This window comes from Phyllopteryx taeniolatus, chromosome 9 (genome assembly GCF_024500385.1).
Source record: "Phyllopteryx taeniolatus isolate TA_2022b chromosome 9, UOR_Ptae_1.2, whole genome shotgun sequence".
NCBI lineage: Eukaryota > Metazoa > Chordata > Actinopteri > Syngnathiformes > Syngnathidae > Phyllopteryx > Phyllopteryx taeniolatus.
Genome location: NC_084510.1, coordinates 23,558,782 through 23,626,658, shown reverse-complemented (window position 1 = coordinate 23,626,658; position 67,877 = coordinate 23,558,782). Strand labels below are relative to the sequence as shown.

The window sequence follows — 67,877 nt, the reverse complement described above, 5'->3', positions numbered from 1 at the left end:
AGCTATGACAGAATTGCTTTGACACCATTTGGTGGCATCTTGGTGCCAAGGAAATATGATAATGTGAGTTGAGGCGCTTCATTCACACAAAATCTCCTGGCGCCATCTTATGATATTTATAGGCCATTACAGTACAGTATAACCCTTTTTTACGGGGTACATCAATTCCACTAGTGCCTTGAGATACAATTTTAATTTGTTCCATGACCCGCTTGCATCTCAACATACGCAAAGCATCTTGAGCCATTGAAATCAATGGAAATGCGATTAATCCGTTCCAGCCCCTTAAAGAACACCCCAAATTATTTTTTAACATATATTTTCACATGAAAAATTATACTCAACAGTATTGTGCTCTATAAAAACACACAGTAATGACATTTGCTCTCCACATAACCTGCAAAGACGGAAAATGCAAGCACAAAACACAATGGTACCTAATGTATTGTCTTTACTGGCTCTCCTGTGGGGTCTATTGCTGGTTGGCAAATCATAATGGTGCATTACCACCACCAACTGATAGTGCCCTTCTACTGAAACCAATGTGAATTGATGGTGGCTTGATGTGATAAAAAAATAATAATAATAAATTGGCTAAGTAATGGTTCATATATTGAAAAATAAACCAATGTAAGTCAAGGCACCTGTATCTCAAGGTATTACAGTGGGAAAAGCTGTGAATAATTGACACTCATTATATAATGATTTTTTTTTTTCTTACAAACACCACCCCCCTGACCCTAAAACAAAAAAAATGTGAATAAGCAGGGGGATCAGATTTTTTAAAAATGCAAAACAAGTGGGGGATCTGGAACAAGTACTGCGACTAAGCAGGGGTTTCTTAGGTGAATGATGCTAAAATGCGAATGTACAGGGGTCCACTCTACTTTATTACTTACTGTGTACTTACTGCTGGCATGGCTCGGTCCTTATCGCCCGCAAATAGCGGGGGATTCACTGTATGCTGAGAAAACGATGATCTCGTCACTCACACATTTACTTGTGCGTGCCTGTTTAGTTGAGCGCAAAGCTATTATTCTGTTGTACAAATAGCATCAGGTGGATACACAGGTTAATTTGACCTTCTGCCTTATTGTGGAAGAGCATTCAATTGTTCAGCCTGTCACTATACGTCATTAGCATAGCTAGATGAACAAAGACACATTATTTGTAGTAAATAATTTTCAGTCCAATAATTGCCCGTGGCACACCTGATGATCTAGTGGTTGGGAATCACTGCTATAATGTCAACGCTTCTATTTCTCACATACCACAGTTTGCCTTTCCCCTCCCACCTGTGTGTATCGATCAGTATACTCCAAAGAAGCTTGATGATTGTACAAATCACTGGTGCTATAAACTCATCACACTGGTGCTGTATTGGAGATGCGACTAGCTGCGGAGACCTCTCAGTTTGTTTTGCATACTGTACCGTATTAATCGCATGCTTTGTGTTTTGTTGTTTTCTTATACTGTACTTAAAAAAAATGTTGTTTTTTTTTAAAAAGTCCTTCGGTCAAAGCAGTCGCTGACATCAGCCAAGAAGATGACCTCAGCTTTGAGAAGGCTCCTCACAAAGCGCTACTGCTGCTTTGTAAAACTACCACAATTAAAAGATAATAAAAGATGGTTTTTTTGTTTGTTTTTTTCAACAACAGCTTTTTAGCATGTGACTTACTCATTTATTCACATTCCACAAGTGTGTTTATTCTGTGTTACAAACATACTGTACATGTACCAGTGTTCACCATCTAACACAGGGTTTCCCCAAACTTAAAGTTGGGACCCAAAATGTCCCATTTTTTGTTAGCAAATGGCTTTTAGGCTCATGTTTGTTGTCAATTAATCCTTTTGTTATTTATCATTAATCTGAGTACAGTATATGTGGATATTATGGTGATACAGGATGTATTTGTGTACTAGAGAGAACCATATTCGGGCTTGATCTGTAAATGTTTGGGAAACCCTGGCAGCATTTACACAGTAAGCCAATATCATTGAAATAATTCTAATTAAAAAATATATTTCTTTACAGTCACACTAAAGCAATGACTTCACATGGTTAGTACTAAAATATTTTTTTGTTTAGTTTTCAGTCCTTTTTGACTGTTAGTATAATCACTGGAATGTGCATGATGAATAGCTTATACTTCATTCAAATGACAGGTATAGTACACTTAGTGGCCACTTTATTAGGTACACCTGCGCCGCCTCAAAGTTTGCCTTTTCAAAGATAATTATGCTCAGTTTAGATTGACACTGTCACAGTGAATAAGCAGGGGAATCGGATATAAACAATATATATATTTTTTTTTAATGACTGTGCAGAACTGCGCTGCATCATACTGAGAGCTGTTTCTAATAGTAACTGAATAAGTTAACCAAAAAAAAAAAAAAAAAGTGACATCTCTCAGTATGAGGAAGTGCAAAATGAGCATTTTAATAGACGCAGAATTGTTTAGACAGATAATTCCATTGTGCAGAGGTACCTAATATTATGGCCGACGAGTGCACATTTTTTGCCTTCAGTCACTGGTGATGACATTTGCCCTGAGGGTGACGCGGCTGCTGCTTCTACTCTCAGTTAGTTGTCGACACAAATGAGGAGGGAAGCGAAGGATGTCGTCGTTTCATCTCCTGTTGTAGCTGCTCCTTCAAGGTAGACACCTGCACAAAGAAGAAAACAAAAAACTCAATTGCCATGAAAATGATACAATTAATTCTCCATAAGCCACATGCTCCGTTTTCTTCACATGATCCTGGATAAACGCTCTTTTATTTTACTCTGGTATGAAGGAAATAATATTAAACATTGATTTGATTAATTAACTAATAGATTATTATGCCCACCACTCTGATGATGATAATTTCATAGTAACACATCCATTGTTTATACAGTAAACCCTGTTAATTGCAGGGGATGGATGAAAATGTGCTATATAGAGAGAGCGTCCGGATTTTATTTATGCAGTTTTACCTCTCCCACAAGTTTTAAACACATTAAAAACACACTTCTTAAAGTATTTTTTGAGCAACTGTTCGCACTCGCTCGCTTGCACAGTTCTCCAAAAAGGAGGCAATGCGTGCTTGCTTCAAGCTGTTTATTGATCACACCCAGTTGAAGTGGAAAAGACAATTGTATATTTAAACACCGAAATGTTCAACCAAACCATAAAACTTCATTTAATGAAAGTCTGCTAGCTTAACGCTCACAAATAATACAAAACGCCAAAGACAGGCGAATGGAAATTAGCATAGATCTTGCTGCAATTCTAAACCTTCAAACAACTGCTACTTTAACACACACGAGGCAGCAACACACGCAAACAGCAACAATACTCACGTGCAAATATTCTCTCTAAGTTGGACACCTTCTCTGCTTCTTCTGCTTGCTCTCAATTACGCTGCATTGCTTCCAGACGTCAGTGCTGCCCGCATGTTATGGTACTATACTAACTACCACACTGCCAGGCGGAAGTCAGGCAAGTGAACCACTATACTGTCAGTGACTTTATAGTAACACAATATCCCAAACACACCGAGAGCTTCAAAGCCTTGATGTCTCTACCTGTTCCTCCAGACCTTTGACCCGGTGCCGATGTGTGCGCTCCCTGGAGCCCAGAGTCCTCTCCAGATCCCTGAAGCTGGCCCTCAGCCTCTCGGCCTCCTGCTGGGTCTCATCACGCTGCCTGACCGCACTTTCACACACGCTGTGGGATTGCTCCATGTCAGCCATCTGCGTCTACTCATGACACACACATTGAGAGGGGTTGGGGTGGGGGGGGTGGGGTGGGGGGGGGTAGAAAGAAAGAAAGAAAAGCAGACAATGGTTGGCATCAAAAGAGGAACGTGGGCTGACCATTATGCACGTTAGAGGCTATAAAACAAAAAAGGGACGGATGACTTCATGCCTAATGATGGCTCAGGAGATTCATTGGGAAGCGTTCAATGAAGAAATGATTCTGTTACAATCTAGCAATCGTGAACCATGTATGGAATATGTCAGGCAAACTTTTGTGCTTTTTATTTTTGTTTTAAAACAGACAGATGGATCAATGTATGATCAATATATGAAACCCCATTGGCCAACAACATTAGGTACACCTGCAAAATAGTAACAACAGTCGCGTTTCGTTACACATGACTTATTTCCCATTTATGTTAACAACGCTGTCCGATAAAACAAAAAAAGAAACCATCTACAGTTCACACTAGCACATAGTGTTACCACAAATATGTCGGTGACTTTTATCAGGCACTTTTGAAGTTTATTAGTCTGGACAAAGTTGACGGACAAATGCTTGATGGCTTCCGAGACACCCACAAAGTGTGGCTCCCTCCTGCATTTCTTCTTTTAATCTACGGAAATTTAATTATCCGCTATTTTATATTGTGTTGTTTTTTTGTGTGTTTTTCTGTTTAGGCTCCATTTAAGGTCAAATGAACAAGTGTTTTTTTTTTTTTTTATGTTTATTCTAAGCTGTTTCACACACATCACACACAACTTCTCACCCATAAATGTGCAAAGACACGCACACACACACAATGTATTTTGAATGAGCAGTGGTCCACTCTACCGCTTCATGTTGGAGTTGCAGCGAATTGCCACGTCACTAAAAATGAATGAGGAATGTCACAGATGTGTGGATTACCTGCAGCATGAGAATCTGCTGCTGGGCTTCCTGCAGCTCCTGTTCAGTCGTGTTCAGGGAGCGATCCAAGCGGTTTCTCTCGGCCGAAAGACGCATGCTGCCCTCTTCGCTCTTCAGCTTCTGGCGCTCGACCTAAGGAGAGATGCATTTCATTTCGCACTTCTCATATAATAACCAAAATCGCTTGATTGGACAGCTGTAGCGGCACGGCGGACGACTGGTTAGAGCGTCTGAGGACCGGGGTTCAATCCCCGGCCCCGCCTGTGTGGAGTTTGCATGTTCTCCCCGCGCCTGCGTGGGTTTTCTCCGGGCACTCCGGTTTCCTCCCATATCCCAAATACATGCATGGTAGGTTAATTGACAACTCTAAATTGCCCGTAGGTGTGAATGTGAGTGCGAATGGTTGTTTTGTTTGTATGTGCCCTGCGACTGGCTGGCAACCAGTTCAGGGTGTACCCCGCCTCCAGCCCGATGATAGCTGGGATAGGCTCCAGCACGCCCGCAACCCTCGTGAGGAGAAGCGGCTCAGAAAATGGATGGATGGCCAGCTGTACAAAAAAATTGCAATTGGAAAATGTTAAAGTAACTGATGCTACAGCAGTGTGAGAATCGCTTTTTTGCAAAAGGTGTATATTTTTTTAGTTTTAGTTGAGTTTGGATTGGATTGGATTGGATACCTTATCAAGCGTATTCCTCAGGGCATTTTTATCTTTCTCCAGCCTCACTGCCTGCCTCTCGGCGTCTTTCTTCTCCGTTTCCAGCATGGCCACGGCCCTCTGCAGAGCCCGCAGGCGCTCCTCCACCACGGCCCGTTCCGTCTGAGCCGCATGGGCGCCGCGCTGGGCTTCGGCAAGGCCGGCTGAACGCTGACGCAGAGCCTGCCGCATAATGAACGACAACACACCGCCGGTAGACAACATCTGAGAAGTTACCGAACTGTGGATGAAACAGATGGAGGTCACAAGTGGTCTCGAGAGTGAAGCTCCTAAGGTGCCATTCAATCAGGCACAAAACCTCCAAGTGGTCTGAGGAATGTACAGCCCCAACTTTGGGATGCGAAGAGTACATGATCCACAATCAGCGGACAACATCTAGATTATGATATACTGCATTTGAGTGTGCTTGTAATTTTCCATTCAAATAGCCTGGTACAGTGATTCCCAACCACTGTGAGCCATGAAAGATCATCAGATGTATCACAGGAAATGATCCTGCACTGTCATAAACACACCCACACACAATTTGGTCTTGTGTACAATAAAGCCAGAGCTGTGTCTTGCACACAAAATTGCATCTCTGTGGCGGAGAGGCAATATTTGATGTAGTGAACATGAGCTTCACCTCCTGGGTTTTGGTGAACTCAGCCTCCAGCTCTTCTCGTTGCAGCTCGCTCTGGTGGAGCTCACTCTGCACGCTGTGCATGCGCTCATTAAGGGCGGCCATGTTCCGCCTGGCTTCGCTTAACGATGACCGAGATTCCTCGATTCGCTCCTGATGGACACAAAGTTACATGAAATGATCATACTAGCACATCCATGGCCTTTTGTTCATCATTGCTTTTATTGGCGCCCACCTGGAGGTGTTGTTTCTCCTGCTCGGTCATACTCAAAGCCTTCTGCACAGCAGTCAGGCGACTCTGAGCGCTGCCGTGAGCAGCCGCCAACTCCTGCAGACTCTGGTTGAGGGAGGCGTTCTTCTCTCGCAGCAGAGCTTCGTTTTCCTCGGCTTTGAGCAGAGATTGACTCAGCCGCTCCACTTCCGTCTGAAACAGGGACACTCGGCCTTCTCCCTCTGCTACCTGCAATTTGTACCCCAAAAATAACTATAAGTTCACATCAATGCTTTGTCACTTTTGTTGAGTGCCATAAAGCAGCAGCAGAGGAGAGTCGTACCAATAATTTTGCCTCAATAACTTAATAAAACTTAGTTATGATTGACCCCATCAGTGAGGTGTTAATTTAACAATAACGTTTGAAAATTTGCAGTGGTGTAGAATTTAAATGTATCCATACACATACATTTGACTCATAAACTCACATGACACAAGGGGAAAAAAATGTGGCCTTTAACAAGATAACGTTAACGTGTAAATTTTAACTGAAGGAGAAAACAATTTAAAACCGTTCCGAAGAGTCTTAATAACATTTCTATTCTCATTAAAATACTCAACACACATTAGTTTATAATGATCAAGAATGATATCACAAATCGGTTATAAAATAAAAAGTCTGAATAGATTGCCAAATTAATTTTGTTTGCCTAGGTTAATGTATATTAACATAGATATTGACATTTCAAATGATGGCATTTTTCGGGACACCCTGTATTTTGGCTACATGAGGTGGGTTGGGGCGCAAAATATGAGAAACATGTCTCTTTATGATGAACCCCATTATTGACAATTATGAAAATGTGTCTGGGACTCCATTTGATTTAGATGCTTCTTCTTATCGCATCATTTTTTTGTAATCGATCGAAACTACAAGCGACAAACAATTGGAGCGCACCTGTTTGAGCAGAGCGTCATGGCGAGAATGGGAGGCCTGGCTCTCGGCCTCTCGGTCTCCCAGGCTCAGTCTGAGTCTCTGCAGCTCGCCCTCCAGACTCCGCCGTCCCACCTCAACCCGGGTGGCTCGCGCTTCAGACGTCTCCAGCGCCTCTCGCAGGCGCCTCCTCTCGGCCTCCAGACGCACCTCTGCAGCTCGCTGCTTATCTAATTGTTCCTGCAGAACAATGCATTTGTTTGCAGTTAGCTAAATTAATAAAGAAAATTTCATGTGACTTTAAAGACCCACTAAAGTCATTTTTGTGTTTTTTATATACAGGATCTTAAGGACGGAGTAAAAATCCAATGAGTTGTCACTTGCGATGTTTTATAGTGCTTAACTTCTTTTTACACTTGTACTGTATGTGTGTAAAGAATGTTCACCTCAAAACAGTGCCTGTACAGTAAATAAAGGTTTTATGATGGTGACAGATTGACTCAAGAACATTGTTTCTATTGCCATTATTTCCTATGGGAATGAGTGTTTCCAAAAAGTTGACTGACTCCCTTCAACAAACTGTGTTCAACCTTGTTGGTTCCACTTGACACGTTTTCGGTAGCATGCCGCATAAAAAGCATTCATCCGTAATCTTCTGTCTGTTCTTGCTGTTTTCTGGCATCACAAGCAGACATAAGGGCAGCTGGCATGAGACGCCACAAGCAGTCAAAGCCCATCTGCTGTTATTGTATTATCTTCCTCTGTTGTTGTTGTTGTTGTTCATCAGCGGCCACAAGTGATGCGCAGTAGTCTACGTGTGTGTGCGTACCTGTGTGTGTTTCTTCTCCGCCTCACAGGCCTGCAGTCCACGCTCCAGCTCCTTCACCCTGTCGTTGAGCGTCCTCCTCTCTCTGTCGCCTCTCCTCACCGCCTCCTCCTGTTGATGGAGCTGAAGCTGAGCATGCGTCAGACGCTCGTCCAGGCCTCGCTTGCCTACGCACACAAATACACACGCGCCCAGGACGCATTTGCTTGTGCGATTGTGAGATAATAATGCGCACGCACACCTTCTTGGTATTCTTGTAGGTTCTTTTGCAGCTGAGCGAGACGACTCTGAGCAGAGTCTCGATCCCCCCTCAGGTCGTCCACCTCCCGCTGAAAGGCCCCCAACTGACACAGAGCGTCATCCTTTAACATAAGACGCGCCAAGGACCAATGTTGAAGTGAGTTGAGGAGCTTCATTTAGACCAAAGTAGTGTTTTGCTGCCATCTTGCAGCATCTACAGACAGTTCTAAACTTTACTCGTGGATTTTCCCAATTCGCAGCACGGCTCAGTCCCGGTCGTCTACTAATAGCGCAGGAACACAGCACTAAATTAATTTTGTCCTTTACCCGCTCTCTGTGTGCTTCACGGAGCTCCAGGAGGAATTCCTTCAGACCACTTCGCAGTGTGTCAGTGTCCAGCTCTGACTGGGAGAGTGGGAGAGGCGTCCCCGCCCTTTCAGGAGAAACGGCTCTAGAGCCCAGAGTGTTGTCAGGGGTGCTCGTCTGAAATTCTGTAAAAATTCAATACGACATAGACAGGGGTCATCTGATGCAGAAAAGTTTTACTTGCAACTGAACTCATTTATATTATCCCAAAAAAAACAACAAAAAAAACAGCTACAACTAAAACCTGCAAACTCCATTGGTGATCTATTTCTGTTTCAATCAACCATAACTTGCATCTCAGTACTCACTGAAAACCACACACAAAATGTAATTTAAGAGTGTCAAAATAAATGGACAAAATCAGCTCTGTAAGATTGAGAATATTAATGGCTAAAAAAAAATAAATGGCCGACTGGTAAGCATGTCTGCCTCACAGTTCTGATGACGTGAGTTCAAAAGAGGAGTTTGCATGTTCTCCCTGTGCCTGCGTGCGTTTTCTCCGGGTATTCCGGTTTCCTCCCACATCCCAAAAAGATGCATGGGAGGTTCATCGAAGACTCTAAATTGTCCGTAGGTGTGAATGTGAGTGCGAATGGTTGTTTGTTTATATGTGCCCTGCGATTGGCTGGCGACCGGTTCGGGGTGCACCCCGGCTTTCGCCCGAAGATAGCTGGGATAGGCTCCAGTACGCCCGCGACCCTGGTGAGGATAAAGCGGTACGGAAAAAGGATGAATAAAAAAATATATTCAGTTAAAGAAAAGTTCTTGCGCATCTCAACAAATTTGAATATTGTTAAAAGTTATATAAAATTATTGAACGTTTATTTCAGTAGCCCTTAATCACACGCGCATCAAAGGGCTTCACCGGCAGATTAAATGTAGACAGGAAGTTGTGCACCACCAAACAAACCCTGCACTGCAATGCAAGTGAGAAAAGGCATCATCTTGTTTCTACCTTTAGGTGGCGAGAGAGAGGAGCGTAGCGGCGAGATGCTGTGATGGCGTGACATGGAGCTGGGTGACGCAGAGCTGCCTCCGGGGCTCCTCCCTCTGACCCCTCTTCCTCCAGCGGCGATTCCCAGCGTTCTGGTCAGCGCCGACTGTAGGCCGCTCAGACGAAACTCCAGGTCCCTCCTGGAGGCCTCGGCCCGGGTTAGCTCCGCCTCAGTGGCGGCCAGGCGGCCCTGGGCCTCGCTCAGCTGCAGGCTGTACACGCTGGCCGAGTCCTGGGCCGCCTGCGTGCGCAGCGTCAGGTTCTTGGCTTCGTCCTGCAGCTTCTTCTCGCACCCTCGGGCTTCCTGAAGCTGAGCGGTCAGTTCTCTCTCGCAAAGCCGCCAGCCGGACTCGGACTCGGCCAGCTGCTTCTGAACTTGAGTGAACTGAGAAAAAAGGGACATATGAAGGTGTTTGACTCCCAGTGTGAGGAAAAAGCTGGTACAACAAACAAATCTTTCTTGACTATGCTAACCTCCTTTGTCAAAATGTGCAATAGACTCAACTCATCATTGCTTTGCTATCTGTATTATATCATTGCGAGGTTATACAAACCCCAAATGCAATTAAGCTGGGGCATTGTGTAAAATGTAAATATAAACAGAATACAATGATTAGTAAATCTTTTTCAACCTATATTCAAGTGAATTCACGACAAGATATTTAATGTTCAAACTGATTACCTTTATTGTTTTTTGCAAACATTCACTCATTTTGAATTTGGTGCCTGCAACACGTTCAGAAACGTTGAGACAGGGACATGTTTACCAGTGTGTTACCGGTACATCGCCTTTCCTTTTAACAACACTCAATAAGCGTTTGGGAACAAACGCAAAGCAAAGCCGCGCAGAATGTGGCTTTGCATTGCCTTGCAGAAATAGGCAGGGATGTCCCTGAAAAGGATATTGCTTGGATGGCAGCATATGTTGTTCCAAAACCTGTATATACCTTTCAGCATTAATAGTTCCTTCACAGATGCTGCCTTTTGAACTTTGCGCCGATAACAACTTTAGAGTACCTTATATACAGTAACCTTGTTTGATTGATTTGTCTAGTTTGTTGTTACTTTTTGTTATTGTTTTGCTGTTGCTGCTTTGTCCTGTTTTGCATTATCTATGGTCTTGTCTTTTTGGATATCCTCACCTCTCTCTTCAGGGAGTCTCGAGCAGCTTCGGCTTCAGATAACTTGTGCTTGAGGGCAAAAACCTCCTTGCCTCTTTCCTCCTCTCGCTGCTCTTCCAGGGACAAGCGAGTTTGCAGCTCTGCTACCTCCCTACCTTTCTGCTCCTTCTCTCCATCCAAGACCTTCAGCTGGAACCCACAAACATGACAACTTGTGAATAGTGTGTACGGTATAAATCATTTTGGGTTAACTGTATTTGTCAACACAAAAACGTAATGCAATTACGTCAATGCCGATAACTACACAACTGTTTAAGCCTTTCTGTAGGTTTGGCCGGTGTCACCTGTCTGCGCAGCTCCTGAAGCTCCCGTCGCGCCTCCAGTCGTGACCGTTCAACTTCCCTAAGACAGCTGCGCAGCTCCGTCACCTCCTTCTGAGTGGATGAAAGATTCTCCTGTAGCACGACCAGTCTCTGCTCCTTCTCCTCGCACTGTCGCTTCACACTGACAGACACACAGTCATGAGGACGAGAACATCATGAACGTTACACCTCCATTTCTGCCATTGAGAGCGCTCACCTGATTCTCTCGGTCTCAGCCCCTCGTAGGGTTTCCCTCAGCTGGGAGTTAGACTGGCTGAAGGTGTCTCTCTCCTTGGAGATGTCGCTCAGGCTGCGGCGCAGTTCCGTGCCTTCCCTTCTGTAGTTTTCCGCCTCGTCATGCGCTTGGTTGAGACGACGCTCTGCCTCCATGGCGTTTCGCCGGAGCTCATCTCGACTCTCCTCGCTGACGGCAAGAGAAGCTCTGCAATTGTCGAGCTGGAGAGATCATAGGCCGGTTAGAACTTATTATTAATTTAGCCAGGTTTTTTTTTTTTTTTTTACTTTCTAGCAATAGTTATTTGAATTAGTTGGCATTACAGTTGTTTCCAAAATTGGGACTGGTTGCTTGTGACTATGGCAAAAACAGTTGTTTTGTTTCTGTTGTTTTTAAATGTGCTTTATAAATACATTTGATTGGATTGAATAGTATCCAAGCTGACTTTGGGCGGGGACACCCTGGACTGGTACAGTATATAGACAAACAGCCATTCATTCTCAACACTTCAATGAATGTTTTGGAACGGGGGGAAGCTGGAATGCCTGGAACAAAATAACCTAACCTACTGTTAAATATATTCTAGAAGTTATCATTTATTTGCTTAGCTTGCATTAGTATTATGGACGATTTTAGATGTCTCGCCTTCGAAAAGATGACTCAGCATCATCCGATGGAAGGGTGCCTGGACCAAGGACGTGATCGGATGTGGTCGGGTCGGGACAAGTGTTGGTCCAATATTTTGTGTTGTGTCTTATTGCTTAGAATACTATGTCTGGGAAAAACCCTCTTATTATCAAATATTATGTGTCGTGTCTTATTGTTTAGAATACTATGTCTGGGAAAAACCCTCTTATTATCAAATATTTTGTGTTGTGTCTTATTGCTTAGAACATTATGATTTGTAAATCCCTCCTATTTCAAATAAATGCAGGAGCGAGGGGGGGGATTGTTTAGAGCGTGTTGAGAGGCTGTGATCTGAACAATCTCCCATACGCCCTCCTCATGAGAAAAAGAAACCAGCGTCTTCATTCCTTTTGTGTCTATTTTTTATAATGTTGGGTAAGATAAATCCAACACCTACACACAGAGTTATGTTTCATAACCCCACGAGCATCAACACCAGGTAGCGACAACAAGGAAGTAAACAATAATAAATCAATATTACAAATATTAAACCTGACTTACAGTGCAGTTAACCCGTGGTGCCAATTTTCCCCATCGGTTTCAATTTGAGTAACCTCCACATTATTCCACTGGCCACCGTCGATAAGTATGTTGGCTATTTAATGATTTGACATACTTTTAATTAACCTCCAATGGTCTATACTTTTGTTGTAGTTTATTTTTTTTCGTTGGAGTGTGTCATTCCATGACGTTAAGCTAGCATCGGGAGTGTGTATCCGATCTACGCGTTTAACGCTGCGGTCGCACTGGCACGTATCCAATACGTACTGGATTTTTATCCGTGTTTTGAAGAGGCCTGATTCCCATCTAAGACTATCCGAGTTTATGCGTTTGTTTCCTTTAGATTTATATAAACATGACACAAAACCCAATTGTGCCACTTTAGTGACTTGACTGAAACTGTGACTTGTCTTGAGACTTGAGACAGACTTGTGTGTTGAACATTGCTTCAAACCCGTGTACCTCTTTGACGGCACCATCGGCACGTGACTGAAAGTCGCGCAGAGTCTCCCGCAGACTTTGAAGGTCCCTTTCGTGAAGAGCGGAAGCGTCCTCGAGCTGTGACCGAAGCTCCTGCAGCTCACTGGTGAGAGCACCAACTCTGGCCTGCGACATAAAATAAATAAATAGGTCATTGGAAATATTTGAAATAAAACATACACTGACAGGGGATAACATTTCTACAATTGAATGTTTATTATTTTGCAGCTTATATGTATATACTGTACATGATTTTTGTACAGCAGGGAAAAGACAGGAAAGGCAAAAAAGGAGTGCAATGTCTTTGTTTCACCTGTTCCTGCTCTTTGAAGAGGGCCGCTGCTCGGGCCTTACGCTCGGCCTCGAGGGTCAAGGCTGACAGCTCGGCCTGCAGACTGGACACTCGGTCACATAGCGCCGCTTTCTCAGCCTCCTTTAGCGACAGAGCCTGGAATGATGAAAATACAGTGGTGCCTTGACTTACAAGTTGAATTACTCCAAAAGCCAAAAGGTTTTTCCATTCAAAATGCTTGTAGTCATCATTATGTGTCCGAGCGTGACTCTAACCTGTTGTTTCTCAGTTTCCGCCTGGAGTAGACTCTGATCCCGATCGTGCAGGAGAGTCCTCAGATCACTCTGCAGCTCCTCTTTCTCTCGCTGTGCTTTGTGAAGCTCTTCCTCCACCTGCTGCCTCAGCTTCCTCAGAGTGCTGTCATGAGCCACCGTGAGGCTTTGTCGCAGGTTTTCCTGTCACAACCACAAATGTGATATTGATGATGTGCAATAAAACGCAGTAATGCTGATTTTTTTTGAATTATTTGGTCCCACTTGAAACCAGGCTGCTAATGACCTCACCTTTTCTGTGACAAGTTTCTCCACTTCTTCCTGATGTTCGCAGGTGGCCTTGCGCAAAGCTTGCTGGGCCTCCAGATGTGCCGCATTCAGGGTGTGAGTCACAGCGTGTTTCTCCTTCTCGGCCTGGTCCAGTGCGCTCTCTGCCTCAGAGCGAGCACGCCGCAGCTCAGCTATAAATCATGTTTTTTAACAAAAAAACAAAAACAAAGGGAAGGTGAAGTCTATCCCTGCTGACTTAGTGCAAGAAGCAGGTATAGCATCCGCAAATTTAGCGCCCACGATTTGGGATCTTAGTAAAAGATCGCAATCTTAGCAGATCAGGCGTAACATGCCTAGCAGCAGCGCACGCAATCTGTTAGGGCGAACATGCACTTCATAGGCTACTATTTGGGATCTTAGGAAATCGGCTACGTAAACAGGTCTTGGGCTCAAAAAAAAACCTGTTCATTCCCTCCTCATCGTTCACCTGTTGCTGTGTCTGTGCGCACTCGAAGATTTTGGTTGTCTGCTGCGAGCTGCTCCCTGCGAGACTCCAGCTGAGCAAGCTGATGCTGCACCTCAAACAGTGTGGTCTCTAGAGACTCACGCTCGGACCTGCGGGGGTTCAAAGACAAGTTACGAGAGGCGTGTGAGAGTGTGAAAATGATTTCCTGACTGTAAACGCGCCTGTAAGCGGAGAGTTCCTCCGACAGCGCGCTGTTTTCTCTCTCGGACGCCGTCAGCTGGACTAGAAGAGCTGCTTTGTCTCTGGCCAGCTCTGCCCGGCCGCGGCCGGCCTCCTCCGAGGCCGCTTCGTGCCGCTGGCCCTCTCCTCTGGTGAGGCTTAGCTCAGAACCCAAGGAAGTCACCTCAGCACAGAGCTGACAAGGAGGACCAAGCAGATGACATTGTCTTGATAAATAAATAGTCTCATCAATAGGACAGGCAACGGCTATACCTGTGTGACTTTCTCTTGCAGCTTAAGTCTCTCGGCCCTGAGACTGTGGAGCTCAGCCTCCATCCCCACACGGGTCAGCTCAGTGTCCTGCAGGGACTGGCGCAGAGTGATGCGAGCCGAGTCCAGCTCCATTCGGTCCTGCTCCAACCGGACCAGCTCGTCTCTGATGGTCAGCTTCTCCTGCTCGGCCTCACGTTTCTGAATTTGCAGCAGGGCCTTCTCCTCCTCCAGCTATTGACAGAGTTCATCGTGAACACTCCAAAAGAGGACACAAGTGATATTCCATGGGGTGGGCAAACATTTGTGCCCCAGGGCCACATTTGATTTTTAAAGCAGACAGATGGGCCACGTCAGTAATAGATGAAGGGAAAAAAAATAAAGTGCAGTTAAATGCAAAATTGTTAATTTGAATAATGATTCATTCTTATTTTTGGTTGTATTATGCTCTAATTAATTTAATTATAATTGACCAATTATTTAGTTAAAGGCGGCACGGTGGCCGACTGGTTAGAGCGTCAGCCTCACAGTTCTGAGGTGCGGGGTTCAATCCCCGTCCCCGCCTGTGTGGAGTTTGCATGTTCTCCCCGTGCCTGCGTGGGTTTTCTCCGGGCACTCCGGTTTCCTCCCACATCCCAAAAAACATGCATGAATTGGAGACTCTAAATTGCCCGTAGGCATGACTGTGAGTGCGAATGGTTGTTTGTTTCAATGTTCCCTGTGATTGGCTGGCAACCAGTTCAGGGTGTACCCCGCCTCCTGCCCGATGACAGCTGGGATAGGCTCCAGCACGCCCGCGACCCTAGTGAGGAGAAGCGGCTCAGATAATGGATGGATGGATATTTAGTTAAAAAAATATTAATTTACCAATACTTGTACTTCATTTACAATAAATCAATTATTTAACTAGATACATTAATGAAAAATGAATAAATACATTTTCATTAACTAATTTTAGGGGGAAAAAAACGCAAAATGAAGCCAACAAATATTACAGGACTCTTGATGATGTAAATGCCCACCCCTGCACTATGTAAAAAAAAATATCTACCTGAAGGATGTAGGTGTTAAGGTCAGTTTTATCTTGGGACAGCGCCTCATTCATGTTGCCCATTTTGGCCAAAGAGTCCCCGAGCGCTGCATCCTCAGACTGAAGTTTATTGATCAGTAGAGAGAGTTCTGCATTGCTGCTCTCAGCCTGTGGGTGGGAAACGACACTCTGAATTAAATGCAACAAAATGACCCACTCATGTACATACACACTTGTTACCTGAGTGAGTGCTTCAGAAAGTTGAGCTCTCTCCTTCTCTAGCAACTGCCTCTCAACTTCCGCCTGCTGGTGAGTCTCCCTCACTGCAGACAGCTCGCCACGTTGGGCAGACGCTCGGCTTTCGCTCTGGTCCCACTGCTTCTGACTAAAAGTACACAAAGACACATAAAAAATAATTTTAAAAAAAGACGAAAAAAACTGCGAATGGCATTTAGGCTCTAGACAGTGCAAGTTAGGCAGCATACATTGAGATTTGCTGGCTACACAGATTAGCATTACCCAACAGCTACTTGATTGCTTGGTGAAGTTTTCGACGCGGCGGCGGTGTCACGTATATACACATAGTATACGGCAGTAAGCTTAAATTCCATAGTCATGGGGGCCAAAGAGGATTGAATCAAACTCTCTTGAATGACTTCCTGTGTGCGTGTGTGTGCTGGCTGGGCGAGACTTTGCGGATTAGTGTGCGCATCGGCAAGTCCGACTCACTTTCAATTAGCCTACTTACATCCTCTGAATCTCAGCCTTGGCCCGGTCCCTCTCCTGGACGGCAGCCTCCTTCTCCTCCCTCTGGTGGTCTTTCTCCCGCTGCGTGGATGTCAGAACCAGCTGCAGCTTCTCAAACTCCATCTGCAGAGTCTGATTGCTGCTCTGAGCTGCCTTCATGCTCTTCTCCAAGCTCATTTTCTCACTGCATTAGTGATGATACATTGAAGTATTAGAGTTCAGGAAAAAACTAGATATTGGTAAAAATATTAAATTATGATAAAAAATATATAGGGAAATACAATAAAAATAATGAAGCATTTGACCTTGCATGCGATATTTTATATATATATATATATATATATTTATTTATTTTTTCCCCAAGTTTGGCACATCATATTATTATAAAACCTCAACGTGGATTCTCATATAAAATTTTGGGGAATCAGTAGAATTTCCCCTTGAGGGATCATAAATAATATCATAAATTAAATAACAATGAAAAAATATTCAAGCAAAATCTACATATCATTAAAAAAATCTCAACTGACAAGCGATCTATACAAAAGGAATAGAAGTATACTGTATATTAAATGAGAGGACAGGTGTTGCGATATAGTAGAGAAGGGGGAGAGGGGCTGGGGGTTGTTTTGTACATACACCTTATACCCAAAGTATCCAGAAAAACTTCAGACAATATTTGGACTAGACCACTTATTTAGCCCTGATGCTTAATTCTTCCTATACCAAGACATTTAAGACACTTAGTACACTTCCAATTTTTAGCGAACTGTTTGGGAAAGACCCTTTTTTTTTTTTACTTCCAACACTTGGTCCATAAAGACACTTGGACAAGTCTTGTGAAGAACCTCAAACACCTTTGGGATGAACTAGTACATATTTTGAGCCAACATCAGCTACCTCTGACCAATTATTCTTGTTGTACCATGGACACACCAACATTTTGAATACAGTGTAGATACACACTGTTATAGCTGCAAAGTGGAGTACTTTTTTCTATAAAGTGTATTGGTTGGTAAAGTGAGGGAAAGGTTGAGGTGACATGGGTGAGGGAGTGTGGATTCAGACTTAACAGTGGTTAGAAACAAGTTGATTACAAATGTGTGAACCTGGCCAGGGTGTCTCTCTCCTGTCTGAAGCGGTCCTTCTCTCGCTGCGAGGTCTCTTTGTCCCGCTGGGCAGCGTCTCGCTCCCGCTGCAGCGTTTGATGACGTTGATCCGCTTCTCTTTTGGCTGAATCAGCCTCAGCTAGCTGCTTTCGTAACTGCTGTAGAGAGGACTGGGCAGAGAGCAAACGCCCTCGAGCGTCCTGTTGAAAAAACAGACGATGTTATAATCCAAACTAGAGGTTTCGAATTTTGAATCCGAAATAATTGGGGATTTTCCTCACGTATTGTGTGCATTCAAAGCAACCAGGTACTGCTCAATAAATCCGAATATAGTGACCCAAATGTTCCAGGCCCACCCGCTATGTGTAAAAATCCGCACTACGGAGAGATCATATTTAAAATAAAATAAAAAAACGTCTTCCCTTCCATATGCTTTAAACACATTTAACACATTTTTTAAAAAACTTTTTTTTTTTTTTTTACATACTGTATGTATTGCACTGTCTGTGTTTTAGATACGTGTCTACTACAAGAGGCTGGTCATGGTGGGGTGGGGATGTGATGTTGGGGAGTCTGCGTGTGAGTGTCTGGGCATGAGCTGTGGCTGACAGCAGTTCTTGCGTGAGTGTGCTCAATGTAATTAACTGCTTTCCCTGCTTCCGATAAACGAAAAGTGCATAAGTGACAGTGGCTCTCCTTTCCCACATGGGAGGGCATTACAGGAAATAATCATTTTTTGGGTTTTCAGCCCGTCCTGTTTGGCTGCTAGGTCAAGCAGAAGGGAGTATCTCTATGCCTTTTATGCCAGAACAGTTTTACCATGCAACAGTGGACATTTTTTTATACTGCCACTGTAGTTCTTTGTATTATGATGGATATTTATTGAAAATTTGAGTCGGACAAAACAAGGTTCTAAAGGAGAGTGACAAAAAAGAAAAAAAGAGAGGACAGAGAGAAAAACAAACAAGACAGGACCAAAGCTGTAAGAGTAGCAGTACAGTAAGTAAGTATACTGTAAAAAGAAAATTGCTAATGTAATATTCTTATCTAATTTCTTGAGATGGTGAATTGGAGGTTTGTGTTACCTGTATGTTATACAGTATGTAAGTAAGTAAGATTTCTACGTTATTCTAATTTATTAAGATGCACCTGTCCATTCAAACTGAGCAACCACAACATTAGGTACTGCTACCGAATCAAATGAGATCTAAGACAAGACTGTACGAAGAAATTGCCTTTATTTTACGGATAATAATTCTTGATTGAGAAATTTTGGGGATTTCCTGAGTTTGTGCAAGTGTACCTAATGTTGTGGCCAGTGAGCGTATATCACCATGTCACCTGCAGCTGCAGCGTCTTGTGTGTGACTGCCGAGCGTAGCGCCGACAGGGTCGCCTCTGGTGGAGCAGACGGCGAGGTGAGTTTTGAGGGGGAGGATGACCTGCGAGGAGGAGCGGCAGGGGTGGAGCCGTGGATAAAGGCCAGCAGAGGTGCAGCAGAGTTGTCCTGATCTGCCTCCGAAAACGACTCCGCGTCTGTCAACACCGTCTAGAAAACAAAACAATTCAATAGCATGACGAATCTCCATCTTAATTGTGTGATTACAAGACCATATGTGTAGCAGATTCACCTGAGCGATGTCCCGCAGTGTGTCCAATAGCGTCTCAGTGTGAGCTCTCATCATCTGCATGTCACTCCCGTCATTGCTGCTCTGCTCCTATAGGCACAATAACCAATAGAATACATAATCTGAATCTAAAGACATCCTATATAAGATATTCTGCCGTTACAAAGAGAACAACCCTCAGTTTTGATTGTCATAGAGGTATTTATTCAACAATAATATGTACTGTATGTGTATTATAGGTTGTAGTTTGTAGTGGTGAAGAACTGCGCGGCAACATAGTAGAAGGTGTTTTTAATATTTTGGTGATCTTATAAAGCTACATGTAAAAGGGAGCATTGTACATGACAAACAGCAAGTCTGATGCAGACTGAAATAACAAGGATATTATTTAATTACTGCATTTCATTCAGCGGCCTTTGCTGTAATAGGAGCCATGGACCAATTATTCCTCAGATGGCTTCAAAAACCGCACACCTCAAATAGTTATTAGACAGAAAGGCAGACAGAGACAGTAGCAATCTAGCTAGCTAGTTAGCTAGATAGATAGAAAAATAGATAAAGAATCTTTCTGTTGAATAATAATTTTAAAGATGTTTGAAAACATGTGCTTTTACTTTGGAAAACAATGATCAACATTTTTGCCTATTTTCTAACATGTTACGGACCAAATCAATCAAACTGAATCATAATCATTTTATGTTTGTACATTTTCTGCTCTGTCAATTTAAAACAATGTCCCATTTTTTAATAAAGGGATGGAAATTAAAACATTTTTTTTTTTTTTATCTGATTCATGTATGAATCGAAAAAATAATTGACGGATGAGCTGATTATTCAAATAATGATTAGTTGCAGCCCTAATAGTTTCGGTACATATTATTTATTATTTAAAAAATATATATATTATTTTGAAATAACATTAACATTATTTTAAAATCCATTTGTATTAATACAGACCTGACTGCTAATAGATGCCAGGAACTGGTATCACTTTTCAGTCAGATATATCAGCAACAATACTGTAGTCATTGTCCACTCACCTCAAGCCTCCTGGACAGAAGAATAAGTTCTCTCTCTTTCTCCTCAATTTTGCCCTTCAGTCTTTCCCCCTCGCGCACCGAGTCCGACAACCTGTCGTTTGGGACACAAAAGAACATAATGAGTCATTTAACACATTCGCTGCCATTGACGGCTTTAGAAGTCAAATATCCATTTTAACTGGGAAGGCTGGCAGTGAATGAGTTAATCATCTAAACCAGTGATAGGTTCTTCACTGTTGGTGGCGGTTGAGAGCAGCCTCTGACCTAAGGTTGAGCTCGCTTCTCTCTGCGTCCGTCCTGGCCTGAAGGTTCATCATCTCGGACACTCGTTCCCTCAGTTGCTTCTCCAGTTGGACCCTGAGAGCCTTCTCGCGCTCCAGGGCCAGCACGGCTCCTCCCTCTCTGGACTGCAGAGTGGCAGAAAGACCCGTGCAGGACACCTGAGCAGAGTGCGACGCCTGAGCCAGCTCGTTACGCATGTCTGACAAGTCTCTGTGGGGTGGGGAGAGCGGGACAGAGGTGGGCATAGGGGAAAGGGGTCTCATTTACATCCATCACCCATCCATGGATATGTCACTCCATCTAACCAGACATCTATGAGCACATCTACCATCTACCCATCCATTCATCTATCATCTGTCTATTCATCTACAAATCCAGAATTTGTCCCCCATCTACCCAACCATCCATTAGTGCATCTGTCCATCTAGCCATACGTCAATCAGATCCATCCATCCACCCACCCACCCATCAATCAGTAGATCTGTCCAGCTACCAATCCATCCATCCATTCATCCATCAGTCAATCTATCCACCTCGCCATCTACTCATCCATTCATTAATCGGTGCAACAATCAAGCCAGCCATCATCCATTCATCTATCATTTTTCCACCCATCTACCTATACGTCCATCTGTGGAATCTTTCAGTCCATACATCCATCACTACCAGTTTAGGGTGTACCTCGCCTCTCACCCAAAGTCAGCTGAGTTAGGCACCAGCACCCTAGTGAGTTAAGCGGTTAAGATAATGGAATAATTGATAGACATCCATCACTGCATCGTCCATCTACCCATCCATCCATCCATCCAATCAGTGCATCCGTCCAGTTACCCATTAATCCATCCAGTCAATGGGTCCACCTCTTCAACTACCCGTCCATTCATCCATCAGTTTAACTGTCCCTCTAGCAACAATCCATCGATCATCCAGCTATCATTCGTCCACTCATATACTCATCCATACATCCATCAGTGCATCCATCCATATATCCATCCAACCAGTGCATCAGTCCAGCAACCCATCCATCATCCGACCAGTTTAACTCTTTATCTACACATCCATCAGTGCATCCGTCCATCTACCCATCTATTCATCCATCCATCAAACAGGGCATCAGACAGCTACCCATCCATTCATCCATCAGTGTAACTGTCCATCAACCATCAATCCATCATCATTCGTCCAGCCATCTACTAATCAGTTTATCCATCCGTGTATCTCTCCTTCTACCAATCCATCAGTGCATCTGTTATCTACCCATCCATCCGTCTGCGCAGCTTTCAACTACCCATCCATTCATCCATCTCCAATCTTCCCAACTATATATCAGCATATTTGTCATTTACCGAATCATCAATCTGTCCATCAGCACATCCATTCATCTACCCATCCATCCTTCAGCACAGCTGTCCAAACAATCAGTCATCAGCTAATCTGTCCATCGACCTTCCAAACATTATCCATCCATCATTAAATATCCCATCTGCCATCCATCCATTCATAATCTGTCCATTATCATCATCCACCAGTACATCTGTCTATCGATCCAGCAGTGCAACCATCTACCATCCATCGATCAGCACATTTGTCCATCCATCAGTGAATTCATCAACCCATCCATCCATCTGCGTATTTTTCTATCTACCCATCCATCGCCATCTGCATACCTTTCAGTGGCACTCTTCAGCTCACATATATGCCTGCGGAACCCGACCACTTGGCGCCACAGAGTCAGCAGGCGGCTGTGCTCGCTGCTAAAGTAACTATGGAAAGACTGAGAAGAAAATCACAGTTAGAAAAAAATATAACTTATTGCAAAAGCAAACACGCTTGGTAAGCATCCTTGTGCCACCTCTTCCTCTCTCCTCCAGTCAGACTCCTTTTGTTCCAGTTCTTCTCGGGCTTTGGTCCAGTCAGTAGTGAGCCTGCGGATGTCCTGGCTGAGAGCCTCATTGGCTAAACTGGCTTGCTCCAGCTGCTCCCTCAGCATGGCGTTCACCGCAGAAAGACTGCTGCTTCTGAAAATAGACCAAGCAGCAACATATTGATAGAAAAGGTACAAAAGGCAAAGCGATAAACGCCTAAAGTGAGTTTTCAATGAACACCAACCGCTGTTGTTCCTCTTCCAGACGGATTAACGCATCCTCCAGGTTACTGCTGGATTCCTCCGGACAGCGACCATTTGACGTTTCACTGGAATCCTAATTAGGAAAACAAAACGTGATTTTACTTGTGCTATCATCTGCATTGCTGAATTTAGTGTATAGTAGGGCAGTGATCCAACAGACCCAGCAATTGAGACTGTTTTAATCATTTCAATGCCAATGTATGTATCTTGTGTTTATACAGAAAGGTAATTCAATAGGTGGCACGGTGGACGACTGGTTAGCCCCTCTGCCTCACAGTTCAGAGGACCAGGGTTCAATCCCCGGCCCCGCCTGTGTGGAGTTTGCATGTTCTCCCCGTGCCTGCGTGGGTTTTCTCCGGGGACTCCGGTTTCCTCCCACATTCCAGAAACATGCACGGTAGGTTGATTAAAGACTCTAAATTGCCCGTAAGTGTGAATGTGTGTGCGATTGGTTGTTTGTTTGTATGCGCCCTGCGATTCGCTGGCTACCAGTTCAGGGTGTACCCCGCCTCTCGCCCGAAGATAGCAGGGATAGGCTCCAGCACGCCCACAACCCTGGTGAGGATGGTAATTCAATCAAAGTGTCTCACAATGGATCGCTGTCATTATCCCCTGAAATTTCATTCAAAAGCCCCAGTGAGCATTGCTAGTATGTATATTTTTTTTTCATCGACTATGCTGGCAGTTTGCATTGAGCCTGATGAACTCTGCCTTGCAATGAGTGGAACATGTGACGTGACCAGACAGATACACAATAATTGCAGTTGTGAAGTTTTCTAATGAATTAGCAGCTTATGGGCTTTCGGTTGTCTGTGGGATGAATATTAGAAATAATCAGAGAAATGTTATATTATTTTTAATTTACTGAACCTTTATTTTCCAGGTATTTTGGAAAACGGAACATCACATATTAAGTACTGTTCTGTAGTTGAATTAATTTTTCGTTTGGTAATTGTATACTCTCTGACTGCAAAATTTTACAAGAAAGTGGAAAAAGACTGCAAGATGTTTTGTTATAGCTATTAATGACAATATCTGCCATTTAAATAATTACATTTTGAGGAAACAAAGTTTTTGCACCATTCTACAGCATTCTAATCAACTATACATTTAGAACATTGGCTACGTCTGTATTGATTATGAATATGAATCATTTTAGTAATTGAACTTTTTTGTCAAAATGTGTAATACAGGGCGCTCCAAGAAATGTTACATCATTATGGAATACAGGAACAAGCATAGTGAACATTTGTGAAGCTTTGTGATGAGTTATGAAATCTATTGCTGCTTGAATACATTGTTGGAATTCCGATATTTATTTTTTAACATGAAGCCTATTTGATTTTGTTTCCCTAGGACATAGTCACTCAAGTAGTCATATTTGTTAAATAACCCGTATAAAGAAAATAGAAATAAAAAAATAAAAAAACACTATTACATGTCAATAGAAGTGGGGAATCATAAATACAGTGGCTGCTTACACTCAGTCTGGGTTTCTCAAACTCTGCTGACTTCTGCTGCAGCATCTGCTCCAGATCTCCACACCTCTTTTTGTACTGAAGCACCTAAAGTCACAGCACAATGAATCAGCAACACCTTTACAACTACATCGCATATGAAGGCGGAGCTTGATATAACACACCTTAGCCTGCAACTTCTGTACGAGCTGCGCCTGCCTCTGCTGCCCCTCCTGATACGCAGTGAGTTTTCTTTTGTAGGCTGCCTGCTCTTCATCCAGCCGCCTGCGCAGATCCACGTTCTGCTGAGTCAGGCTGCGAGACTCTGGCGAATCACGGTCGCCGTCCCCCGAATCGAAACGTAGCCTCTGCTCCAACTTTATGCAATGAGGAGAAAATAAGAAATACACTCATCTGACACTTTATGAGGCACACCTGTCCAATTTAATAACATCCTATTGACAAGCTATATGGAACTAAGGCCAAATAAGACCAATTTGGCTCTATAGATACCCACTCCTGAATATGCCCAATTTTTAGAACAATGGTTAATGCATTATTCACATCGAGTCTAGCACAATGTTAGCAAAGGTTTTACTGGATGCCCACCAAAATTTTGCGGGCGATGTAATAATAGCACAAATTGTACTATAGCAGTCTCTGCCCCTTTCCTCTCGTTCTCAGTACGATGCAGTGCAGTCCTACATCACTGTTAACTACACCCACATTAAAAATCATATTGTTAAAGGAATACCTCACTTACATTGCCAATCAAAATATATCATTATTATCTTTGATATTAGTCTCATTAGATTGTGCAAGTGTACCTTATATTGTTGCCTGTGCATGCATATTTGAACAGCGTTTGTTGGAATGCTCCATTTGGTGATGTTTATCTCAAAACTGGGCACTGTGCTCCTCCCACCGAGAGACCCTCCTCAAAACAACTTGAAGCCCCTGTTTAAAAGTCACCCCTAGCAACAGACACCATGGCAACAGTGCACTTCAGTTCATTCCGGGCCTCATCACCTGGGAGACCAGTAAATCTCAGACAAAGAAAGAGCGAAAAATACTGAACAATGTCCCCCGGAGAATGTTATTTTCACATATGGCACTTTCTGAGTCATCCGCAGACCACCTTCGAGCTCCTTACCCTCTCGCTGATTGCACTGTACTTGATGGCCAGCTCGTCGCGGTCCGCCCTGCTGTGTGCCAGCAGGTCCTCCAGTTTGGCCAGCTCTCCCTGCAGGACCTGGTTCTCCTCCTGGAGCGACATGACTGACGACATGGCCCCTGTCGCTGCACCGGCCAAAACAAGAAAGAAATGACTCTGAGTATACTGTATATTTAGTTTTAAATTGAGACCACTCACAGTTTTCGTTGAGGTTCTTTGTGACAATCTCACGAACTCTTGCCGGTAGACATGTAGGGGGGGCATCCGGCGAGTGGCCCCGGACAGTGAGCTTCTTCTCCTCAGATAAAACACTCTCCTCCAGCCTCTGATGAGTAACATGGACATTTGGAGACGTAAGCTGTTAGCTCGTGCAGCCGACACTCAGTGAACATTGTGCAATGTAGCTCAGGGGAACACAAAGATAACACAGAAAAGTGACGAGGACAGTGGAATATGTTTTTAACGCTGCAATCAATCAAATACGCGTGCGTGCAGGTGGCGCTCACCTGTATCACTGACTCCAGTTTGTTGGGGTCGCTCGCCTGGTTTTCCGCGACACTCATCGCAGCAGACATGCTTAAACCCCCCAAAAGAATTAACTCGAATGCATTTAAGGAAAAACAAAACAGATTTGAATCCGGTGTTTAAGCCGAGCCAATCGAGTCAGAGGCAGGCGCGGAGTGTGCTTGCTGCTTGCGTCCTCCACGCAGATTGAGGGCAGCGGGATTAGCAGGTTTAAAGACACACAGCGCTTCCACCTCCCACCCGCCCACTTCCCTCCACTCCAATACACAGACGAGCCCACAGACCCACTACAAAGGGTTCAACTAAAATGAAAATTACTAATAATTTCATGTTGGGGTTAGCAGATGGTCCTTTAGTGGAAAAAAAACTTTTGTTTTCTATTTTGACACTTTATTACGTTGCTGTTACTGCGGCTACCATTGTTATGTTAAAACGATAAACATAAAGTATAATATGGGAAGAACAAATGAAAGGGATGTGAGCTATTTTCTCAGTGTAAATATTTATCAGTTATGAAATATTGACACTTTTTCTGTGAGACAATCATTTTTATGTTTTAAATTTGAGGGTTTTTTTTAACTGAGGTTGTTGGTTTTTTTTAATGGCTAATAGTTGTAGTAGTATAGTTGTGTTTCTTGTGTTCATTTGGTAAACACATTATGCACTCATGCCTCTTTGTACTAATTTGCACTAATTGTATGAATACTGTTTTAGCATAATTGGACTACATTTCTTACCAGAGATCAACACATTATGCTTCTATTTTTTTCCCCCTGCTTAGATTAGATTTAAATTTCCTTTAAATCTTCACAAATGCTGCTCTTGTTTTTTTTATTTTTTTCACTTTCTTCACTTGTTTGGTTGTTCATATAGTAGTGTACATTTTTGAATACTGCAGCTTTGTCATTCTAATTTCACTCACGTGATGAATAAACTATCTATCTATCTATCGATTTACTGTATCTAAAGATAAATGGTGGAGAACTTGTGTCAACCTTCCAAGAATTTTCGGCGAAAGGACTGGAACATTAAGTGTGAGTCTGCACCACTTTGTTAGGATTGTCATAGTGACCAACAGAGGATCATTATGTCAATAACAGACACCCCACTAGGTAGACCCCGCCGGGCTTTAACACTTGCATACAATTTATTTTCCGAAACTGTGAGGATGCTTATTACATTCCCATGTTAACTTCACCATCACAACTACGTGCACCCTGAACCCTATGTGTAAAAGAGACCACCGTCAATGTGACCCAACAATGCAAAGGTTACAAACTAAGAGCTGTTTGACAAAGAGTGTAACACTGCAGCACAGTCCTACAATGGACTTGCAGAGAAAATAGCAATGGCTCCAGAACACAACCCTGTGGGACCACTGTTGAGAGCGAAGCATCTGTTGTCTCTATTACAAGAGATTGGATAGGAAACAAATAGATTTCAAAGAAAATGGATTGATACAACACTGTATGTTTAATATTGTGACAGCAATGGTGTAGAATTTCAAGGCATCATATTCGTTCCTAATATTTCTGCTACCTTTCGCACACGTGGCAACGGTTGATTCGTGGTCAGCACATCTGCCTCACAGTTCTGAGGTTCCGGGTTTGAATCTCGACACCGGCCCTCATGTGGTAAGTTTGTGAGGGTTTATTTCGGCTTCCTCCCACATTCCAAAAACAGGCACATTAGGTTCATTGAATGTGAGGGTGAAAGGTTGTCAGGCTGTAGGTGCCCTGCGATTGGCTGGCGACCACTTCACGATGGGTGGACGCAGACTTTCACTCAAAGTCAGATGGGTTAAATTAACCAAATTTGCACTTCAGATTAGTTCCCGTTCATCAGCAAATTATATCGGACGTGCACTTCCCATGATATGAAACACGGCAAAAAAAAAAAAAAAGAGAACAACATCGTGGGTTGCATCCATCGTTAACATCCACACTGAGCACAACGCGACATGTGCAAAAAAAGTGCAGCGTGAACTTGTTTAATTATTAAGCCGCGCAGCATCCACCCAACTTCACTTTTAACTTGTTCTCCGTGGATGCTAGCGGTGGAGGGTTCGATTCACAACATGATACTGAGAGCTAACAAAATCTAAATTAAAAAAAAAAAAAAAAAAACAGCGTGAAGGCGCGCTCGACAGTGCGCATGTGCAGACAGAACACGTCGCCGTTGCTCACCTCTTGAGACAATTCCAAATTTCCAACGTTGTCCTTCACAGCTTCATGGGCGTGGGCCGCACTCACACAAATCACATCCAGTCAGCCAAGTCACTCACTGCCGCAATCGTCTGCTTCCTAATTCCCCCCCCCCCACTCACGCTTCTTTTTCCGGGGAGGGACTTCCACAGCACACACAGCCTGGAAGAGTCATGTGGCGCCCTCAAGCCTGCACAGTTTAGAAACAAAGCGAGTGATGAACAAACGGCATTGCACTCACAGGCCGAGTAAAAAGTGTTAACTTACCAACCAGTCGCTTTATTTTTGCGCCTCGAGCCCCTACAATAGGAGATAGTTGTCAAAAGTCAAGACTATCTGGGATATGTCATTAGAGATATGCTGTAGCTATCCCTATATCTAAACAGTATTTCCAATATTACAGTATCAGCGATAGAGAAAATGTTTTCCTATCATTCATTTCAGGTTTTACATGAGTCATAAAAAATATGAAAATGCAAATGCAATTATCAAACAGTTATTGTTGGATACTGTATTATAAGCATTTTGTTTTTTTCCCCCGTATGCAACAGTTCCTCTCTTAAACTTGCAAATCTTGGTAAAGCTAATGCCCTTTCAGGCCAGGTATGCCTATCGTTGCGGCAAGAATAGAATGGAAGACAAATGAAAGAAGGGCGTCACCGGCCGTTTTAGGGTCTCTAACAGTACCAGCTCCACGCACACAAACCCACATCCTGGTGTGTGTATTTGAAACCCTAACATTGGCCTTGAAACCTTAACCCTTGTTTAAAACCCTAATCCTGATGTGAAACCCTAAAAAGAAACCAAGTCCCAGGCAAGAAACCCTCTTTTGAAACCCAAACCTCAGCAAGAAACCCCACCATGAAACAGTAATCCTGTTTTAAAACCTTACTATGAAACCCTCAACCTTCCACAACACCTAACAATTGACTTGGAACACTAACCCTTTGATTGATACGACAATTTAAATGAATCTCTCAAGTTCCTATTGAAAGTGATGCAGATGGGAATTGTGTGGTGCTGTGTCACATGGTTCTGGAAAGGTTTGAGGAATGTTGCAATGTTGAAGGACATTTTGAGGAATTACGAGAATAAACTGTGTTTAATAAATGTGATTGTTATGAATACGTGCAAATGGATTATCAGTTAAATCATCTCAGCAACAGTGCTAATTGATTATATTCATGCCTTTAGAAAATCTAAAATAATTCACTAGTAAAACTAAAACATTTTATTAAAGACAGAGAAAATGAAATATACTGTTTATTTACAAAGAGGTTTACATTTTATACATTTTTTTTCTGAGGCACTTAAATACTCAGTGCAACTTTTGAATAAGAATAAGGACATTTCTTTTTTGGTAAAAGGCACATTAAAAGGGGAAAAAAAACTTACTGGGTAAACAAAGACAAACCTGAAAACATGAAATCATGTTTAAAAGCTCTTTAGATTAACAATTAAAGGGTTCCATGTAAAACTATTCATCAAAATAGCAACATAACCACTGAGCTCAGTACTGCAGGTCCTCCTAAAAACAATACAAGTAATGAAAATGAATCCTGCAAAAAAAAAAAAAAAAAAAAAAAGGAAAACAGTTTTAACTCTTCGGATCTGAAAGCAAAACGTTTTGCGAAAGACTGAGGGGAAAAGACATTCATTTGATTCTACACAGATTTCCGAGGGATTCCATGAGAGTCCAAAAAGACGAGGTGCTGATTGATTTAAAGCAATAATGGAGGAAGTAACTCAAACTAACACACATTTTGTGGTTACCCAACTACTAAAATCATAGAGGGATCCTTCTACATAGGGGAGTGAAAAGGGAAAATAATGTAAAAATAATAATAATGTAGAGGTGACCATGTTTCCTTTTTAGAGCAAGTTGGTATGTGACCCTCACATGGGTGGCTGCTGTGAGTTAATCAGACCAGTTTGCCATGTTTCCCACTTCTTTTTTTCTTTCCCCACACAATCATCCCATCCATGGAATGTATGCAAACAGAGCATGTCCACATTTGTCCACACTCAGCTGAACTGCACCCAGCCTGATTTGACAGCATCTTTACTGGAGCTGTGGAGGAGATGCACCCAAGGGGTGAAGAAGAACCGTGAAGAAAACAAAATCCACATGGGAGGAATATGATGATGATGTTAGCCTAATAGCATACTGTAGTTGCCCAAGTGATTTTGAACTTATTATCACAACAACAATAAAAAATACCTAGGTGCTTGCCTATTGGCTGTGTAGATTCTCAGTCATCCAAGTCATGGTAATAATCTGCAGAGGATGAATTGAGGCAAGTGCACTCATTTGTTGAATTTGTTTTTGTTGTTCAGAAATGACTTGGGCCATTATGCTATCAGGCTAGCTGTGACTTACTTGGAACCTGCAGATGTGAAATCCCCCCACATGTCAGAGCTGGGTTGGGTTTCAGAGACAGGGGACCCAAAGTCTAAAAAAGGGCCTGAAATAAAGACAGATCAAATATGTGTTGAAAACGAAGTAGGATTCTCGTTAGACAAGCTGTCGCAAGGATGTGAGCATGACCAAATGTCCGCGTCTACTTGTAAATATATAACCAAGAGCAGTGTATTTAGCTTTATGTTACTGAATTTGACAGACTTGTGAAATGTAAATAAAAGAAGAATGTGACATACAGATGTGTTGAAAGTGACCAACAAATTATTATTCATTTCCTTTCATCGCTGTTCCAACAAAAATCTATCTCCAAATGTTGTTTATCTTTACCCCCAAAGAAAACAACAAAAACAAGTAGAAGTCTGTCACTGCTATTTAAGAAAATCTTGTAGTTGTCCTCTAAAGCGTGAATTCTTGAACGTCATCATAGATTGTTTCTAGAGGGAACTTCTAATGTGATTGACGAAGAAGTACTATGGAAATGAACCGAGGAGAAAAAAGTTAAAAGTCGCGTTATTACGAGAATAGTTAGTTTTTTTTGTTTTTTTTTTTAAGTTGGAATCTGCCAAAAGTCAGTTCAAATCTCAGCTGTGGCCTTCCTGTGTGACGTTTGCAAATTCTCTTTGTGATTATGTGGGTTTCTCCAGGTACTCTGGCTACTGCCCACATTCCAAAAAAATCCATGTTACTGTAAAGACTAAATTGCCCACACGTGTGACTGCGAGTGTGAATGGTTGTTCATCTATATGTCCTGTGATTGACTGGTGACCAGTCCAGGGACGTAGCCCGCCTTTTGGATAGGCTGCAGAAAATGGATGGCTGGAAGTTGAAATATCACAACTTTTTTTTGTTTTTTTGTTTTAACGGATAGTTTTCAAAATACCCACACGAACGTTAACACAACCATCCTCGTCGCAACACAGGTACGTTTGCAGTCGTAATATTACGACTTTATTCTCATAGTTTCTTTTTTTGTTCAGTGTGGCCCTGTTGGATACTCCTTCATAGCTACTGTAACTGTAGGAACAGAAATGTAATCACCAATGTTTGTTTGTTGTTGTTCAGGTGTGATTGTGTGCTGGCTGCCAGGAGGTGGGATGACACCTCCAACCTTAACTCCTGGTGGAGGTGGGAGCAGACCTCCAGCCATGGGGCGCGGCTTGGCACCAGATGCATCCTTCTTCTTGATATTCTATCACAGACAACGACCATTTTGTCAACATCGCTATTCCGATAATGGTTGCCCATCCAATTTACTGTAATGCTGGAGGAATATATTGACCCCGATGCTGATCTTGATGGTCTGCCCCTCCTTGAAGCTCAGGTCGAGCTTTGGTGCGGTACTCTGGGTTGCTTCCATTTTGGCCAGCTCACCTTCTTGCTTTACCCACCTTCAGAAAAAGAGCATGTATAACTACAACTTAAAGTCACATGCTCCAGTGTAAAATTTCGTGTTTTACTTTTAACTGTGATTAGCTTCTTTTTAGCCTTGTAAGGAATATATGTCAAAATGTTAAGAAGCACAATGCATGAAGTCTTAAAGCTCTGGAACTTGTCTTTCTCTTCACAGCCACAGCTGCCGTGCTTCAATGAGGTCATCAAGGTTTCAATTTCTATAAATTCAAGGTAAGATTATTTGATTACTTTGGTGAGTTACTGTCCAGGAATGGATTAGATTACCTCAAGCGTTTGGAAATTATAACATTTTATGTACCAATATGAAAGTGAGTTTTCTTAACTTACTTAAAATGGTCTTGCAAAGCAACGTTGAAATCAAAGGAGTCTCCTCGATCAGCAAAGCCCAGACCGATAAAAGCATGACGGCCTACAACGAAAGCATCGATGGATGTGAAAGATTTTGTGTCACATATTTGAAAAGATGAAAATGTCTGCTGGAAGAAAAATGACTTGTGGCATTGTGGCTAAGCAATATTTATTTTAGTGCGGAAACAAAAACACATGGCAATAACAACTAATAAAGTCAACATTCCAACCAGCAGTGTTCACTTCCTCACAATATGGCCAACCCTATTGGTTTGGTATGTACAATATGAGGTGCTAGCTTGTAGTTGTTGAATTTTGGTGGACAATACAATCTACTCAGTTTAATGTCATACATAAATGTCACCGGTTATTTATAGCTACAACTGTAGCTAAATAGCAAACTCCTGTATGTTAGAGTACATTATGTACAAATGAAAGTGTCTTACCATTTCCATCCTCTATCCGGATCACAAAGTACCTGCTGGAGTCTGTGACCGCTTCAACTACACTGCCCGGATACTGTTCAACTGGAGCTTGGGCAAAAAGCTCTCCTACAAACACAAACAGAATAAAGTAGTATTTTAAACTTGATATATACCAAAGGTCCTACATTCCGGGAAGAACAAGACTATACTGTACGTCAGACGTTACGTGAAGTAAGTTGACTCAATGAAAGCAGTATCAGACAAGCAGTAGTAGCAGATTCTTGAATACCAGTGGGCACTTGGAAAGCGGTTAAGAATATTAAAATGTTAGTTGCTAGCACAGTTAGTTCAGGCTTTATGATGGTGACAGTTTGACTCCTGATTGCATTTCTATTACTTCGATTGGGAAATTGGTGATGAAAAAAGAACCGAATTGCTTTTAAGGTTCCATTGTATACAAAATTGTAGTGGAAAAGTGAAAGCTACATGCGATTCAACCAAATGTCTGTCTAGAAACTGACATGAATACACACAATGCATGTGTGCATATTTGTTTGCCTGTGTTTTTGTCCTCCAACTTGATGTAGGCCAGCTTTCCTTTTGCAGTGATTTTCATTCTCCCACTCCATGCGGGTTCGTCCAGCTTCCAATCAGCAGCACTGTAAACAAAGGAGGAAAACAAATGAACATTTTTCCTTGTCTTTTTGCCACCTAAACAGGAACCAGTTCCTCTCAATGAACTGCTCAGTGGCAACAGCCTGCAGATCTTTCTGGGTTTATGTGCTAGGCATGATAAGATGTTCTTAGTTATAAAACCAGCTAAAACGTCACTGACATCACTTGCACATGAGTGGTGTTTTTTTTCCCCCCTGTGCCAAGTTATTAGAAAAAAATAATCAGATAAATTAAGCATTGGTTAAACTAATGGGACTACTGTGATGATGGGCTAATGAACAAAGACCCAAACAAGCATTAGGGGCCATTAGGGCTCAGTTTCCATCCAGAGAAAGACTTTCACAAAGCGCCAGAGTGGAACAAAAGTAGTAAAGCACTCTTATTTGCAGAAACAGAGGACTCGCAGCTGTCGCTTGATCCAGCAAAAGGAAGTGAAATCAAATGTTCTCAAGGAGTCAAACAGAGCCGTTAATCGTGAACGTGGGTGCCAGCTGGATAAAACTAATCCTATAAAGGGAAGTCATTACTTTAGCAACTGGCGGGGAGCTAAACAACAGGCATCTGCTGAAATGTTTGGGTGTTTCGCTTGTTGTTCTTGTTTGTCCTTTTTGCCTCACATTTTAATCCGCACAAAAACTAACTTTGACAGGAGGAAACTGGATCCGTTTTCCCTACGTCGGGAGAACAAATAAGCAGGTTTAAGGAATAACAGTATGAACAACAATTTAAAGTTTTGAATATATATAAACAAACTGTTTACTCAAGAATGAAAATCAACATATCACCACTTCTGGTTCATTTAAAAAATAAATTAATTAATTAAAAAACAGTTTGCACATCGTGATGACGACAGACTTAATAGTAGTAGTTGTAGTAGTAGATAAAAGTAGTGCTGGACAATACAGCTTTACGCAACCAAGATGTAAGTTCGTGAATTAACCGTCTATTTAGGTTCATAGACTTTAAATAAGTCAATGATTAGAAATGTGGATAAGTCACTTAAATAAAATGTGAAGCGTCCACGCGAAGAGGTTTCCGATAATGGGTGCACTACATTCATTAAGCTAGCGATTTGACAGTTGCGGATGTCTCGTGAAACAAACATGTTTCTTACCGATAGCCCCGGTTCGAAGCCCGCGGCGGAATCCGGTAGACGTGGACCTCGGGCTTCACACAGAGCATCGATTCATAAGTGCTGTCTTCTGCCATTTCGTTTGCGTCAAGTGTCACTTGGTGAAACTCCAACTTCCGACTTTCACCACACACCTCGACCGCAGTGGAAGCAGACGAAACCTCGAACAGAAGCTCGGCTGGCTTCCTACAGCGCCGCCACTGTTCAGGAGGATTAATGCATGTACGTATGTAAAATAAGAAAGTAAGAAACCGCTTTCAGAGGCAGAACTTCTAACCTACACCATTGAAATCTACTGATCGATTAATAACATTTCCAAAAGCTTTAGTGGAATTTCTGAGATCGAGTAATTGAGAGAAAAAAAAAAAGCTCAGTTTTTTTTTGTTTTTTTAAGGAGTAAAGCGAAACTAAGTTCAGTTAACACACAGCGACTCCTCGCCAGTTTTAGTTCACAGGGGACAATTTATAATTTTGCATCCCTGATATGTTGGACAAATTTGGGCTATGTGTACTTTATTATCAAGGCCATGGGATGGGAAGCATATTAAGTGAGTCAAACCAATCATGCATAACAACCAAGAGCGTGCAGGTTATGTAGCCTTGAGGAACTGGTGGGTGGAACACAAGAGTTGTGTCTGTATACGCATGTGAACCTTAAGGTTGGAAGATTAATATTAAAACATCATGAAACGAAAACATGCAATTAATAATTGATATAGTAAATAATCCAATTCCCATTACAAAAGCATCAATCAACTGAGCTTTGTGGTATTTGTGAAGTCATACAGTTGTTATGGAATCTAATTAGTTTGCCTTTAAAAAAGTGATGTGCGCTTCACACCAATATCTTTCACTTAAGGAAGGACCTAATTCAAATAAAAAGAAAACAAGACATTTTATTTTATGATTGGTTTATTAAAGGGATTTTTTTTTTCCATCAATCTTTTCAGGATTCTAAATGACAAGCCACATACTACTGACAGTTAGAATAAAACAAGTTTCATGAGCTCAGTCACACAATGCTTATGATAGTTGCAGATAATCACTACTTTTATCACAAAATTAAATTTTATTAATTCGACCCTCCTTTGTAGACATAACAGAATCCAATCATTTAGAAACCTAGGAGTATAGATGGTGCCTTATTCGAAGACGAATGTGATGAATGTATCCGTGCAAAGCAATAGTCCCATCCCAATGACATTGCAACAATTACGCAGTTTTGAGAATGAATATGCTACCCTGAGTTTTGCGACAGCAATAGAGGTTTAGTAGCATATGCTACAACCTTTCCCAGGTTTCTATGTGACTGCTGCGTGTCACTCAGAAACCTTAAGAACCATGCATACAGAAGAGGATGTCCCATTCACAGGTAGTAGAGAAAAACAAATTAAATATCAAAACAGAAATACAAACAAGCAGATTTCTCATACCTGTCATTTGTTTAAAAAACATATTCTGCTCCTAATTGAGTTCTAAGCAACGTAATACTCACACTAAAAAGGTGTAATATTTCTAAAGGCCATTAAGGGAGACTGAAAAAAAATTATAAACAAATTCACCTTCTGACTTAACCTTGAATAGTTTTAACATTCCATCACAACATTTTCTTCATTTTACTGTGATATTAAATTCATGAATCAGTCTCATTTATGTAAAATAGTATAACATTGTGACCGACAAAACAGATTGTTTTAGTATGCTTAGAAGAAATATAAAAAAATACTATTTCATCACTTTTAAAGAAATATTTGTAATGGAGAGCACAATTGTGGAGTATGCCTTAAGATTTTTTTGTGACAAGTTGTGTTGTTTTTCCTACTTGCTTAAAACGTATGCTACATTCATAAGTGCAATGAGCACCATATGAATAGGCAAAAGCCACACACCATCAATGTTGGGCATTTAGGATTTAAGGCATATATGGGTCGACCATTTAAAGACAATGTGCTAAATAGCTAGCTGTTTAGAACACTTTCATGATTTGCAAACTTTTGTTTGAGGGGTTGTGGACATCTGACAATGCTGTAAAATGCAGTGAGAAAGAAGTTAATAGTTACATTTGAATGAAATCCAAAATTCATACAAAAATTTACCAAAAAAAATAAAAAAATAAATCACTTGATGGTGGAAACATCCTTTCTTGGGTTGCTTAGGCAAGTCATTTGTTAATCATTTACCAGCAATCATCTTAATTGCACAGTCTGCAAATATGCTGCAGTCTTTGATCGACATTGACCAACTCGCTGCAGATCAAGCAAACCAAATGCACTTCAGTTTTGCAATTACTTTCAATTCATAGGAGAGTCAAGACTGTTTCAAAGCTTATGCACTTCGATGTTATAATTCTTATTTTGAAATAAACTACTATAATCTACTGTCTATTGAATTCCTTGACAAAAATTCCTCGGGGGAAAAAATTGATGCAAGTTAAAGAATTTAAAACAAGATCACGTGACCAAAAAGCAGATCACTGACAATAGAGCAAAAAAAAAAATAAAAAAAAAATAAGGAAGGAATGCATTTCTTATTGCTTGAATGAAACAGACTTATTTTATCTGGGTGACTATTGGGCAGTCACCAGCACCCCACGGACGACTGTGGACTGCTACTTTGGGCCCCTTCTGTATTAAAACACATAAAGCAACATGCACGATGACCGGAAGGTGACACCAGGTTGACTTTTTGTCCAGTGCCTAATACTAGAGTTACTTAACGCAAATACTTAACCACCTGAACTCGTCTTACCGGAGGACACGCAGTCATGACCGGTTCAACTTTCCATGGAAGGGCCAGCTCATTCGTTTCCATCTCCAGGGCTGTTCCCGGACTTACTTAATTGGCCTGGAAGGGGCCGACATCTGACACTCGCCTGCGAACGAGTAAGAGTCAAAGGGCACCTCATGGTATAGCAAAGTATCACAGTGTTTAGGGATGTTAGGCAAAAGCCCCCTTATAAGCGTGTAACAGGCGGGGAGGTGGCCAATCTCTGCCAGCCCCTCCTATTGTTCCACAAAGAGAGAAGGCATGACGGATGGCAAAGACAATCCCATTATGTTGGGTAGAGCGAGGGTGGACGAGTTCATGTTTTATCTTCATGTTTCAAATGTTCACACACCACTCTGCTCTTGATACTACACACCCCTTTCACTTCTCTTGGTAACACATTTGACCCAATAATAGTGGGAGGCTCCGGTTTATCTGCAAAGTCGAAAGCCTGAGGTGCCGTCAGGCCCGGTGGGCTGGCGGATCACATGACTGTTGGGACGAACTGGTTCTGATGGTTGCTGTGGAGTTATACGAACTGGCCTAGAGAAATAAAGCGATCCAAATAATTCATTTTAACAAAAGAGCAAAAATGTCAGTTTTGTGGGGTTTTTTTGTTGTTGCAGCAAGTCTTACCTCTCTTGGCATGGATTGTCCTGAGGTGTATCATCTGACGAAGCACTACCCAGAATCCTCCGACGAGCCTCTGCATACTCCGCCTCACGCTGCGCCAAAGACTTCATCTGCTGGGAAGGTCGAGACGAGGATGCAGGATTTCCCGCAGTACCATTATTTGACGGCCGCTTTAAAATTCTGATTTGTGGTGGCGGTGCTGCAGGAAGAGATTCATCCTGGATTACAATTGCAGTTCTCACAGGTGAACTTGAACTGGACTTCCTGCACAGATAACAAGGTTTCCCCAAAAATATTAGTAATGTTTTTTTGTTATTATTATTTATATTTTCCATTAAATATTAGTTACTGTGCTTACTTCGAAAGCTGGTTTATTTTCAGCTTTGCCTCAAGTCTTCTTTCTATTTCCTGAAGAGATAAAATACATGCATTATTTAAAACATATGTAGAAGAATTTTTTCAGACATTATGAGAGAGAAATGTAAAACAAACTTGTCTCAAGAGGTTATAACTTCATTTGAATGTGCAATGTAAATATTTGTTCTTTGATTTTATTGTTATAGCCATCAATCGCAGACCTGGTTAGAGCAAACCCCTGCTTCGTGTACTGTTTTTTGTTTTGTACTGAGAAAATGAGAATTAGATTCCCGTTTGGTTGACTCCCGTTTGGTAACGGACTGTTATTTGGATTTTGGTGGAGAGTTTGTTCCCAGGATTCCTGTGGCAAGAAAAACTAAAAACCTGAAACATTCAATTCCGTAACCACAGCACAAATGCTCACTACATGCATCCATCTTGGATTTTCGAATGTTAAAAGCAATGGGAACCACGGACGTGACGTAATTCCTAGCGTCAGAGGTAAATGGAAACCAAACCAGGAGAAAAATGATCCAATTCCTATAACACTACGAACGTGTATGTACATATACAATCATAACATATTCAGTCATTATAATTTAAGTGACATTAAGTGACTAAAGGTAGCTGTGACTAATTATAGCCCACATACAACCAAACGACCATGACGATCCCATGCAGTGTCCTGTATGTAGTCCCTCATTTCCGCAAGGAGCGGCTCTAAATTCAAAGGTTACGTACTTAAGCACAAAGAAAACGGAATTAAAAAGCATAGGCCAAGGAAAATCACAAATGTGCTGGAAAATTACATTTCCTGTTGACCCACGTAGTGCTGGACAGCGAGGCCTGTTGGAGAGTCGCAGGCTGTTGAAAATGGACGAATTTGACAAAAACTAAATAATGTATCCGGACGGTGCCTATCACGAGTATGTAATAATTCGACATTAATCTTGTAACGGTTGTTCTGTCATCGTTTCTTACCCCGCTGTCCGCCGCTTCCTCCCAGCTCTCCGCAACCTCTTCATCCTCCATTTTAACAGAGCTCAGTAATCGCCGCCTGGTGCCCGCTTCGGCTCCTCCACGCCAGCTAACTGCGGTCCATCCGCACATTCGCAACAACCCGGGCCCAAGATTCGGTGAGATTTCTGACGATATTATCAAGGAAGCAGACTTCACAGGACTACTAACCTGTTCTTTTTTTTTTAAGCCCTGCTCAAAAGAACGAAAGCCTTCCTGGTTACAGTGGTGTCTCAACTTACTATATGTTTGGCGTCACGTCCACTGGGCGTAACCAGCCATTGGTGTTAAACCAAGCACCTCGCACACCTAAAATTAGTCCATGACAGTGGCCAGGCCTGCCCTAGTTTGGGTGGGCTCAAGCCCACCCAACAACTTGCCTTAGTCCACCCTACGAATTCGTCCTCAAATTAATTGTATTTAAAAAAAAAATAATAAAAAGATTCTTTTTTTTTTTTTTTATAAACAAATGTTCCATGGTGATAGCATACGCTTTGGCATTGGCAAAAAAGTAAACCTCGTGAAAATCGCTTGAGAAATGAGCAATTTATGACTTAATTTCAATGTCCATACATTGCCTTTGAAGGGAACATCGACCTTCCCAACATGGCCGCCACGTAGACACGTCAGTTAGCCCGGCTGCTCCAACGCGCTGGCGTGTCGTCTTCATATCTATGGACAGAACAGCTACAGATATTTCCAGATGTGTTAACCCAAATGACCAGGAAATGCTTGATTTACAACCGTGACACAACGACAGTTCACCACACGGCGATGCTTCAAACCCTCGTCATGAATTGCTTTATCTTATGTGTCGGCAGTAGCCCAGGGTATCTGATACAATATGAAGTACTGTACTGTATCCCCAATAAGCCCACTGTGTAGGAGATTACATTTATTTTGGTAAAACTCCAAAAGATGTAATTACTTTTGAGTATGGTCAATAATAATAATAGTAAATTATAATTAACAAAATAAATAAAATGTGAAGAATGTATGTAATGTAATGGAAAATTGTAATTATTCCAATTTTATTTTATAATGGGGGTCAAATAATCCAAATAGATTCAAATTATCTCTGACAGTGGTTCTCAAACTTTTTACACCAAGTAACACCGAAAGAAAATACTTAGCTCTCCAAGTACCACCATAATAAACACATTCATTAAAATACAGTAGCGTAGTAGGCCCAAGTGTTCATCAAGACAAGGCAGCACTTTCCTTCCTCAAAGTTGTATTTGATATTATTGTAAGCCACTGTAACACTACACACAGTTTGGACATTAACACTGTGCTTAAATATCGGAAAATAAAAAGTGTACTTAAATATTTATTCAATTATAATGCATTGCACATAAAATTTAGATAAAAATTGTACCTAATAACTGCTTTAAAGCAAACAGTTCTACAAGTTTAATTGGAAATGTAAAGTTAAATGTAAAAGTTAAACCTGTTCAATATTTACAACCAAAAAATGCAGCCCTATGGGGGGCACAAGCCAGTGCAAACTGTAGGCCGGTCCCAAGCCCGAATAAATGCAGAGGGTTGCGTCAGGAAGGTCATCCGTCTTAAAACCTTGCCAAACAAATATGAGCGTTCATGCAAAGAATTCCATGCCGGATCGGTCGTGGGCCGGGTTAACAAGGTCCGCCACCGCCGCCATCAACCTGCAGGGCGACGGTGGAAATTCAGCTACTGTGGGTCGAAGTCAAAGAAGAAGAAGAGGTGGACAGTGGGTTCTTCTAGAACTGAATGTGGGGACTTTGAATGTTGGGACTATGACAGAAAAATCTCGGGAATGGGTTGACATGATGATTAGGAGAAAGGTTGATATATTGTGTGTTCAGGAGACCAGATGGAAAGGCAGTAAGGCTAGAAGTTTAGGGGCAGGGTTTACATTATTTTACCATGGTGTAGATAGGAAGAAAAATGGAGTTGGGGTTATTTTAAAAGAAGAGTTGGCTAAGAATGTCTTGGAGGTGAAAAGAGTATCAGATCGAGTGATGAGGGTGAAACTTGAAATTGAGGGTGTTATGTGTAATGTGATTAGTGGCTATGCCCCACAGGTAGGATGTGACCTAGAGGTGAAAGAGAAATTCTGGAAGGAGCTAGACGAAGTAGTTCTGAGCTTCCCAGACAGAGCGAGTCGTGATTGGTGCAGATTGTAATGGACATGTTGGTGAAGGAAATAGGGGTGATGAAGAAGTGATGGGTAAGTACGGCATCCAGGAAAGGAACTTGGAGGGACAGATGGTGGTAGATTTTACAAAAAGGATGGAAATGGCTGTAGTGAACACTTTCTTCGAGAAGAGGCAGGAACATAGGGTGACCTACAAGAGCAGCGGTAGAAACACGCAGGTGGATTACATCTTGTGCAGACGATGTAATCTGAAGAAGGTTAACGACTGTAAGGTAGTGGTAGGGGAGAGTGTGGCTAGACAGCATAGGATGGTGGCATGTAAGATGACTCTGGTGGTGGGGAGGAAGACAAAGGCAGAGCTGAGAACCATGTAGTGGAAGCTGAGACAGGACTAGTGTTGTGCAGCTTTTCGGGAAGAGGTGAGACAGGCTCTCAGTGGACAGGAGGAGCTTCCAGAAGACTGGACCACTGCAGCCAAGGTGATCAGAGAGGCAGGCAGGAGAGTACTTGGTGTATCTTCTGGCAGGAAAGGAGAGAAGGAGACTTGGTGGTGGAACCTCACAGTACAGGAAATCATATGTATATGAGTATATTGGTAGAAGGATGATGAGGATGCAGCTGTCAGGCAAGAGAGCTAGAGGAAGACCAAAGAGAAGGTTGATGGATGTCGTGAGGGAAGACATGAGGGCAGTTGGTCTTCGAGAGGAGGATGCAGGAGATATGCTTACATGGAAAAGGATGACGCGCGGTGGTGACCCCTAAAGGGACAAGGCGAAAGGAAAAGAAGAATATTTACAACCAAAAATCCTTGTGTAAGGGAAAAGCTGACTACTTTCAAGTCATGATTTGTGACGTAAAACGGAATGAAGCCAATTACAAGCGACCTGACTGAGGAATAAAGAGGGGGCCGCAAATAAGAAACAAATATGTCCTACCCAAAGTCGTATTTTGTATAATTTGGTTCACCAGACGGCAAGAAGTATTTTCCAAAATGTTTATTGACATCACCCTTCTACAATAGACCTGCCTTCGGTCGCTTCGGCAACACTCTGGAAACATCGATACAAGATATACGGTAGTGTTTCTTCTTCGTTTTTGTTAGATGTTTGATCACACAAGATTTCTGTCTTGGAGGACTGAATTCTAGATCAATGGTGGAACAGAATGTTTATGTATGTGGTGTTCAGTGTTGAGATTATTGGAGTACACCACACTCAGTATGACCAAAACTTGTTAAATGCCACATTTCTTTTCAAATCTTTATCTAATCTTTGAATATTTGGAAAATCCTTATGTATGTTCCAAGCCTCAGTTCACTTATGCCTCGTCCCAGCTCAATACTACGATTTCACGTAGACCTGCTTTCCTATTAATGTGGTTTGTTTTGATTTAAAAAAAATATATATATATTCTCAAGGTATTATAATGAGTATAAGTACATCCAATTTTCTTTTGTATTATTGTGTTTTACGTTTTATGAATTATTTTTTTTTTAAATGTATGTACTGCACTATGTTTTAGCTGCCGTTGTGCTCTCTGAATAAAGTTGAGTTAGTTTCTGCTGATGCATACAGTACTGTTCTGTAGTGAGAGTACTTGTCCCGTGCGGTTGTCTGCCTGTGACCGCCCCCTCTTGGGGTTCCAGGCCGAGGACCCACCCAGCCAGTGGGGCCGGTCCGCGGCTGCTGCTGCCGCCGGAATGTAGCTGTGCTCTCAGTGTGCTGCGGAGGAGGACGCCGTTGCGAGATTGGAAGATGGCGACCGTTTGGAGGCTGTTAAGGACACGCCGGAGCTGATACCCGGAGACGAGCGGACCTTTAAAACACAGTCACGGAAGAGCACGTCTTAAGCGGCGGTACTGTCGACGCTCCCACGGCTGAAAGGGCTGAAAGTGACGGCGTCATTCGTGAGAAAGCCTCACCAAAAGAACGATGCGTCCGCCGGACCAGCTAATTAGCGCACTGATTCTGTTGAAGCTAACGTTAGCACAGATTACCAGCAGTAACACAAGGAAGTCAGCACCCGTTTACTCGTTTATCATTGAGACTGTTGAGTAGTTGGAACACAGCACAATTAAGGGATTTTTAAAAGGTGTTTTTTTCCAATTCTTTGGTCGTGTCTTGAATGGAAACGCTTCCGTATCCTTTCTATCAAACGACTCCTAGGCGTTAGCTAAAATGCTAGCGATGTTAGCATAACACTCCGAGGAAAGAGCGTTAAAAGACGTTATTTAAACTACACTCCGAAATGCTGCTTTATAAAGTCTACAACAACCGCCGACGATGTCAGTCGGTTAGCTTTATTCGCGAAAAACAAGGAGTACTCAACATTTCCGTTATGTGATGGCTAGCTAGTGTGTTGTTCCTAACGACATAGTGGGATGGATGTGGGAAAAGAAAGATTGGCTAAAGGGACAACTCGTCTCAAACAACGATGAAAACAATTAATACCTACACATGTACAAAGGGCACAGAGAAAGGTGTTCCAAAGTTCAAGCTAGTTACTATCGTTGGGTTCATTTGAATGTACTACAAGGCGTCGGTCTTTATATCTCATTGCAGTAGTTTAATACCTAATAATAGACCTGATTGATTACCACTGCTAACCTCAGTAATGGTGCTGCAAATTGCAGTGCTTCTACATTGTGTCCCGTAATAATCCTAAACTTTATGAATCCCTGTGGGTACATTTACATTTTTCACTGCATGCACTGTCCATCGCAATTGCAGTCTGGTATTTCTCTTCATGAACATTACGCACATGTATCACCATCTTGTCTCCCCTGTCCCAACAGACCATAATGTCCCAAACAACCAACTGTGACGATGGATGCTTTGTTGCCATGGACACTGAGGACGATGGCGCCGACCCCGCTGGAAGAATAGAAGCCCTTGATTCAAAGACGGGGTCCTATCGGGAAGAAGGGGACATGGACACGTGTGCCAAAGCGGGAGGGAGAACCATGATGGAGCTGCCAGAGGAAGTCCTTGAATATATTCTGTCCTTTCTGTCACCATACCAGGAGCACAAAATGGCTGCGCTTGTATGCAAGCAGTGGTATCGCCTCATTAAAGGTAAGTGATTTTTATTTTAATAACAGACTACAAGGCAGGCTCGTTAAATGTTAGTTACTCCTGTTACAAATATATTTTTTTTTAACTTAGGTGTCGCTTATCAGTGCTATCATGGGTTCATGAGAGCTGTCCAGGATGGAAACATTCAATGGGAAAGTCGAACATACCCGTATCCAGGAACTCCAATTACGCAGCGCTTTTCACACAGTCAGTATACTTAAAACAGCCCGTGCGTGGCAAATGAATTGCTCATAATTGTGTGTGGATGAAACTATATTTTTATGCAATAAACACTTAATAAAACTTAAGTTACTAGCTCCAGATCTGCTCCAGAATGTGATATGTTGGGATTTTATTTAGGAAATAATAGATATTGACTCTGTGACCAGTTCTTACCTGTCATACAAGTGATATATATATATATATATATATATATATATATATATATATACATACACCAGTGGTTAATATACAACATTAAACAATAAAACCCTTAACGCTGATACAGGTAACAATCTCTGGGTATGGTGACACTGGACTCAAATATTTGGACTCCTCATTGATTTTCGAGTCGTCTGAATTATTTTTAATTGTATATTCTTCTCCCAACACTCCTTGTTGAGGCATCAAGGTTAATGGTTTGGTTTAATGAAATGATGATTGCATTTTTTTTTTTTTAAACAAAAAATCTGTAAAATTGTCCTCTGTGGACTTTATAATAACTGAAATTGCGCCAGTAGGGAAAAGGTTCCCCCACCCTGGACTAAGTTTTTATGTGACTCTCAAGCCATGAAATATGCTTCACTGGTGCCAAATTTTAAGCTTACGCCTTAAAATATTAAAGCTGTTTCTTGTACTTCCTCTTTTGTTTCTATTTCTGTTTAAAGTCTCTTTTAATGTCCACTATTACAGGTGCATGTTATTATGACTCAAACCAGTCCATGTATGTGTTTGGGGGCTGCACCCAGAGTAGCTGCAATGCTGCCTTTAATGATTTATGGAGACTCGACCTGAACAGCAAGGAGTGGATCCGTCCTCTCGCTTCAGGTAGGACTACCACAGATGCAGATACAAAAACAAAACGATGAAAATGTTCCCTAGAGAAGTGAGACCTGCACTAATGTAAAAATAAAATGGAGCACATGAAAGAAATGCTGTTTTCTATTATCACATGCTTGACCAAGCGAGTTAAATCAGGAGTCGATAAATAAATGTTTTTACTGAGTTGTGACCCAAACAACCGATGCTGCCGTATGTGTGTTGGAATTATATTCCCTTACACACATCAAGCAATCATTCACCATCACAGTGTGTCTGTGTGAGGAATTGATGTCAGCCAGGCGCTTTTGATCTGTGGCTCACAAGGGTGACGACAACTTCTTGATACATTATAAATGTTTGAAGATAATCTGGTATATGCAGACAGTCACGTGACCAAACTCGGGAAATAGGTTAGCGGACTTCTACGTATGCTGCGCTAACGAGTATGACTACGAGTTAATGACATGATAGTATGAAGCTGAAATTTAGTTTTCACTTTGGCTGGCATCTTCTGACAAAAGTAAAATAAATGTAAATCCTTTATTTACACAAATGTGATACATGTCAACACAAACGAAGTCTAAACACTGGCTAACGTCATCTTTGGTAGCTCTGTGGTGACGTCCTAAACAAAAACATAGTAGTAGGTGTGAATGTGAGTGCGAATGGTTGTTTGTTTATATGTGCCCTGTGATTGGCTGGCAACCAGTGGAGAGTGTACCCTGCCTCTTGCCCGATGATAGCTGGGACCCCAGTGAGGATAAGCGGTACAGAAAATGGATGGATGGATGATTTTTGGGGGGCATGGCTTCAACGGGGGCCAGTGATGCACTTGGGCCCTGGCAGGAGTCATCCCACCCCTACTATGTAAGAACTTTAGCATCTTTGTTAGCATCCATCAGTGGCGCTATTGCGAGCTACTAAGTTATAATTACTTTGCCTCTTTTTACCACTACAGCATGCAATTAGCTAGCCAGCTATGCCTACACCCCCCCAAAAAATCCATCTTCTCTGGATGCCGCAATTCACAGAACTGCTCAGTGTTATTTAGTATAATGTTATGTATGTTGAAATGAAAAGGATTGTTGATATATAACTAGCAGAAAGTATCTTTTCAAGTTTCTGTTGTAGTGTGAATAAAAGGTTAACCTTTCCTGAGGTGTCGCAATTATGTAGACCCACACACACAGAAAGCATGTTTAATAATTTCTCTCTTCTCTCCAGGCTCATATCCATCTCCTAAAGCTGGAGCAACTCTCGTGATGCACAAAGATCTGTTAGTGCTGTTTGGAGGGTGGACTAGACCTAGTCCTTACCCACTGCACCAACCAGAGAGATTTTTCGATGAAATCCACACCTACTCCCCTTCAAAGAACTGGTGAGGGGAAAGAAATTGACTGTTTGAAACATTTTTAATTTCTTCTTTTATTTATATGCATTCCCTCTGTCCTAGGTGGAACTGTATAGTAACGACACAAGGACCGCCACCCATGGCTGGCCACTCTTCATCTGTTATTGGAAACATCATGGTGGTGTTTGGAGGCTCTTTAGGAGCACGGCAAATGTATGCATGTCTTATCCTTGATTTAGTTACACATTTTAAAATGCAAAGCCTATATTTTACAGACTTTTACTCATTTTATTGCTATAATCATATACTGGTACCTGTTTGTTCTTATCAGGAGTAATGATGTGTGGGTTTTGGATCTGGAACAGTGGTCCTGGTCGAAACCAGCCATATCAGGCCACTGCCCACACCCGCGAGGTGGCCAGTCACAGGTAGGAAAACCTCACTTAAATAAAGTATTATTATGATTTTTTTTTTTAGACAGCAGTTTGTTGACTCATTGAAACTAGTATTATTGGCAACCCTAGTTATTTCTGACTTGATGGTTTCCTGACAGATTGTGATTGATGATCACACGCTGCTCATTTTGGGAGGCTGTGGAGGCCCAAATGCTGTAAGTGTAATTGAGTCACAGTTTTGCCTGTTATATCAGTTCCACCCAGAAGCTATCCATAGAACAAATATAGGGATATTAATAATTTATTAATTACATTTACTGGACAGTAATGAGGGAAATTATCTTCAGTGGGTTACATTGTGGTTGTTTGCAGCCACACACATCTAGTTACCCGTGTCCCATGTATTAAAGCTCCTCAAGGATGCCTGGCTGCTTCACATAGATGTGTCCGCGTGGAGGTGGCAGCAGCTGCAGGTGGAAAACGAGGATCACGGTGCCCCGGAGCTGTGGTGCCACCCAGCTTGCAGAGTAAGTCTTGCTAGTCAATATTCAACTATTGTGGGTGGGTCTGCAATGTTCCCCCCCAAGGAGGTTCACTGAAATCTTAAATAATGTCTGATGTTGTGTTGTTCAACTCTTTCTCAAGGTGGGCCAGTGTGTGGTGGTCTTCTCGCAGGCTCCTTCTGGCCGCGCACCACTCAGCCCAAGTCTTAACTCTCGCCCCTCCCCGATAAGTGCCATACCTGCCCCCCTGGGCCCGGAACCGCCTTCTTTGCGCTCTCAGTCTCCCGTGCGGAGTGGGGCAGCGGGCGTCGTTCTCGGTGCTGTCGAAGAGGCTCCGTGCGTGAACGGCCGATGGGGCACGCTGAGACCCCGACCTTCAGCCAGAGGAAGCGCCAGGGACGGCAGCCCATCCTCTTCCCAGCAGCCGTCTCCTTCGCACTGCCCCGACAGCCCCCCACAGCCTCCGCCATTACTGAATGGCTCCTCCCCTTCCCCGCGGACCAGTCCGGCACAGGCTGCATCGCCGCCCCTTCGCGCCCATCCGCCTGCCTCTACAGACTATAGCTGGGAGGCAGCACACCACCCCGAAGTGCCCAGCACTAACGGCCTGTACACACCTCCTACGGGTTCCCCGCGCACTCCACCGGGAGCAGTTTCCCCAGCTGCCTTACGACGAGGCCTGGAGGCGGTCAAAAACACATCTTCCCCTTCTTTACCGTCTTCGTTATCATCGCCTTCCCTTCAAACGCAGGGAGCTTCTGCTGGAGGAGGAAGTGGTGGAGCAGGAGCGGGCCCCCCTGGAACTTCCCCGTCCTCCTCCTCCAGCCCCCCGCAGGCTGCAGGAGCAGACGGACACGCTATCCCCCCGATTGCCCGGCGCCTCGGCCATCATCCTCCTCAGAGTCTGAACGTAGGAAAACCTCTGTATCAGTCGCTCAATTGCAAGCCAATGCAGATGTACGTGTTAGATGTGTCACGCGCCAAAACTGCTGGCACTGTGGCTTGGAGAGTTTATGGAAACGGGACTCCTGCTGCAGTTACGGGGCCCCCAGAGACCAGCCTCCACACTGTGGTGCAGGGCAGGGGAGAGCTTATTATTTTCGGAGGCCTCATGGACAAGAAACAGAACGTGAAGTACTACCCTAAGACAAACGCCTTGTACTTTGTCCGTGCAAAGAGGTAATAACGGAGCGCAGGGGATCATAGGGATTCAGCCCATGACCACACAAGGGAATTGACACATAAGGCCTTTTTCTTATAGGAAGGATTATTGGGGAATCTGTTAGATGTTCCACTTCACAATCTTCTCCCTCCTGGCTTCTGCAAAATAAAACATCTTAGCCACATTTTGATTAAAAAAAAATAAATACATGACGTTATTTTTGACTGCATTGATCCTACATGACATTATTAGCTCCAAATAGACAATATACAGACCATAACATTTCCGCTTCTGTCGTCTTCTGAACTCTTAAGGAAGGACGCTGTTGAGAGAAACGCATGACGACTACCTTGCTTTTGGTATCATTCTTTAAGCCTGCAATGTTTACATTGAGAACTGTGTGTGTGTATGTGTATGCGCGCGTTTATGCTCGGTGGTGGTTAAAAGTTGTGAGAGATGTGGGACTATACTATAAACATAGTAAAACAATAAAGGCCTCCACGTCTCCTCTCTGTCCATGTGTGGTGTACTTGACTTAACAGACCCATCACAACTTGTAGTCTATAATACTAAGCTTTTATTAAAGCCTCAGTCAATGCCCCCAAGTTATTTTCCTGGTAAGTGAAAAATCCATCACCCATTTCTTTGGATACACCACGGATCTCATCAGATTGTGCATGTAAACTGTTTTGGCGGTGCAGTAAAGCAGCAGTAAAGGATTGAAATTCACTTTCTAAGAAAGACAAAAAAAAAGCCACTGCTTTTGTCCATCCGTCCATGCATCCATTTTTAATAGCGCTTGTCTTGCTGGAGTGGGGTACACCCTGGACTGGTTGCAAACCACTGAATACAGTTCTATGAATTCATGTGTTCACCTCCGGCTCACAGTTCTAAGGTTTGGGGTTCAAATCTCTTGCATTCCTGTGTGGCGGCTGCATTTTGTACCTGTTACTGTGTGGGTTTTCTCTCGGTACCCCAGCTTCCTCCCACATTACAAAAACATGCATGCTATGTAAACTGAGGACTAAACTGGAATTGTTTGTCTATATATGCCATAGGCTGGCGACCAGTCCAGGGTGTACCTCCTCGCCTCTCGTCCCAAGTTAGCTGGGATAGGCCCCAGCTCACCCGTGACCTAAATGAGGATATAAAAAGGGATGGAAGTAACAATCTTTTTGAACCGCATCGCCGCAGTTTCCAACATCAAAAAGCTTCATTAACATATTCTATATCGTCGTTGAGTTATCATTTTTTTGATAGATTTTTTTGGTTTGTTTTAAGCCTTTTTACTGACTTCAAACAACAAAAGTTGCGACTCCTATACAACTTTATAACAGGGCCAACTTACCACAACGTGAAAGTTGCTTTTTGTCAATGACACAGTAGAATACAATTTATTGGTTTATAATTATACATCACATTCAACACAATTGAGGTTAGCATGTTGGTGGAGCCCTCGACAACCGGTTCAGTTTCTCTCATGGCCCATTAAAAATGTATTTTCCAAACCTTCTGTATACGCATCGATGGTCAGTGTAACCTTGTGAAAGTCTGTTCTCTAGTGGCTCCAGAAAATGACAACGCCATAACTATTACACGCTGTATTGTAGTACAGGTGCTGAACATAATACAGAATTGAGCTCCTTGATGGAGTCGTCGTTTACGTTTACACAATCGTATGTGAGGTTGACCTTGAGTCGACACCACTGTGCTACCCTCATTCACCCGAGACCCTCCACTCATTCCCCCTGGTCTGACCAACGGTAACCTTTTACCCACAGAGCTCCCAGTAGGGAGGCCGTGCGAGGCGCTACTTGGTGGCGATTCGCAGACTGGTGAGGTGGCAGAATGGGCCCTTGACTGGGCCCCGTGCCCATTGGCTGCGGCTTGGGCGGTGGGCGGAGTCATTGACAATGAGTGTGCTCCGGACACGTTTACATTGAGAGACGGGAAGAATGGAGCGTGATCCCTAAACACTCACCCGAATCAGACAGAAGTTAGCATTGTTTTTTTTTGGTTTTTTTTTTGGCGGACAGGGGCACTTCATCATGTGAGTGTCATTAATTCATCCGTTTGTTTGCTAGTTTCAATTCACTTTGACCACATTATCACTGTTGTCTGTTTACTGTTAGTGTAACTTCATGCTTTAATGCACGGACTCATGAAAAATTATTTCCAAGGGGATCAACATGCATGCAATGCAAGGCATAAGGTTAAAGTTTCCACTTCAAGAATGATATCTTTCTCTATAATATTACACACTGAAGCGTTGAATCATTTAAAAGCCCTTTGTTTTGCTAATTTGGATGACTTTGACCACATCAGCACTATTGTCTATTTACTGGTGTCATTTAATGCTGAAATGAACTGATTTGTGAAAAAGTGTTTACAAGGTGTTGAACATGCATGCAACTAAAGCTTGGATTTCTACTTTAGCCATGACAACATCTTTCCGTGTAATATGCAGGGTTGAATCATTTAATCCACAGGTGTCATATTCAGACTCCGAAAACTTTATTTAAACTCAGGGGCCCAGATCCGGCCATTGTTTTATGTATCGTACCAAAACAAATCATGTGTCTCTACTCCATGTGTCTTGGGGGGAAAAAAAATGTCCCAAAATAGCAAATTGTCTTCATTTTTAATAGTATTGATATAGTGCAAGCATTTTTTGTGACCCAATTGAACAATAGTTGAACAAACTTTTTTTTAAAATGTTCATTGACTTTTGATTTTAAAAGTAGTTATGGATCCGTCAATTTATTATGTGTATGTAATAATATGGCGGCACGGTAGCCGACTGGTTAGCACATCTGCCTCAAAGTTCTGAGGACCGGGGTTCAAATCCCAGCCCCGCCTGTATGGAGTTTGCATGTTCTCCTCGAGCCAGTGTGGGTTTTCTCCGGGCACTCCGGTTTCCTCCCACATCCCAAAAACATTCATGGTAGGTTGATTAAGGCCTCTAAATTGCCCGTAGGTGTGAATGTGTGCGCGAATGGTTGTTTGTTTATATGTGCCCTGCGATTGGCTGGCAACCAGTTCAAGGTGTACCCCGGCTCTTGCCCGAAGAAAGATGGGATAGGCTCCAGCACGCCCGCGACCCTAGTGAGGATAAGCTAAACGGAAGATGAATGAATGTAATTATATGATGAGACGATTATGCATTTCTATGGTTTCACAGTCATAACGGCCCTAACCATAACTACTATGTGGCCCGTGAGTTTGACATTAAAATCAATGCATTCTTTTGTTGCAGATGATGCCTTCCTTGATAGAAGAGAAGGAAGACATTAACACCGCAGAGTGTCATGTGACATGTCAGACATGCAAAAAAGGTTGATAACATTCCATTCTGGCTTCCATGTTGCGCTCAAGCTGCTTCCTGACGAAGACGGCTGTTGTTATCTCAAAGGGCAAAGTGTCACAGTCTCCTATGAGACACGACAAGTGAGCTGCAGATTTCTTAACAAAAGTTTGGTAGCCTTTCGCACATGATGGCGTCCACGGTGTCACCTGTACCCCGTGCCATTTTTGCCCCCTCTCCGCCCCCACTTCTGGACTTCGCTCTGGGTGCCTTGGCCTGCTGCGCGGCCTGTGTCTTCACCAACCCTTTAGAAGTGGTAAAGACCCGTCTGCAGCTTCAGGGAGAGCTGCGAGCGCGGGGCACCTACCAGAGGCACTACCGTGGGGTCTTGCAGGCCCTTTGGGTGGTGGGCCGTACAGACGGGCTCCGGGGTCTTCAGAAGGGGCTCTCTGTCGGTTTGATCTACCAGGGGGTTATGAACGGCGTGAGGCTGGGCTCCTATTCTTACTGTGAAGCTCTGGGCATCACGTCTTACCACGGAGGAAGTGTCCTATCAGGGGCGGGGGCCGGGGCGCTTGGAGCATTCATTGCCTCTCCTGCTTATCTGGTAAGCTTAGAAACTTATTTGCGGTCCCCCCTGAACAGATACTGTACAAGATGTTGGCCACTCTGGCACTGTGCTGCTGTGTGTTGAAATGTAACCCCAATAGGTAACCGAATCCCAACGTGATGAGATTACATACAGACACAACAACAGCAACAAGTTAATTAACACCCAAAGGTCAGGCCAAGCAAAATATATAAAAGAAAAAGTGTATTGGACAAATAACCGCATAGTCTTTAGAACAGGGGGGTATTCAGACATTTGGGGGCCCAAGGCAAACCCAGTCAAGGGTCCTCCACACCTGTACTGCAACTGTACTGCACTGACAAAACGTTTTATTTTTACCTCAACACAAGGTCTTCCGTGATAAAGTCATTAAAACTCTTCTGGTTGAATATTATCCAACAAATGAATAATCTCAAAGTTTTTACTGTAATTGACAAGAACAGCTATCAACATTTAATATAGTCATCACAACCGGATAAGTGTTTACCATTTCAAACCGAAGTGATAACCGATGGGCATAATAATGGAATAGTTGATTGCTCAGAACTTAAATACAAATAACACTGCTAAATTGTAATAATGGGAAATTTGTCCAGAATAACTAAATACATTTTCAGCAGAATTTGAAGTCCCATCATAATTAAAGATCGCTAATAATTTTGAAAAAGGTTAAAAACTAAAGAAGCATTGTTAAAATTTTGCAATCCCACCGTGCAGCTGTTTTTTTTAAAAATTTTTTTTAAGGAACACCAAAGACGAGTTCACCCACAATGCCTTTGAATGTCCTACATCTATTTTTGTCCAGCAACTTCAAGGCAACACGAATCAAATTTTGTGTTTCTAAATAACTTTGCTATCTTAATAAAATAACTAAATGTTCCCTTATACACACAAAAACAAATAAGCATCCTCTAACTTTTAAAGATTTGTGTAAAATACGAATGAAGTATATAACGTTTGTTAATATGGTCATTTTGACCATGCTTTAGAAATTCAGCAATTTGATCAGACATACACTATTTTGGGAATGTAGAGAAGTAATTAGAGGCAGTTAATTCTAAGAAGTCATTAATTTTATGTGCTCAGTACAACCAGAAACAACTACCAAAACATTTGACCACAGCTATCTCCCTCCCTAACCTATCTAGAACTTGCAAGCTAGATAGGTAGGTTTGATATTCACATTAATTTGCAATATGGTGATGCAATCCTAATCTGAATCTATGTATAAACGTGAATAAAGGCTGATATTCGTATCCGTAGGTGAAGACACATCTGCAGGCTCAAACAGTAGAAGCAATAGCCGTGGGCCATCAGCATAACCATGTGGTATGACCGATACACTCAACACATTTCCAATTTCAATGTGTCTGAATGTGTACAAGAAAATCCTGCCAAGTGACAACACTACAATACATGATTACGGTGATTATATACAGTAGCGCCTTCAGATACGAATGACTTTTTTTGCTATAACTTGCGAGCAAACATTCTTGAGATACGAACAATGTATGGTGACAGTGAACTCAACTCACTTTTCATAACAAAAAGCAGTTTGGCAGATAGAGAACAATTCTACAGAAAATATGCTTCAAGCTGTTTATAACCATTGACAGTTGGACTTTACTGTAAAACTAAACAAAAAGAAAGAGAATTACAAGTTGTATATTTAATGTCAACATGGATATTTGAATTCAACAGCCGTCAATGGCAGTGAATGAGTTACATCAATCACATACTGTAACTTTGCCTTAACGTCTGCTAGCTTACTGCTAACACATCATGGGAAATGCCATAAACAGGCTAATTAATAGCATCTACTTGGCGGTGTCACAACACTTTAAGCAATGAATATTTCACCACAAACGGTGCTGCAACACATGTGGACAGAGAGTATATTCTTTGTCCTCTGTGAAAAATGGCTAATATTACTACAGCTTACTGAATCACTTACGGTACTGTCTTAAAGTCTTCTTTCTTTGTAGCTGAATGACTGTATTATACTGCCCCAGGTGGCCAAGTCACACACACTAGAAGGAGCTGTAATGCATTAAGCATGATGCACAAACTGTTTAATTCTTTACATTCTATTCAATTATGATATCACTACAGTACATGTTTTTATAGAGTGCTATAGTTTCCTTATTTAAAAAAAGAGTGGATTAATGGCATTTATATGAATTTCATTGGGGAACAATGATTTGAGATGTGTGAATGGTGTGAATGTGTGAACGGCAATCGCTCTATAATATTCTGGTATGTTCTTTTCTATCACCCATTGTGTGACTTTTTCTTTACATTTCCAGGGAGTGTCTGATGCCTTTGTTACCATCTATAGAAAAGAGGGATTCATTGGACTCTGGAGGGGTGTGAATGGGGCCGTGCCTCGCGTCATGGTTGGTTCAGCTACTCAACTGGCAATCTTCACCTCGGCCAAGGAGTGGGTGTTACATTCCCAGGTACACTAGTTGCCGCTATAAACACCTGCCATTTTCGGACGCACGTGATTGAGCAGCTGCCGCAAAACCTTTCCCGTTTTGTCCTCGCAGTGTTTTAGTCCCGGAGCCAACTGGGTTGTGGCTTTGATAGCGGCCAGCATCAGCGGAGTTGCTGTGGCGATCACCATGACACCCTTTGATGTCATCAGTACGCGGCTCTACAACCAGCCGGTGGATGAGTTTCACAGGGTGAGTTCAAGGTTTAACATCGACAGTGGAACCTCTGAATTTGAATAAGAGCCAAATTCATTCTTCAATGCTGGTGTACCTCGGATTTCTACAGAACTATTTTCCCATTGAAAATTCACCCCAGGCTCAAATTGTCACCATCATTAAACCTACCAAAAGCTGTGATTGTTCCCCCCCCCCCCCCTCCTAATGTTCCTCTTAGGGACGTCTCTACAACGGTTTTTCGGACTGTATGCTGAAGGTCTGTCGAGCTGAAGGCCTGCTCGGTCTGTACAAAGGCATGGGCCCAGTGTTTCTGCGCTTGGCTCCACACACAGTCCTCAGCATGCTCTTCTGGGATCTGATGAGGCAACACGCTGTGAAAAACAGGCAGACCCACGGGCAGGGCTGAATCCACCCAAGTACACGCGCCAAGCATTGCAACATTGTCTAGACACTGAACTTGTAACTCAGAACAACTGTCCAAGGAAGGAAGGATTAACAAAGAACTGCTTGACCAACAATGAACTGTCAAACGCTTGAAGTGTTTTGTGGCCACTCTGAATGTTAATAAGTGAATAGTAACACAGTTACAGCAATCCCCAAGTTCTTCATATCCTGGCCAAATTTTGTCTTTACGTGTTTTTAAAATTTGTTGAATGGGTATCTTTCAGCTAGAAATGACACAAAGTATCAAATGACTTAAAGACCTTGTAGAGTGAGTTCAGAGATTTGTTTCTGAATAATTACACGCTTGAAGATCATTTTTGAAAATGTGCAAAGACTGAGAACTAGGATTCACTTGTGGAGATGTACTGTTAAACTGCTTTTGTCAACATTTCAGATTTCCTGATTTCCCTTTCCTGATATCCCTTCCGATACTCCACTGGCGCGGCTCTTTCAGAGTGCCTCGTCGTCTGTGAGTGTGCGCATGTCACACAGAATGAGGAACGAGCGAGGCGTGGGAAAAAAAAAAAGTCCAACTAAGTCCAGCGTGTGGACAGGGGCTTTTACGCTGGTGTGGCAGCTTTAGAGCGCCTTGTTGTTGTGGTGTGGGAAAGCCCTGTGATGACCTGGTGAGATATATTCCAGCCACTGGAGGCTTGAAGAGACTCAAACTTGTAGTTACATGTAAGCTTAAGAAAGATGCCTAGCAGCTCGATGAAGTAGCATCCATTTTTCCAGGTCGTAGAAAAATGGTATTTGATTGACAGTTGAGCAGGGCATGGTTTCAGCACATTCAGCAGTCACGCCCACAGCGTTTGAGAGAGGTGACAACGGCTTGGTTTTTCACAATTTTTAAGCCTCATTTTATATACTTGGTGATTTGTATAAAACTTAAAAAATTGGGAGGGTTGTGAACAAAAACTCTTTTGTGTGGTGTGTCACATTTACAAGACAATTATTTTGACTTTAAAGAAGTTGCGTGAATAGATATTGATGCAAATATATACATTTGAATTAATTTTGATAATTCACATGCATAATTTTTTAGGAAACAATGGTTTTCGAAAGGATCTTGACAATCTCTGCATAATTATAATCCAATCTAACCTCAAATCTAATATAATTATAATCAACTATATTGTACATGATAGAGTATGGAATTATTTTGGATATAGAATGTATTGTCAAAGTGTAAGAGATTCACTTTAACTCAAAATGTGTCCAGATTTTAAATAGATTTGGCCTCAAATACATTTGATTCCGAAAGCACATAAATATAAAGGTCTGTACTGTGAATAAAAACATTCTGTATTACCTGACATTTTATGTGTGCTACACCAAGTTGCCATGTACTTTGATGATCTTTTCAACTGATATCTTGTGGACGCGAAATAGATCCATTACATTTATCGCTCAAATCATGTTTCATTGTTGAACTATTTGATCCACACACAATTCCAGATTCCAGATTATTTTACATGACACAGTTTGAGTCTGTTTGACTGCTATTGGTATTCAAAGTTTCTATTTGAGGGGATTTTCAGCCTCTTTCATCAAGCGGTGATTGCATTGACAATCACAGTTAAATCACTTTTGACCTTTGGAACTCGGTGTCAGTGGCGTTCACAAAGATCAGCAGCCACCAGGGAGATCGACTTAATCGTTAGCCAGAGGCTTGGCTTACAGGAACCCACCATAAACAGGCGTGGGGTTGTCAGACTAATGTTGTTGTTGCAGTGATAATACACAAGGAAAACACAAAAATGTTTTTCCCCTTCTCTTGGATCCCGGAGATCCTTCCTATTGATTCCAATCCAATTGACTGCTTTTTTCAAGGTGAGTTGATACAAGGGTAAACTTGTGGGTAAACTGTGACACTCAGTTTATTTATTCAAAATGTATTTCAATACTTGTTGGTGTGTGTGTGTGTGTTCTTTAAAGGTGTTATAGCTGCATGTGGAATATCAGTGCTGTGCAGCCTTATGAGAGTGTACTATTTCACTCAAATGTGCTGGTGAGGTTTTTACAATACAAAATGTCCACTACTGTACATCAGGAGTGTCCAAACTATTGCCCAAGGGGCCCTTTGCTGCCCACTCTCTATATTTTGGAAATATCTCAAACCAAGAACTGACACGGCGCCTGTCATTGCCTGCGCTGTACTACTTACTTTCTACACTGGGTGGCAAGGCAGGAGAAGAGAAGAAGAAAAAGGTTTTCATGCTCATCTCTCACTTCCTTGTTTTCCACCAATCGCACATCATTCGGTAAGACGCATCCCAGAATCGTGATTGGTTTGCCCCACTTTTTTGCTGTGTGTCAAAGTCAGTTTAGTCCAGATTGCTCTCATTTTGTTTTGAATGTGGATATGTGATTCTGCTGTTGCTCACTACATGGGCGGATCTATTCTAGTTGGATACATACATTCATTCACTTTACACTGACTTCTTTCGTTTCAGGTATCATTCAAACAGACGTGAGCCCTTCAGTATTTGGCAGCTTAGGCTTTGCAGTTGCAGTAAGCGTCCCCTCGCCCATGGCTCGCCAACTGACTTTGCAACAACATCACAAGCTTTTTCTCTCCCTGATTGCAGGTCAGCACCAGTTTTCGAAGCTTCATGGTGTAAATTGTACGAAACGTTGGAGCAGATTGACGTCAAATAAAGCTTCTTAAACTGGTGCTGATTTGCAGTCGGGGACAGAAAAACCTCTTGCCAGGTGGCAAATTTCCAATGCTGCTCCAATGTCAATTGGTGAGCTACTGCATGGGCATATGCTTACAAAAACCACAAGGCCTAAGCTGTCAAATGCTGATGCCTTCACATCTGCCTGAATGATACCTGAAATGAAATAGAACAGCAAGTGTGTACTTTTGAGACACATTTAGGAAACAATATATATATATATATATATATATATGTGCATTGCATACCTACATTAATGGATTGGTTTTAGTGTGTTAAATAAATGAAAAGAGTAAGAATATCAAAGCGGCCCTTGCATCCTTATTTGCGGCCCTTGGAGGAAAAAGTCTGGACACCCCTGCTGTACAGTGTCAGAAGCAGCAAAGTTATATTCTTCCACGTCTGTCTGAGCAGTGATTCTGAAACAGAGAGCAAGGAGAAGACAGAGTCATCAAGAAGCCCGCTCACATCGAATTGGAGATTGTTCGTCCACTTCTGGGCCTTGACCGGCCTCCTGTCTTTGATTGGCCCGCGGGTTTCTTCTCTCATAGTTCTGGAATTTTCCCTGCGAGCCATCTCTGCCTGGGTGTCAGCACGACTGGTGAGTCTAGACAGCACAGCCCATATGCAGTTGCACCTTTTATAATGTCCTTTTTCTTTTAAAAGGATGCTGGCAGCAAAGGCCTAGGACTGATCCTCATCCAGAGCCATTTTTCCCTGGGTTGCAGCATCACCTGCTCTCTGTACTTTCTGCATCAGGGAGCGCCGCACAGCTCCCTAAGCTTGTTCCTGGCCGCGGCCTTCAGTTGGGCGCTGGCAGGCTGTTGTAACTCGCTGTGGAGTCACGTGGCCCGACTCTACCCACTGCACAGTACAGAGCGCTACTGTGGGAGGTGCATCACCCTCCTGTCCTCAGGACACACCCTGCTGGCCTTTCTGCAGAGAATTGTTGTCTTGGTCTTTGCGGTGGCAGTGGTGTCCTCCTTCGTCACAGTTTATGAACACTTCCTGTCCCAGAAGGAGGCGCTCAAGTTTTGGACTCCCCTCACACTCTGTTACACAATGCTGGTGGTCTATAATCAAGGTGAGGATTAGTAAGAGGGGTTCTGCTCTTTTAGAACAACGTTCTGAAACGTTTTCGGCTCCACGGACCACATAAAGGGTAGAGATTTTTGTATGGACAACCTGACAAATTCAACAAAACGACCATATGCACTTCTAAAGGCCATAGGAATTATTAGCATTTTTGAACATTTTAACCTAATTATTTATGACCTGTTTAATAGAAAGCATCTATTTTTTTATACTGCTTAGCCTGCTCAGGGTCAAAGGTGAGCTGGAGCCTGTCAGCTGACTTCGGACAAAAGACGGACTGCTTCCTTGACTGGTTGCCAGTCAGCTGCAGGGCACATAAAGAGACAGACAACACTTCACTCTAACATTTACACTGTCACTGAGTGGAAACTGAACCCACCCTGCCTGAACCAAAGTCATGCGTGTGTACCACTAAACCACCAGTTACTCAAGCAAATTCAATTAAAATTGAATTCAATATTTATCTTTTTTGAAACCTGTCAGCTGACACAGAATGGAGAATCTTTATACTTCGAGGCAGTGCAACTGGAGTGTGCTGAGAGTGGCTATGTAATATCTAATATCTATCAATGAAATATTTAGCCATTGTCGCTAACGGCATCCAGTAGCAACATGGCTGCGAGGAGAGGAACGATTTGGTCAATAAATAACCCATATTTAGAGACTTTTCCGGACGACAATGTTTCTACAAAGCGACTCGTGAATTTAATTCCAGTGAAGAAACGGACAACATGTGCAGGATCATTTTCACATTGTGTTCCATATGACAAGAAATGAGCTTGGTGGAAGGCAGTCAAGGAGTTAATTGCGCTGAACATTGCATTGCAAAGACATGGGGCCCATTTGTATGATACAAAAGCAGCGATTTATTGACACTTTGGAAACTCTTAACCTGTGGTGTGTGCTTCCAAACTGCAGATATTTACTGTACATATATACAGTATGTCTAGATGACAAAAGCATTACAGAGCTAGAAAAGTTTATTGCAAAATATGTTGCGGCTGGCAGACCCCCAGAAGTCCCCGTACCCCAGTTTGAGACCCACTGTTTTTGAAAATCTAAATTCATGTTTCTTTTGATTCGCACAGAGGATCAGCGACGTCAGATGGGCGCAGAGCCCCTGTTGCACACCGTCGCGCTGCGCCTGGGGGCCCTGCTGGTGCTGATGCTGACGGTGGGTTATTGGTCTGACGTGCTCCACGTCCTCGTCACGTTCCTTGGAGAAGCCGTCTGTCTCCTGTTCACCAAAGACCTGCTGCAGCTCGTTTTAAAGGTCTGCGCGAAGAAGCTCCAATGTGTATGCTACGATCGTGGCAATCTATTGTATTCATCCCTAAATCAGATTGATTGTTCATTTTCCCCCACTGCGTTCAAGGAAATGTAGCCAAATGCATATCCCTGATATGGGCACATCTCTCTTTTATAGGAAGAAGAGGACACCAACATGCCCAAATATGGGCCAAACTCCAGTTACAGACAAAGGGAACGTACGAGTAACGCACGATCAAAAAGCAGCTGATAATGAACGTCTACCTGCAAAACAACTCATCATGTTGAATCTAAATTAAAAGGCTTTGTTAAAACATTATTAAGGTTTTCTGATTTCTAATGTGATTAGTTTTTGTGAGAAAAAGTAAGCTTCCTTTTGGTACTGCTGGTATTTGTGGGTCAGTTCATTGGTATTCAAAACATCCATCCATCCATTTATATCCTTATTAAGGTCACGGGTGAGCCCAGTTGAGATTGTGTTCAAAAAATGGTCGCCGCCAATCGAAGTGCACATATAGACAACCGTTCACATTCATTGTTTTTAAAAAAAAATAATTTTAACATATAAATTGATAACATCTTGATTAAAGCTTTGTTATGCAAACTTTTGGGGTATTCCCCTTTATCAACCCCGTTACCCTTTGAACTATGAAACATGAACATTGTCTAAATTAAAAAAAATGGAATGTTCCAAATGAAACAAACGACATGTTCTTCTCTGGATGTGCATGAAACGCAAATGGACACATGCTGACACCATGTCAAATTGAAAGTATGATGAAAGGAAAGGCAGTATACAGTGAGTAATGCAGGGAAATAATACAAAGTTACTGGAAAAGCCCTGAGGAGCGTCCAAAAAGATAACGTTAGGATGCGACCATGTGTCTCTACGGTGAAAACGTTATCTTATATTTTATGACACTAGCGATCATAAAAAGTTGGACATGTTTATTGCACAAGCATGGCTTGATTTTCTTTGTAAAGTATAACCAAATATTATGGCTCAGATATTGAACTTACTTGTTAAAGGCCGTTAAATAAAGGCTGCTGCTACATAAATTCAACGTGCGATTCTACAGGTGATCAGTCCAAGGTGTACCCCGCCTCTCGCCCAGTTAACTGGGATCGGCTCCAGCTTTCCCGTGACACTGAACGAGATAAGCAGTGGATGGACAAGTACGTCATATCTCCCCTAAGACTACCTTTTTACCTTTTACGGAAGTGATGTTGCCACCTAGGCAGAGAGGAGGAGGAGGGCGGGGGGGGGGGGGGTGGAAAATAATACAGGGTGGAGGTACACAAGGAGTGGCCTACTGTAGATATAATCACCCTCTTTGGCATAAAGTCCACCATCTGTGACAAGAATAATCGGGAAGGAAAGCGGTGCTTTTGAGACACAGACGAGGGAAGCAGTTCAGAAAACGACATTACTTCACCTCTCAGGTACTGAGCACATTTTTATTTATTTTTTTCCCCATATAAATCAATTAATGTGTGATTGAAATACTAATGGTAAAATGACATCCTTACTCGTGGCGGCTCTGCAATAGTCACTGGGGGTCGACTAGATCTCGACAGCAGTTAGCAATGATTGATCTTTCTTTCTGATATACTGTATATTAATCAAATCTAAAACAGAGCAGTGATTTCATTGCGAAAGTATACTGTAGTTGTCTCATAATCCTTATAGTGCTCTTTTCGGAGTAACTGAAAGCTCTCTGTGCAGGTTTTTCAATGTTACACGAGAGCGTGCAATGTTACACGAAATGTTATCGGTTTGATGATGTTGGATTGTTTGGGAATCTACAACTAATTCAAAATATAAGAGGGGCTCAACTTACCCGGCAACTCTGTGAAAACGGTGACGTGATGTACACGGCGGTTTTTCGTCTGGAATTAAATAATCGGGCCCAGAAACTACAATAGTCTCCTTTTGCGAGAGGCTGCTGTGCACCCCCATGAAGCATGTGAGCAGGAAAACTCCTGACATTTTAATTCATTACATGTGATTCAATGTTTCCATCTTTTTTTCCATAAAGACGTCTCACCTTCATTACATTTAGTTCTGGTTTCTTGGTTTGAACTTTGTGCTGACCATGAATTTTTTCCATAGCCATGGCCTCGGAAGATTCAAACAGGAAAGTGTCCTCTGTCTTCATCACCTTGGCAACGCCTCACCAAACGAAGCCCAAGCAATATGGTAGGGACGAAAACGGTTGGGTGCATATAGGGCCTTCCCAAAGGAGCTCAGGATTTCAAAGCTCTGCACCTCGAGAGCTTTCCCACAGGCCCCCGTGTTCTGAGAGCGGTGCATCAGTCCAGTCGGGACACGACATGGGAATGCTGTGGGAAAATGACAACAGGGATGTTGCAGGTATTTGTGACAAAATGTTTTCGTCAAATAGATCTACTCTTCAGATGCATGCCATCATGTCCCTTTTAGACTATATGTCATTTCCTTGAAACACTCCCATTCCATTGAGCATTTTGCTTCCAGGTTCTGGCCCTTTTTGACAAGTGTTATTTCTGTATTTCAATTATTTCATTCTATTTCTTTAATACACACTGAATTAGTCCCAGTCCTTGGCTGTAAATTAAAAATTCTACAAGTGTGCTGTTATTAAAAGGTGTCTAATCCAACTCCTGATTGATTAACTAATTGATTAAAACTATTCTCTTTTATCTTACAGGTTCAATAGCTGTACCTCCTCCTCTTCCTTCACCTTCTCCCCCTCTTCCTTCTCCACCTTCTCCTTCTGCGCTACATTCATATCCCCCGGATCCACTGCCCACACCACCACCTCCTGCCCAGAAACCTGTCTCACGCCCTTCGACCTCGCCCCGGTTGCTACATCCCAACAAAGAGGTAAAGTGACTAAAATTCCATGGCTCCGCTTTTTCACTTTCAGTATACGGACGTACATTAGTCATAAGGTATGCACTGACCCTAAAGCCTTTCAAATAGTATTACAGTAAACAGTACCGTTTCCTTTGCAAATGGAGAACATTCCATGACGTGTATAACTAGATTTGATAAGGAATTGCTTGTGCCAGCAATACAGTGGTGACGCGGCTGCAACAAAGTTGTCAGAAAGCACCTATTAAAAAAATAGAGCCAGCTCTCAACATGCTGCAGGGCAGTTCTACACCAGAAGAAGACATATATAGTTAAATCAGTAATAGAGTATATCTTAATAGAGTTTGCCGGTCTAATTTTTACATGAACTATGTGTTTTGCATTTAAGGTGGTAAAAAGAGCAGCATCTAGTGGGATGAATACAAATGAAAAGCCAAGTGGGATCCAGAAAGATAATCCCAGTGACAGCAGAGGTAACATTTTCCTGACCTATATTAACATCTCTCAGGTATTGATGATGCATGTAGTCTAACCGTTTGTTAATTTGCGTGCATTGCAGACTTGTGTGGTTTCTGTCAAAAGCCAATCCCTTTTTCTGAGCCAGCGTTAGCCGCTCTGAAAACGATTTACCATAAAAGCTGCTTCAGGTGCAGCAATTGTAGTAAGCTTCTGGCTGGAAAAAAGTTCTACCAGAAGGAAGAAGCCGCTGAATGTGAAGCGTGCTATGAGGTGAAGACAAATCTTTACATACATACAACCTGCAAGGTTATACACAATTTTTTTCCATGATAATAGTCCACTGCGGATTTGTTCACATTTTTTATCTCAAAATTTAAAACCTTAAAAAAAATGTGTAAGCTATGTTTCAGTAACAATTTTTACATTGTCACATACATTGGTGGTGCTGTGGGAGACGAGTGACCCGATTTAGAAATGTTTCAAGATACGAGTTGCGTTCGGACGATTTTTTTTTTTACTTTGAATTTTGCATGCTATATTTTTCAAGAAAATTCTGTGGGTTTCCAAATTTAGGGATGTTCAAATTTGGAGGTTCCAGGAAAACACTCTCTGACTCCATATAAGAGGTCACATTTCTCCGCTTTTGGAAACTTCACCACAAAAGTTCAAAAATTCATCTTTGCCTGTTTGAATGATGTTTGTAATACTTGTGATTGTATTCAATATATCCTAGCAAAACTCAGCCCTGAGGCTTCAATACAGCGAGAACACAAATGTCTTTTACTGCACTTTGCCTAAGAACCATTTCATGGGTGGGATGCCTGCGGGATTGTTAGAGATGTATTTTGAAGTGAAAAAAACCTAAGTATATATGACAAACCTTTCTCTTCCTTCATGCAGGAGAGTCTCGAACGTTGCTGGTCATGTGGTTATCTCATAAGAGGGCAACTCATTCGAGCACTCCAGCGAGTGTATCATCCTGCTTGTTTTACCTGCATAACATGTAAACAGCCACTTCAAAATTTCATCCTGGCAGATACAGGAGAGATCTACTGCTATCTGGACTACGGCAGGTATGACAATGAAAGCCAAAGACTGCAGTTTTGCGATACTTCAAGAATTTTTTGATTGCATGACTCATATTGAACTGAGCGGCCAGATAGTTTCAGCTGTTGCTGTCCATTGCCAGTTCCATTAGCACACATTTCCTCTGGCATCACCGATAGCCTTCTGTGGCGGCATCACACACACACACAAGCAAATCCACAGAAAAAGGAAACAACACTTCACTTTCACAAGATTTGCTGAAGTCTCACATTTTTTCCAGAACATTCGCCGTTTTTGGGCATTCGACTCTCCTTATGTAACCTTTTCTTTTGCTTTCTATCTACGAAGGAAGTTTGCTAAGAAGTGCAGTGCCTGCCACAAGCTAATTATGTCCAGTGAAGGCAGTTTTCCAACACGCATTGAAAGTGATGGCCGCAACTTCCATGAAGAGTGCTACAGATGTGAGGTACACTGGCATAATCAGACCACAAAGTGCATACAAACACACGTGCGTTACCAAGATGGAGTCATTTCAGTTTTTTCCTACAGGTTTGTCACTTCAAGTTCTCTCTCTCTCCGGAGAAAAAGGAACATGGTTGCTATTCTTTGTGCGATAAAAGGCTTTGCCTCGCCTGCTATCAAAAACATCAAGGGACGACTGGATAATAGCACTCGCGTTAATGTCTACCAACAAACCAAAATCACAGAAGTAATGGAAGGCGACATTGGCGCTCTACGTACAGGCAACATACATTTGGATATGATGATTTATATGTTTACTTAGTTTAGTACCCAGACTCTGTTAGCACATTTCAGGTAAATGTGGGAATTGTACAGTAACTAATGATTCAATCGTTTGCTAGTGATACCAATAATATCGCAATACGCCGATAATCAGGCAATAATTTAGATACTGGAAGATAAACATCATCACGATATTTATGCAACTGAAGAAGGGAAAAGGTTTTAGAAAAACATCATGTGTCATCTTGCACATCAAGCATACAAAAACATTCCAATATTATTTCATATACAGTGGTGCCTGTTGAGATGAATGATCCGACAGGGGTTTTTCAAGATAAATGAGGTTGTTCGGACAATTTTGTTGCTTTGTCTGTATGAACTCAACTCACTTCATAACAAGCAGCAGTTTGCCAGATAGCGACCAATTCTTCAAAAACAGACTTCAAGCTGTTTAATGCCACCCCAAGTTGAAGTTTGCTGTCAAAGTCCGCTTAGCTTAATGCTAACAAACACTGCAAAACGCCATAGACAGGCTAACGAAAAACATCATTGTTGCTGTGTTTTAGGCGATGAATATTTGAACACAAATGGTGGAACAACAGACAGGAGACAAAAAAAAACAAAACAACAATATTCACAGGCATATTTTCCTTATCTTTTGCACACACAAAAAACATAATATTATAGGGTGCTATTTTCCCTATTAAAAAATGCATTACAAATGTTGGGTGTGGAATGGATTAATGGGATTTCTATTTATTTAAATGGGGAAAAATAATTTGAGATACGAGTGTTTTAAGTTGTGATTGCGGTCACGGGACGAATTCAACTCGTATATCAAGGCACTACTCTATAAAGCTAATATGTCCAATTACCGTGTGTGTTTTTTTGTTTTTGTTTTTGTTTTTTTAAAGGAGCAAGAATTGTGTTTTATAAAAACACAATAACAGTAATAAAAAATATATAGTACCAAAAATATAAATCTATTTGTCTCGTAGTCATAACTGAATCTTCAGATATTTAGTAATGCTTAAAAAGGCAGTACGTAATTAATATGTAATAAAGTATGTGTATTCATTGGTTGTTTAATTACCCAGTCAGGAGAATACTGTGGCTTATATCCTATTGCAAGATGAAAATCAACATAAAGTACTTGGGAATCAGATAGCTATAATATTGATATTTGATAATTGTGTATACTGTAAGAGAAAAAATTATACATCACAATGTTTTAAAAGTTTATTTAAAAAAAAAAAATCATATAAATGTGATTTGCACCTCTCCCAAAAAGATGAATTTGTAGTACTGCATTGTGTATGATTCCAACTGTGCTTCTTCCTGACCATGAGTTAAACATACAAAATGATTTTACATTGTGAAATTGGAATTAGACAACAGGGGAATCATGTCAGAATGTGTGGTCTTGTTTTCCAAATGAGTTGTATCTACAATTTTTTTATAATCAACTTTGTATTAAAGACAATGTCATGGGTCAGTCAATGAGTCCTTTATGTTCTTTCAGCATGTGACAAATATTAAGTGCCCACAGCTGACACCCAATTCATACACAACATCAGCTATGCACTTTCATTTAGGCCTGTTGGGTTGAACTTTCATGCTAATCTACACAAAAAGACTGCAGCTGTTCTTTACAACCTCCCCCCATCACCACCACCACCACCACCCACACCCGCCGCCACCCAAAAGAAAATGCACGCATAACACGGTACTGTCGTAGTCTTGTAGAATGTTTAAATGTGGATCCACAAAAGATTTGAAAGT

At 42.2% G+C, this 67,877-nt stretch overlaps 8 protein-coding genes across 19 annotated transcripts in view; 5 read left to right on the top strand and 3 right to left on the bottom strand.

The window, feature by feature from the left end:
• mfap2 (microfibril associated protein 2) overlaps positions 1-1,629 on the top strand; it is an 8,542-nt gene extending 6,913 nt beyond the window's left edge. Inside the window, exon 9 of the mRNA XM_061784528.1 lies at positions 1-1,629. This exon is cut by the window's left edge and continues 323 nt beyond it. The gene's annotated coding sequence lies outside the window, so the exon portion shown is untranslated.
• A 785-nt stretch (positions 1,630-2,414) lies between these two features.
• LOC133483374 (rootletin-like) lies at positions 2,415-28,196 on the bottom strand. 5 transcript variants are annotated; one of them, XM_061784524.1, is made up of 37 exons: positions 28,042-28,196; positions 25,529-25,655; positions 25,310-25,455; positions 24,342-24,533; positions 24,181-24,264; positions 22,681-22,772; positions 22,424-22,589; positions 22,239-22,345; positions 20,554-20,781; positions 20,290-20,380; positions 19,253-19,339; positions 18,964-19,170; positions 17,623-17,822; positions 16,515-16,697; positions 16,007-16,151; positions 15,788-15,934; positions 14,740-14,970; positions 14,469-14,662; positions 14,269-14,396; positions 13,803-13,972; positions 13,515-13,694; positions 13,261-13,395; positions 12,930-13,073; positions 11,262-11,500; positions 11,027-11,186; positions 10,704-10,871; positions 9,523-9,946; positions 8,529-8,692; positions 8,203-8,323; positions 7,965-8,128; positions 7,160-7,375; positions 6,226-6,450; positions 5,994-6,143; positions 5,330-5,530; positions 4,653-4,784; positions 3,569-3,742; positions 2,415-2,667 (listed from the first exon to the last, which is right to left on the bottom strand). In XM_061784524.1, exons 3-37 carry the CDS (start codon positions 25,442-25,444, stop codon positions 2,581-2,583), a joined length of 5,871 nt encoding a protein of 1,956 aa, XP_061640508.1. In that variant the 5' UTR covers positions 25,445-25,455; positions 25,529-25,655; positions 28,042-28,196; the 3' UTR covers positions 2,415-2,580. The 5 variants fall into 5 exon arrangements, 4 of the variants coding, with proteins under 4 accessions (XP_061640508.1, XP_061640507.1, XP_061640511.1 ...); XM_061784523.1 differs by lacking the exon at positions 28,042-28,196 and adding an exon at positions 25,837-26,056; XR_009790093.1 differs by lacking the exons at positions 2,415-2,667; positions 28,042-28,196 and adding an exon at positions 25,837-26,056 and having other exon boundaries at positions 3,726-3,742; positions 4,653-5,588.
• Positions 28,197-29,309: 1,113 nt separating this feature from the next.
• On the bottom strand, positions 29,310-34,642 carry necap2 (NECAP endocytosis associated 2). 2 transcript variants are annotated; one of them, XM_061785196.1, is made up of 9 exons: positions 34,457-34,642; positions 33,226-33,326; positions 32,689-32,793; positions 32,222-32,303; positions 31,761-31,869; positions 31,520-31,670; positions 30,440-30,524; positions 30,281-30,337; positions 29,310-30,130 (listed from the first exon to the last, which is right to left on the bottom strand). In XM_061785196.1, the coding sequence occupies exons 1-8, from the start codon at positions 34,549-34,551 to the stop codon at positions 30,325-30,327; spliced, it is 741 nt and encodes a 246-aa protein (XP_061641180.1). In that variant the 5' UTR covers positions 34,552-34,642; the 3' UTR covers positions 29,310-30,130; positions 30,281-30,324. The 2 variants fall into 2 exon arrangements, with proteins under 2 accessions (XP_061641180.1, XP_061641179.1); XM_061785195.1 differs by lacking the exon at positions 30,281-30,337 and having other exon boundaries at positions 34,457-34,639.
• Positions 34,643-35,857: 1,215 nt separating this feature from the next.
• On the bottom strand, positions 35,858-39,584 carry LOC133483676 (SUZ domain-containing protein 1-like). 2 transcript variants are annotated; one of them, XM_061785198.1, is made up of 5 exons: positions 39,212-39,584; positions 39,040-39,094; positions 38,232-38,281; positions 37,877-38,137; positions 35,858-37,783 (listed from the first exon to the last, which is right to left on the bottom strand). In XM_061785198.1, exons 1-5 carry the CDS (start codon positions 39,253-39,255, stop codon positions 37,672-37,674), a joined length of 522 nt encoding a protein of 173 aa, XP_061641182.1. In that variant the 5' UTR covers positions 39,256-39,584; the 3' UTR covers positions 35,858-37,671. The 2 variants fall into 2 exon arrangements, with proteins under 2 accessions (XP_061641182.1, XP_061641181.1); XM_061785197.1 differs by lacking the exon at positions 39,040-39,094 and having other exon boundaries at positions 39,212-39,565.
• A 3,403-nt stretch (positions 39,585-42,987) lies between these two features.
• On the top strand, positions 42,988-49,427 carry fbxo42 (F-box protein 42). Of its 5 annotated transcripts, none has more exons than XM_061785567.1 (10): positions 42,988-43,293; positions 44,182-44,461; positions 44,552-44,668; positions 45,374-45,508; positions 46,727-46,880; positions 46,956-47,066; positions 47,185-47,281; positions 47,407-47,463; positions 47,659-47,775; positions 47,894-49,427. In XM_061785567.1, the coding sequence occupies exons 2-10, from the start codon at positions 44,188-44,190 to the stop codon at positions 48,932-48,934; spliced, it is 2,103 nt and encodes a 700-aa protein (XP_061641551.1). In that variant the 5' UTR covers positions 42,988-43,293; positions 44,182-44,187; the 3' UTR covers positions 48,935-49,427. The 5 variants fall into 5 exon arrangements, with proteins under 5 accessions (XP_061641551.1, XP_061641550.1, XP_061641547.1 ...); XM_061785566.1 differs by having other exon boundaries at positions 42,988-43,478; XM_061785564.1 differs by having other exon boundaries at positions 42,989-43,242.
• Positions 49,428-50,835: 1,408 nt separating this feature from the next.
• Positions 50,836-57,275, top strand: slc25a34 (solute carrier family 25 member 34). 2 transcript variants are annotated; one of them, XM_061786093.1, is made up of 6 exons: positions 50,836-50,963; positions 52,170-52,824; positions 54,091-54,156; positions 55,134-55,286; positions 55,377-55,514; positions 55,717-57,275. In XM_061786093.1, the coding sequence occupies exons 2-6, from the start codon at positions 52,405-52,407 to the stop codon at positions 55,903-55,905; spliced, it is 966 nt and encodes a 321-aa protein (XP_061642077.1). In that variant the 5' UTR covers positions 50,836-50,963; positions 52,170-52,404; the 3' UTR covers positions 55,906-57,275. The 2 variants fall into 2 exon arrangements, with proteins under 2 accessions (XP_061642077.1, XP_061642076.1); XM_061786092.1 differs by lacking the exon at positions 50,836-50,963 and adding an exon at positions 50,999-52,050.
• A 309-nt stretch (positions 57,276-57,584) lies between these two features.
• On the top strand, positions 57,585-61,307 carry LOC133484035 (transmembrane protein 82-like). Its single transcript, XM_061786091.1, has 6 exons — positions 57,585-57,776; positions 57,882-57,954; positions 59,039-59,225; positions 59,291-59,708; positions 60,808-60,992; positions 61,146-61,307. Exons 1-6 carry the CDS (start codon positions 57,704-57,706, stop codon positions 61,236-61,238), a joined length of 1,029 nt encoding a protein of 342 aa, XP_061642075.1. The 5' UTR covers positions 57,585-57,703; the 3' UTR covers positions 61,239-61,307.
• Positions 61,308-62,296: 989 nt separating this feature from the next.
• fblim1 (filamin binding LIM protein 1) lies at positions 62,297-67,595 on the top strand. Its single transcript, XM_061786349.1, has 8 exons — positions 62,297-62,431; positions 63,102-63,362; positions 63,679-63,854; positions 64,234-64,318; positions 64,405-64,574; positions 65,205-65,377; positions 65,700-65,817; positions 65,901-67,595. The coding sequence occupies exons 2-8, from the start codon at positions 63,104-63,106 to the stop codon at positions 66,015-66,017; spliced, it is 1,098 nt and encodes a 365-aa protein (XP_061642333.1). The 5' UTR covers positions 62,297-62,431; positions 63,102-63,103; the 3' UTR covers positions 66,018-67,595.
• The last annotated feature ends 282 nt before the right edge of the window (positions 67,596-67,877 follow it).

What these genes read in the sequence shown, in the direction of transcription:
- slc25a34 (XM_061786093.1), top strand. Translation starts at nt 52,405, where the DNA reads ATGATGGCGTCCACGGTGTCACCTGTACCCCGTGCCATTTTTGCCCCC. An exon ending in TTGCCTCTCCTGCTTATCTG is followed by an intron (nt 52,825 to 54,090) that starts GTAAGCTTAGAA and finishes TCGTATCCGTAG; the next exon opens with GTGAAGACACATCTGCAGGC. An exon ending in AGTGGGTGTTACATTCCCAG is followed by an intron (nt 55,287 to 55,376) that starts GTACACTAGTTG and finishes TTGTCCTCGCAG; the next exon opens with TGTTTTAGTCCCGGAGCCAA.
- necap2 (XM_061785195.1), bottom strand. Translation starts at nt 34,551, where the DNA reads ATGGCAGAAGACAGCACTTATGAATCGATGCTCTGTGTGAAGCCCGAG. An exon ending in GTTGGAGGACAAAAACACAG is followed by an intron (nt 32,794 to 33,225) that starts GCAAACAAATAT and finishes TTGTGTTTGTAG; the next exon opens with GAGAGCTTTTTGCCCAAGCT. An exon ending in CCGGATAGAGGATGGAAATG is followed by an intron (nt 32,304 to 32,688) that starts GTAAGACACTTT and finishes CTTTCGTTGTAG; the next exon opens with GCCGTCATGCTTTTATCGGT.
- LOC133483374 (XM_061784523.1), bottom strand. Translation starts at nt 25,905, where the DNA reads ATGTCTGCTGCGATGAGTGTCGCGGAAAACCAGGCGAGCGACCCCAAC. An exon ending in TTCTGTCCAGGAGGCTTGAG is followed by an intron (nt 19,340 to 20,289) that starts GTGAGTGGACAA and finishes TTGTGCCTATAG; the next exon opens with GAGCAGAGCAGCAATGACGG. An exon ending in CGGAAACTGAGAAACAACAG is followed by an intron (nt 13,396 to 13,514) that starts GTTAGAGTCACG and finishes TCATCATTCCAG; the next exon opens with GCTCTGTCGCTAAAGGAGGC.
- fblim1 (XM_061786349.1), top strand. Translation starts at nt 63,104, where the DNA reads ATGGCCTCGGAAGATTCAAACAGGAAAGTGTCCTCTGTCTTCATCACC. An exon ending in TGCTACATCCCAACAAAGAG is followed by an intron (nt 63,855 to 64,233) that starts GTAAAGTGACTA and finishes TTTGCATTTAAG; the next exon opens with GTGGTAAAAAGAGCAGCATC. An exon ending in AATGTGAAGCGTGCTATGAG is followed by an intron (nt 64,575 to 65,204) that starts GTGAAGACAAAT and finishes TCCTTCATGCAG; the next exon opens with GAGAGTCTCGAACGTTGCTG.
- fbxo42 (XM_061785567.1), top strand. Translation starts at nt 44,188, where the DNA reads ATGTCCCAAACAACCAACTGTGACGATGGATGCTTTGTTGCCATGGAC. An exon ending in GATCCGTCCTCTCGCTTCAG is followed by an intron (nt 45,509 to 46,726) that starts GTAGGACTACCA and finishes TCTTCTCTCCAG; the next exon opens with GCTCATATCCATCTCCTAAA. An exon ending in TACTCCCCTTCAAAGAACTG is followed by an intron (nt 46,881 to 46,955) that starts GTGAGGGGAAAG and finishes CCTCTGTCCTAG; the next exon opens with GTGGAACTGTATAGTAACGA.
- LOC133483676 (XM_061785197.1), bottom strand. Translation starts at nt 39,340, where the DNA reads ATGTGCGGATGGACCGCAGTTAGCTGGCGTGGAGGAGCCGAAGCGGGC. An exon ending in AGGAAGCGGCGGACAGCGGG is followed by an intron (nt 38,282 to 39,211) that starts GTAAGAAACGAT and finishes TTATCTCTTCAG; the next exon opens with GAAATAGAAAGAAGACTTGA. An exon ending in GACAATCCATGCCAAGAGAG is followed by an intron (nt 37,784 to 37,876) that starts GTAAGACTTGCT and finishes TTATTTCTCTAG; the next exon opens with GCCAGTTCGTATAACTCCAC.
- LOC133484035 (XM_061786091.1), top strand. Translation starts at nt 57,704, where the DNA reads ATGTTTTTCCCCTTCTCTTGGATCCCGGAGATCCTTCCTATTGATTCC. An exon ending in AATTGACTGCTTTTTTCAAG is followed by an intron (nt 57,777 to 57,881) that starts GTGAGTTGATAC and finishes TGTTCTTTAAAG; the next exon opens with GTGTTATAGCTGCATGTGGA. An exon ending in TGCTGCAGCTCGTTTTAAAG is followed by an intron (nt 60,993 to 61,145) that starts GTCTGCGCGAAG and finishes TCTCTTTTATAG; the next exon opens with GAAGAAGAGGACACCAACAT.